This window comes from Euprymna scolopes, chromosome 46, assembly GCF_053919585.1.
Source record: "Euprymna scolopes isolate OS-2025 chromosome 46, ASM5391958v1, whole genome shotgun sequence".
Classification (NCBI taxonomy): Eukaryota; Metazoa; Mollusca; class Cephalopoda; order Sepiida; family Sepiolidae; genus Euprymna; species Euprymna scolopes.
Window position 1 is genome coordinate 148,574,945 of NC_136527.1, and position 72,089 is coordinate 148,647,033.

A 72,089-nucleotide genomic window follows, 5' to 3' on the forward strand; every position below is an offset into this window, starting at 1 on the left:
ACCTATATCTAAAATTTCAAGTGTTTAAACCCAAAATTGGCGGAGGAGTTTGGTAGAGTTCTCAAAGATAAAATCATTGAACTTGAAGTCCTTAACAGCCAAATTTCTGGGCGAAAACCGATTACAAAGATTTTCCTAAATCTCAGTACCCTGTATATCAAATTTCGAGTCTGTAATTCTGGTCGTAATTTTTTACTTTCCTTCAAACTTAACACTCACCTTTAAAATGACGACTTTTAAAGGTTTTCGGGTATGCTGAAATCGAATATCACATTTAAATTATGGGTAGGCGATTAGTTTTTTTGGACATTATAACATTTTTCCCCGCAATCTATTAGGCTGTTGCATAAGTTCCCGCCGTTTTTTTTTTTTTTTTTTTTTTCTTGTAAGAAAAATCCAAGAATTTTAACAGCAAAAGTAATTTTTTTTTTTTTTTTTTTTTGTAATTCATTTTTCACGGGAAACTTTTGGAATTAAATAAAATTGTCGCTGTAACAAAATATATGGCGCTTCTATACTAATAGGACGAAATTTTTTAGTCAATAAATGGAGTTTCCAAAAAACAAAAAAACAATGGTTTCAACTGATTTTTTTTTGTCAATTCTAGTAAGTTACAATGGTAGCTTCCAAATTATGCAGTCGAAATTACTTGAATATTACTGAATTATATATAAAAAAAAACTTTAATCGTATAGCAGGTGAAAAATTGCGACCATCTTGCTTAAATCGAAACGGAAAATTACTTCCTTTTTGAAATCTCCTGTGTCTTACAATCGTTTTCATCAAATTCTATTTATTTATTTATTTTTTAATTTTCTTTAATAAATAATGTTCTACGTTTTTTGGAATATAATCATCTTAAAAATACGAGAAATACGTAGATACAGTTGTTTTCATGTGAAATTCAGTATTACGATTTCCGAAATTTCGTCCCAAATAGTAAGCGCCGAAGAAGCGCCAAATAAAGTTTAAAAAAATTTTGTGACACTTATTGAAGGGTCAACAGTATATTATAGTTTTAATATTTACAATTAATAAACAATTTGAATGGAGAGGAGCGCCACCCAGTGACAATTTAATGAAACCCGCACACAAAAAAATGGCGCCGTCCGTGTAATGCAGAAGGAAATGGAAGAGCCGAGATATCCCAACTGTCCCTATAGTACAATTGAATCAAGATTTAATAATAAGAGTTATCTCCCCTTGTGTTTGTGTTTGACCATCACCGGCAGACATCCTTCGTTCTTCTTATAAGTTTGAAAAAAAAAAAAAAAAAACACACACACACACACACACACACGCGAAAAAAGACAACTTAATTTATGTCATACTTGTTCTAAAATTTTTTTAATGTATATATATATATACATATACATGTATGTATATATATTTATTTGTTAGCAAAAGCAATCTTTTATAAACCTAGGTAAGTAGGTATTATTTGTTGTCAAGTTGTTTGTGCGATAAGTTTAAGCACTATCTTTACGTGTTCTGTTGACTTAACCAATTATCGCGGTAATAATTGTTTGTTCTTTTTTAGAATAGTAGCGCTCTCGGGAAATTTCTGTTTTTTTTTTTGTTTTTTTTCCCTACCTCCGCTTGGTTTACGGACACAAATGAAACGACCTTAGGTTCAAACAGAAACGTTTGTGTTTCATTCCCGAAAGAAACTCATCAGGCTAGATTAATTTAACCTGATGCTTTCCTAAATTCTACCCGATTGTATTGTACCCTGTTGCAGTAAAAAAAAAAAAAAAAAAAAAAGGTAATATATTTTCCAAGTAAATTCACTGTTTACAGTCTTTTATTTATTAAATTGTTAGGTGAAAGTACAGATTAGTGATTGTGCACTTTTGCCATCGCGCTATTAAAAAAAAAAAAAAATTTCGGGTTAGATTGAAGCTTCACAATATCTTTATTATTATTAAATTCTTAGGTGGAAGCACAGAATAGTTACAAAACACTCTCCCGTCCCCATGTTAAGAATGACTTTAACGTTATTATTTCAGCACGGTGACAAAAGTGCACAAGTACCTACAAATTAGTTAAAAAAAAAAAAACGGTCAATGTGCACTGCACTGGTTATCCAACCTCCAAAGGGTGTTTGTTCCGAAAGCCGTTCTTAACATGAGGAGATTGGTGATGTTTATTCCGAAAGCCGTTCTTAACATGGGGAGGCTTAGGAATGTTTATTCCTAAAGGCATTTTCTTATTTTAAAGCTCCCCGTAATCAACTTTTTGAGGGTACTCCTCCGGTGCCGGTGCAGTGTGCACTTTCACCGAAAAGCCCCCACCTCTTCCCTTCTCTGTGTTCAGAATGGCTTTGTAAATAATAACGCTATTATTTTAACACGATTCGTAAACCGAAAAATGAACCAGAAAGATATACCTAGTAAGTAAATTATCTATATAAATAAAACAGTAGATAGTACTAGTGCACTTATTGATCCAAGCTGAAGTAATAACGTTATTATTTACAAAGCCATTCTTAACATGGATAGGGTGCTTTGTACCTATTCTATACTTTAACCTTACAATTGAATAAAAATAACATATCATAAAACTTTAATTAAACTTGGAAATACGATTTAAAAAATAACGCGGATCAGTAAGTGCACTAGCACCCAGTAGATGTATGCATGTGTATGTCTGTGTGTAAATATTTAACCGATAAACTCTTAAACCACTGGTCACATAACACTAAAATCAAGGTTTTTAGTTTTCTCACACTGCAAGAACTTTGAAATCAGCGTCGGAAAGTGGGATTATGGAGTCAATGCCCTCCCCGATGAGGGGCGCATCGACCTGCAAAAAAGTGCCTGGGCAGCCCCGTCGGTATTCCTCAGTAAGGGCGCCTCAGATGATTAGCTATAAACTAAACCCTTCTCAAAGAGAGACGGCAAGGGTGAACCTCCTAGAAATGCACAGAACTAAACTCCGACTGCAAAACCAACAGGGACCGGATCATTACAGGAATGATCTAATCTCTGTTGATTTTAAGGGCCTGAGGATAAAATTCTCGACTGAAATAACCAGGAACTAGCGATCATACACGAAAGGACGGTTTATGATGAGTAAAATCTCTGCAATTTTGAATTTTTTAGATGCTTGTGTTAATTTAATTAATTGGACTATTATTATTATTAGCACGTTTCGGTCGCTGCAACCTGTGACCTTCTTTGGGTATGGAAAACATGCTTCTTTTCCTGCTAAGAAAAAAAAAGGTCGGCTCTACATTACAAGAATTTAAACCGTTTGTTTGAGGGCGGGCCCGTAGATCATGAAGAACGTTCAATCATCAGGGATCACTAAGATATTTATTAAAAGTTTTTCTATGGCTCATTTTTTCGGGATATTTATACTAATTGTTGATATTAGTGAAAATCTTTGTTTGGTTCGATGAATAACGCGTACAGACATGTCGGCAGATTGAAAAGCGAAAGGTTTATACTTGCTGACATATTTCTATTACTTTACTGTTATTTTTAAACTTTTTTTTCGAATTCAATTTTCACCCCAAACAAGGCACATTGCCACTTTGATGTAAGGGGGCTACTATCAGGGACATAAGTTGCAGGGATACTATGTAGGGAGTTGAGCAGCAAGATATCTGTTCACATTACACTGGAACTCCTGCATGTCAGTACAGTTGGGAAACCAGAATCCTGGAAGGGAGTTCCAAAGTCTAGCAGTTCTGAGAAAGAAACTATTAGAGTAGAAGGCTTTCTTACACCTAGGGATCTCTACTGTGTAGGGGCGGGATTTAGCTGCTTGTCGGGTTTGTCAGGGGTATTTATATTGAGGGGGTGCAAGTAGGTACAGGGTGTCTTTAATTAGTTTCCAGACCTTTTGTGCAGGCATTTAAACTTATTGTAGACTCTTGACAGTTCTGTAGGTTATTGCTACACATCTAAGATAATTGACCAGTTTTTATGATTTCAGGTTCAAATGAACAGCTGCAGCAGTAATTGAAATACATCCTACTAAAGCCTGATTGTTACAGCTAGTGACATTTCAAAAATGCAATCTGGACTTTAGGACATTTTTTTGGATTTGAGGCTTATTGCTGTAATTGTGAACCACTTGAAACTTTGCAAAAGTTATGTTCATTTTCCCATACAAGTAAATATTCAAACTTGCATGGTATTCAAAGTCCAAAAAAAAAAAAAAAAATCCCATCGCCAATTTAGCTGGAAAGAACTTGAATACCTACTAGACAATCTGGCATGAAGATACTTTTACTTGATTATAGCACATCATATTACAAATATATTGTATCGTGTTCTTTTGTTTTTATTCAATTTTCACCCCAAACGAGGCACAATGCCACTTTGAAGTAGGGGGCTATTATCTGGGACATAAGTTGCAGGGGATATTATGAAGGGGCAGCAAGATGTTTATTCACATTACATTTGATCTTCTGCATGTCAGTATGGTTGGGAAAGCAGGATCCCAGAAAGGAGTTCCAAAGTCTAGCAGTTCTGGGAAAGAAATTATTGGAGTAGAAGGCTTTCTTACGTCTAGGGATCTCTACTGTGTAGGGGGGGGGGCAGAGATTTAACTGCTTATCGGGTTTGTCAGGTTACACCAAGGGAATACAAGTGCTTGTAGTTCATCAGAGCATTCGCCATTAAAATACTTGTTGTAGAAGAGGCAGAGAGATGCAACGTCTCGTCGATGGGACAGAACAGAGGCTGAAGCTTAGATGACAATTCAGGATCTATCAGTTTGGCGACTCTCTTTTGATCCCTGTCCAGGAGTGAGAGACTAGTAGCAGATGCACCAGCCCAAATATGACAACAGTACTCCATACGTGAACGAATGGTGGCCTTATAGAGGTACAGGATACTTTCAGACATAAGTAGCTTTCTAGCATGGTAGAGAGAGCCCACCTTCTTCACAGCAGACTTGGCAATGCTCTCCTGTTCTTACTTATGTTCCCTGTGAACGTTAGGCCAAGGAGTTTAAAAGAAGCACTTTCAGGTAATGTTTTTGGCCATTGCTGTTCGTGATAGAAAGGGTTTCTTGTAATTATTAAAGGAAACAAGCTTAGTCTTGGCAGCATTGAATGCGACCATCCATTTTTGTCCCCATTCCACTACAGATTGGAAGTCATCCTCTAGTGTTTCTGCAATTTCATTAGGTATGTGTTCATTTGTTTTACCTCGTGCTTGTTATAGATATCACTAATATATATTAGCTACAATATAATTTATAATAGAGAATTGCCTCTGTAATAATAGATATGACATCTGCATAAATTGGAGTATATTTTACGACCGGGCAAGACCCGGCGCCACCTGCTAGTAATATAACATACGAGAGACGTTCCAAAAGTTATGCCTCCTATTTTTTCATTCCGCCTGAATGGATCAGATTGGATTGCAAACTGCCTTGTTATGATGCATTCAGGACCTGAAAGTTTCATCTCTCTGCCTCTGTTGCAGATATTGACAGTATGAGACTCTAAAACGCGCGTCAGAATCAGAGGTGCATCACTGAATCCCTCCATGCAGAAAAAATTGAATTGGTCAACATTCACCAGCGCCTGTTGAGTGTTTATGAAGCCGATGCAGTTCATGTCAGCACAGTTAGGAGATGGGTACACCGATTTCAGAGTGACAACAGAGATGTGAGTGACAATGCACGTTCCAGACTTTTATGACCGAGGTATCAAGAGAGTTTGGCAAAAGTGCATTAAGAATGGTGGTGACGATATAGAAAAATAAATTTTGGATCACAAAAGGTTGCTCGTTATAATGGTGCCACTCCCTTATTCGTAGCTCTTCAATGTTTTAGTCTTTTGGTCCACTGACAAAGGACCTAGTAATTCACTCCTTTCTGTCTGTTTGTTTGTTCACACTTTCCTCAATAACTACTGAATGAATGTTTTTGAAATTTTAAATAAACATTAGTCATCGTGAAAGTAAATTTTTGCCAGAACGGATTTTTCAGGATAACTCTAGTTGCCTGACCTCCACCCCCACCCTCGGAGCCATTATAGAAATTATGGGGTAAAATTGTCCCCAAATCATCCGTACGTTTATTTCCACTTTTCTCAATAATCGAGCTTTAGATTTTAAAAAAATTTGCACAAACATTAGTCATGGTTCTTGAGTTGTAAGCCATGTTTGTCTATAAGGCCACCATTCGCCCATGTATGGAGTACTGCTGTCACGTTTGTGCTGGTGCATCTGCCACTAGTCTCTCAATCCTTGACAGGGTTCAAAAGAGAATCACGAACCTGATAAGTCCTGACCTGTCATCTAAGCTTCAATCTCTGTCCCATCGACGAGATGTTGTATCCTTCTGCCTGTTCTACAAGTATTTTAGTGGTGAATGTTCTGATGAACTACAAGCACTTGTACCCCCTCGATATAAATACTCCTGACAAACCCGACAAGCAGCTAAATCCCGCCCCTTCACAGTAGAGATCCCTAGGTGTAAGAAAGCCTTCTACTCTAATAGTTTTTCCCCAGAATTGCTAGATTTTGGAACTCCCTTCCAGGATTCTGGTTTCTCAACTGTACTGACATTCAGAAGTTCAAAATGTGAACAGACATCTTGCTGCTTATCTCCCTACATAACTGCAACTTATGTCCCTGATAGTAGCCCCGTACTTAAAAGTGGCACTGTGTCTTGTTTGGGGTGAAAATTGAATTTTAAAAAAATCCAAAAAACCTCATTATCAAGCATTCCACTAGTGTTTACTTTTGAGTTAGTTAAAGTTCTTTACATATTTCAAACTATGACCGTCAACTGGAATTGGTACTCTTGAGTTGGAAGCCATGTTTAGTTTCAGAAGAGTTTCCGATGTGTAGTTATTCAATGCAAGTCCTGGAGATGAAGAATTCTCAGTGGGTAGCTATTCTGTACAGGTTATGGACTTTATAATTCTGTAACCAAAGAGCAAACGATCCTTCTCATGTTGACATGATAAAAAAATTATGTGCTAGGATGCTAAAAGGTTTAATTTTTATGGAGCAATTCTGGTTTCTGATTGGTTGGTAGCAGAACGTGAATTAATTTGATTCGTCAGTTCCTAGCAGCAGCGTTTATAAATAGAATCTCCCAACTGTGAGGGAGCATACCCTCACTTCCATAGCTTAGGCGGCTTGGAGACTGGATAGAGTACAAGGATCCGTTCGTGACACTCAACCTGACAGGTGCGAGGCAGGGAACCAGCCCAGTATCTGTCGGACTGAGGTACACCGTCTATGTATCGCTCAGGAGGTCCACTCTCCTAGACCTTGCCACCGATCGAAATGCCCAGGCAATTTTTTTATAATAGCAAGAGTGCCTTTCCTTTAGGGGAGTTTGCCTCATTTCCACCAGCTGACCTTGTGTCACACTTTGTTTTGGTGGACAGCAAACAAATATCTACCTTCACTAGTTATTCACCTAACCCCCCACCCCTACCCCGTTGCATATTTTTCATATATGAGTTTTAAGTAGATTCTCATGGTATGCTGCTTTTATGGTGACTGCCGAAGGATTTATACGCTGAAGGATGTATAGCATGAATTGTGGTGAAAGCAGAGTGAAAGTAGAATCTAGTTAGATTAGTTAGTATTAGCCATGCAAAGACCGTCCCTCCCCCCCACCCCATGTTCGACCTTATGTCAGATTTTTCTTTAAATTTTACTTGCATAAGTGGAACCCTGCATGCTCAGCTTTACTTTTGGAGCGGCCCTTTTATATTGCTGCGTTTATTTTTTTATTTTTTTTTTTTTTAATTTTTGTACTTGTTTTACAGGTACTTCCACGAACTGTTCTCTGATGAACAGCCTCTACTTGTATACATTATCTAATAAACTCCATCTGTGCCGATGGGGATGGCACAGGCAATTTCTAAAAGGTAAGAATGCTCATTTAGGGGTGTTGGCTTGAACCCTCCCACCTTTGTAGTTTTCTACATTGAATTAATCAAGAGGTTGAATTCGTATATCATTTACTGCACTCCATGTTTAAAAAGGAAGTGTCCTCTATAGTATCAGATCTGACCGAATGGTTAATTGTAGGCATAGACCAATTCATACCATCAAAAAAATTCCAACAAAAACCTAACAGCCAGCCATGGTTCTCCCCAGAATGTGCTGCTGCTATCGCGCACAGAAATCACTTTTTCCATAACTACCAACGTAATAGATGCACTGAGACTAAAGCTGCTTTCAGGACTGCCAGCAATCACTGTAAAAGAGTAATAAAAAATGCAAGAGAGCTATATGCCCAGTCTGTTAAATCCAAGGTAGCTGATCAGCGGCTTGGTTCCCACCAGTTTTGGCAAATAACAAATAGGATCCTGAACAGAAGTGTGCGTTCTATCCCAACCATTATCAATGGACCAGAGGTTATCTCGTCAGCGTCAGACAAGGCCAAACTATTTGCAAAGAACTTTGCAGCTAATTCTACCCTATGCGACGAAGGCCATCAACTCCCCATATTTCCTCCTATAACACAGAACAAGCTAGGTAATATACAAATATCCGTGCATGAGGTCGCCAAGCTAATAAAAAACCTAGATTCCAGTAAAGCAACTGGCCCTGATGGCATCCCAATTATAGTGTTAAAAAAGCTTCAACCAGAACTTGCTCCCATACTTACGAAACTATTTAAGCGCTGCCTTAAGGAGAAGTGCTTTCCGACCCCCTGGAAGACCTCATCAGTTTGCCCTGTATTTAAGAATTCAGGTGATAAGTCATCTCCCTCTCAATACAGACCAATAAGCCTTCTCTGTGTTATGAGTAAGTTACTGGAATCAATATTAAATAGAGAAATAGTCAACCACCTCAGCAGAAACAACCTTCTTAGTGACACACAATATGGTTTCCGCTCTGCAAGATCTACTGCAGATGTGCTGACGGTTATATCCCACAGGATTAGTGAATCTCTTGACAAAGGCTTCCTTTCTAGGGCAATTGCTCTTGACATATCAAAGGCCTTTGACAAAGTATGGCATAAGGGTCTACTTCACAAGATTTCCAGCTACGGTATAACTGGAAATGTTTTCTCAATCATTAAATCATTTCTCTCCGATAGGCTCATAAGAGTAGTGGTAGATGGACAAAAATCGGAGGCCTGCAATATAAATGCTGGAGTCCCTCAGGGGTCAATCCTCGGCCCAACTCTCTTCCTGATCTACATCAATGACCTCCCTAAACACATACTTAAATCATTCGTTGACATCTATGCTGATGACACGACCATCTACGGCAACACATCAAAGGCTGTAAATGACGAAGTTCTCTCGGATTCTCTCTCCTCTGATCTCGAGCGCGTGGTTCAGTGGGGGAAGATGTGGCTAGTTACCTTTAATGCATCTAAAACCAAACTCCTATCCTTACATCATCAACGCTCTGATCCCCAGCTGGCATCAATTGTGATGGATGGCTCTCGTCTGGGTGAGGCCCCGTGTTTTGACAAGCTTCTGGGTTTGACCTTTACTCCTGATCTGAAATGGAACACGTACATCAAGTCTGTTGCCAAGGTCGCTGGAAAGATGGTGGGATCCTTCTACCGCTCCAGAAGATATCTCACTACTGATGCAATTCTCTATCTATATAAAAGCCAAGTACGTCCAAGGATGGAATACTGTTGCCATATCTGGGCAGGAGCTGCCAAAAACAGCCTATCATGCCTTGACAGAGTACAAAATAGACTTCGTGGTTTAGTGGGGGATGCCCTTTTCTCTACCCTGCAACCCCTCTCCCACAGAAGAGACGTTGCGAGCCTATCCTTGTTTTATCGTTATTTTCATGGCAGGTGCTCGTCTGAACTCCAATCCCTGGTCCCCCCTCGCCAAACTTTCACGAAAATCACCCGTCTAGCTGAATCCACTGTGAAAAATTTCCCCCACTCTATATCTGTGCCTAAATCAAAACGCGGATTTCATGAGCAAAGCTTCTTTCTTAGAACTGCACGCCTGTGGAACTCTGTTCCGTCTGCCTGCTTCCCTCCGGACTACAACTTGGATGTCTTCAAGTCTAATGTTAACAAATTCCTAATGAACCGCCCCCCTAATTAAACACTTCATAAAATCTCCTCACTAACGTGATGTACTTGCAATAACCCTTATCCCTGAGTGGCTTCCGGGCCTTGATAAGTGGTGATCACTGTGTAAAAAAAAAAAAAAAAAAAAAAATTTATTAGAATCCTTTGAGATTGAGAATAATTTGTATATTTATTCATTTGTTTATTTGTTTATTTGTTTCTTTATTTGTTTGTTTATTCGTTTGTTTACTTGCTTATTTATTTGTTTGTTTGTTTGTTTATTCATTTGTTTATTCGTTTGTTTGTTTGTTCATTTGTCTGTTTATTTATTTATTTGTTTATTTATTCATTTGTTTGTTTGTTTATTTGTTTATTCGTTTGTTTATTTATTTGTTTATTTGTTTATTTATTTATTTGTTTGTTTATTTGTTTATTCGTTTGTTTATTTATTTATTTGTTTGTTTGTTTATTCGTTTGTTTGTTTATTTATTTGTTTGTTTGTTTTTTTATTCATTTGTTTGTTTGTTTATTTATTTGTTTATTTGTTTGTTTATTCGTTTATTTGTTCATTTGTTTGTTTGTTTATTTGTTTATTTGTTTTTTTATTCATTTGTTTGTTTGTTTATTTATTTGTTTATTTGTTTGTTTGTTTATTCGTTTATTTGTTCATTTGTTTGTTTGTTTATTTGTTTATTCGTTTGTTTATTCGTTTGTTTGTTTATTCATTTGTTTGTTTGTTTATTTGTCTGTTTGTTTATTCGTTTGTTTGTTTATTCGTTTGTTTGTTTATTCGTTTGTTTGTTTATTCGTTTGTTTGGTTATTCATTTATTTGTTTGTTTATTTGTTTATTTGTTTGTTTATTTGTTTATTCGTTTATTTATTCGTTTGTTTGTTTATTCGTTTGTTTGTTTGTTTTTTGTTTATTTATTTGTTTATCTATTTATTTATTTGCATCTTAATAGTTGTGGTTGCTTCATTATGTTTCAGTCAATTATTGATCCATTATCTTCAGACAATGCTCACCTGGAACAGTAGTGACTAAATGCCTCTATCCACTGCACCACGAAATCCCCGAAGTTTGGATTTTTTTATCAAGTTCTCGTTCTTACCTGCTCTTCCATCATCGGGTCAGTACCAAATGGTATTTTGTATTATTTTTTTATTCGTAACTAGCATGGGTGCCTGGCATTGCCCGTGTGCTTGGAGGCGTGTGCTGAACGAAAAAAAAAAAAAGTGGTAGTAGGCAGCCAGGCTTGAACCCATACCGCGAAGATTACACGCACGGATTTGAAACAGCACTGATACAAGAGGTTTTTCTCTTCAGGAGGCCTTGACTTCTTACTAGCAACATGTTATTGGCAAAAGTTTTGATTTTAACAACAACAAAAAAAGGTAAATGAAAAAATGATTTTATCAGTTCATAACATTTTCAACTTTTCAAATGTTCTCATTTAAATTTATATAAAAAAGGTTTTCTACAAATGTGTGACTCTCCATTTAATGAATTCTTTGTCTAAAAATTCTATATTTTTACAGAATTTAACTTAAAATCCTGCAATTCTAAAATATATATATATATATATATATATATATTATTGTATTTTATCAACAATTCCTTTCTGTAGCAAGTTTAGAATATAATTGTCTATAATACCAACTCTATTATAATCTCAGCTCAATGAATTTTCAAAGGAGTTTTCAGAGCATGTATACGTAAATTGAATAAAATCACAACCTACATGAATAGAAATTCACTAATTTTGGCAGCTGTTTCGTGAAAGGATGGACAAATACCTTTCGTCCATAGAACTGTAAATCTTCCATCCAGTCACTCCTCAGAGACACTTACAACTATTCCCAACTAGTTTTTCAATCCGTTGTGAACACGTTTATTTTTTTTCAAATAAAGTTTTAGGTTAAAAAAACCGCCGAATATATGTCAACCTATGTCACAGTAACATTTATTGAGCGAGTTTTAACAGTATTTTATCCAATTTTTTATTTATAACACCTTTTCCGAAACTTACCGTGTTAAAGAGAGAGTCAGACGCCATCTTGAATTTTCCAATACATCGGTAAACACTGTATGGTTTTCGAGCTGAATAAACATGTTACATTGAATAAAAACACGAAAAATATATCCAGTTTGGTAGAAAAGTAACTTATCTTGCCTTTGATAACATTTATTTGTTATATATTTGTTTTTCGACAACTTTTTCGAATCTATGTATACAAACCCGCTTTATTTTATTTATTTATTATTTTATTAGTTATAAAGATGGGTGCAGGATGGAGTACTGTTGCCACATCTGGGCAGGAGCTGCTAGAAATACTTATCCTGCCTTGACAGAGTTCAAAATAGACTTTGTAGCCTAGTAAGGGATGCCCTTTTCTCACAGAAGAGATGTTGCGAGCTTGTCTCTGCTTTATTGTTATTTTCATGGCAAGTGCTTGTCTGAGCTCCAATCTCTGCTTTCCGCTTGCCAGACTTTCACGAGAAACACTCGTCTAGCTGAAAACACTATCAATAATTTCCCATCACTCTTTATCTGTGCCTAAACCTAAACATAGATTCCATGAAAAAAGCTTCTTTCTTAGAACTGCACGCCTGTGGAACTCTGTTCCGTTTTCCTGCTTTCCAGCTGACTACAAGATGGTTGTATTCAAGTCCAATGTAAACAAGTTCTTGATGAGCCGTTCCCTTTAAGTAATCCAATTTACCAAATTTCCACTACTAACGATTACTACGATATTGTCCCATTGACTACTGTACATTCATTAACACTTATCCTCGAATGGCCTCTGGGCCTTGATAAGTGGTGATTCCTATGTAAAAAAAAAAATTTTTCTTATTTTATATTTTACTAGCGAGGGGTACCCGGCGTTGCCCGGGTGTTTGTAGGTGTGTGTGAAAAAAAAAACAGGTGGCCGTGAAAAAAAAACAAAGCCTTGACGACGCGCAGTTGGAAAATAGTAAAGTGTGAAAAAAAAAAGCAGGTGCGCGTTTTTGATTGACGTGACGGCGATAGGTATTCAGCAGTCAGCATTTTGTGCGGGACAGTTTTTAATGAGGTGAATAAATCGGTTTGTTTGTTTTTAAAAACCCGCTCCCTCGTCTGATATGACCAAGTCGATAAATGTTCACTGGCTCTGGGCCTGTTATTAGAGTCGAGTTTCGCTTTTTGTTTATACCGAAAACCGAATGTAACACATGCCGATGCGGGAAATGTGGAATAATTAACGTTTGAAAGTCAATAAAATTGAATAGACAGGCGAGCTCCGTGGTTAACTCTGAGATATTACAATTTATAGATGATATAAAAAGTTTTAAGAAGTTGTGAAGCGAATGAGCACTTCTCTGAAAGAAGCCTTTTGTGGACATTGAGGAAAAGCGTACATACATACATACATACATTTTCGCTTTTATATATATAGATTTATTTATTGTTAGTTGTTGAATACGGTTAGTATATTTGTCCTACTATTAAACAAGATTCAATCAGACAAGATACAAGGTCCACAAAGTTTTATAATTATATATATACTAGCTATTTATTTATATATATATATATATATATTTATATATAATTATATATATACTAGCTGTATTATTTGGATTGTTATATATTCGTATCCTATGCCAGTAGATATTATGTTATATATAGTAATTTATGGTTAGTATTAGTAAAAGTTCAACACCAATACATGGTGGAGCGATAAAGTTGTTGCCCTAAAAAAAGCATTGCAGCTTTATTTAGGAGTCATCACTTATCAAGGACCGGGGGCCACTCAAGGATAAGGGTTACTGAGTGTACAGGAGTCAAAGAAAACATGTCATAGTCATCGTTGGTAGTGGAAATTTGGTAAATTGGATTACTTAAGGGGATAGCTCATCAAGAACTTGTTCGCGTTGGACTTGAAGATGGCCATATTGTAGTCATTTGGAAAGCAGGAAAATGGTACAGAGTTCCACAGGCGTGCAGTTCTAAGAAAGAAGCTTTGTTCATGAAATCTATGTTTAGGTTTAGGCACAGATAAAGAGTGGGGGAAATTATTGATAGTGGTTTCAGATAGACGAGTGTTTTTTGTGAAAGTCAGGACAGGAGAAACCCTAGATTGGAGCTCAGACGAGCACTTGCCATGAAAATATCGCTAAAGCAGAGACAGATTGCAGAAAAGGGTATCCCCTACTCGGCTACAAAGTCTATTTTGAACTCTATCAGGGTAGATGATGATGATGCTGGAAACAAAATTAACAAATTGAATAAACAAGATTTGTATTATTTGAATTGTTATATATTTGTATCCTATGCCAGTAGATAGATATTATGTTATATATAGTAATTTATGGTTAGTGTTAGTATATTTATTAATTTTATTTTATTATATATATATATATATATATATATATATATATATACACACACACACACACACAGGGTGGAATGATAATGATGGTGATGATGGTGATGATTATGTAAGCAAAGAAACACTAATATCTACTTCAATGAAAACTGCTGGTTAGTTGTCAATGCTGATGAGGTTCATGATGATGATGCTGGAAACAAAATTAACAAATTGAATAAAAAAGATTTGTATTATTTGTATTGTTATATATTTGTATCCTATGCCAGTAGATATCATGTTATATATATTAATTTATGGTTAGTATTCAACATGTTATATATATTAATTTATGGTTAGTGTTAGTATATTTATTAATTTTATTTTATTATATATTAATTTATGGTTAGTGTTAGTATATTTATTAATTTTATTTTATTATATATTAATTTATGGTTAGTGTTAGTATATTTATTAATTTTATTTATTATATATTAATTTATGGTTAGTGTTAGTATATTTATTAATTTTATTTTATTATATATTAATTTATGGTTAGTGTTAGTATATTTATTAATTTTATTTTATTATATATTAATTTATGGTTAGTGTTAGTATATTTATTAATTTTATTTTATTATATATTAATTTATGGTTAGTGTTAGTATATTTATTAATTTTATTTTATTATATATTAATTTATGGTTAGTGTTAGTATATTTATTAATTTTATTTTATTATAAATTTATGGTTAGTGTTAGTATATTTATTAATTTTATTTTATTATATATTAATTTATGGTTAGTGTTAGTATATTTATTAATTTTATTTATTATATATTAATTTATGGTTAGTGTTAGTATATTTATTAATTTTATTTTATTATATATTAATTTATGGTTAGTGTTAGTATATTTATTAATTTTATTTTATTATATATTAATTTATGGTTAGTGTTAGTATATTTATTAATTTTATTTTATTATACTAGCTGTACCCTGCCACGCGTTGCTGTGGCTCAATTTGGTGTAATGGAAAATTCTAATAAAAAGAGAAAATGCATGTTTCTTATATTCTTAGTACAGCAATCCACTCCAAAAAGCAAAAAAAAAAAAAAAGGCGAAAATGAAAAAAAATGGTACTTTTGCAGAATTGGATCCTGATCCTCGGGATTACCGTCAATCATGGCTTGGGCTCGACCAACAATCAGTGGATAAAGCTGAATGTACCTATCTACTATGCCTCCCCACAGGACAGAGTTAGACACCAGGGTCGTTTTTTAACGTGGAGAAAAGGTACAAAAATAAAAATTGTCTCAGTCGTGAAGGATTTCTCCTCCACCGAAAGAGAACAAGAAATAGAAGTGCAGCATCTGAAGAACAGATACTACACTTTGATCTTGACCAAAAGGCCTAGTAGCAAAAATGTTGAAACGCTAAATGTTTTTTTTTTTGTTTTCTGTATACAAAAATGTGAGTTAGTAATTAATATTTGAGTGATTGATGGGGAGGGGGGTTACTATACACAGATTCAAAAAAGTTGTCCAAAAACAAATAAATGAAAGCAAAGGTAAGGTAAGTTACGTTTCTACCTAACTGAATAATTGTTTAGTGTTTTTATGTAATGTAAAATGTTTAATCCGCTCGAAAAACAGAAATGGTTGCAGACTCTGTTGAATACATTAAGTTTGCGAAAGTAAGTTGAAAACTAAAAACTATACAATACAGTGTCAAAAACTCACCCAATATATGTTACCATGACATAGGCTGACATAATCGGTGGGTTTGTGACAGTATTTTGTATAGTTTTTTTAGTTTTAACTCACTTTCTCAAACTTAATGTAATCAACAGTGTCTGCCACCATTTGTATCTTTCAAATACACCGATAAACACTATTTTTCGAGCCGACTAAACGTTACATTAAATGAAAAGGGTTTGTATTACTAAACACAGATACAAAGAAGTTGTCAAAAAATAAATATATAACAAATAAATGTTATCAAAGGCAAGAAAAGTAAATGTTCTACCTTACTGGATAAGATTGTAGTGTTTTTATGTAATGTATAATGTTTAGTTGGTTCAAAAACATGCAGTGTTTATCGGTATATTTGAAAAATACAATGGTGGCAGACTGTATCGAACACGTTAAGTTTGGGGAAATTTTGGGAAAATGAGTTTAAACTAAAAAACTATACAAAATACTATTAGGAACTCACTCAATATATGTTACTGTGATGTAGGCTGACATATAATCAGTGGTTTTAAACTTTTGCTCGATACAGGTGACGACTTTTAAGAGTCCCTTTTAGTGATTTCCTGATTTGAGGATATTTGCACAACTAAACAGCAAATCTGCCCCAAAAATCCGGTATTATTTTACTTTAAGGCCCGTCTCATGTTCGTATATAACAAAATATTTTATTGTAGATTTCGGTGTACTAAAAACGAATCTGCAAACCGTTTCCGTCGCAAAAAGAAAGTTTTCATGATATGAAGAGATTACTTTTTCGAAAAGTGGGTGATCAATGTAAATTTAACTTAGAATGAGCACCCACTTTCTGGCCACCTTAGAGAGGGGTATTTTTCTGTGTGTTTCTTGGCTAAAAAGTTTTTTGTTTGATTTCTTTTGCATGGTAATAACCCCTGAACTCTGGGACTATTTCCCATTTCACAGCCGTAGCCTTCGTTTATGCTACGCGCGAGCATAAACAAAAGCTGTTTAGCCAATAAACATGGGAAAAGTCCCCCCCCCCTCTCTCAGGTGGCTAGAAAGTGGGTGCTTATTTTAAGTTAAATTTACATGGAAAAGTGTTCGCCTACTTTTCGAAAATGTAATCTCTTCGTATAAAAACTATTTTTTTGCGACGTAAACGGTTTGCAGATTCATTTTTAGCACACCGAAATCTACAAAAAAATTTTTTTGTTATATACGAACGTGAGACGCATAACCCTTTATGGAAAATTTTATCAAAAATCCAGGAGAAAATAGTTTTCAATAAAAAGAGCAAATGAATTCGATAGAAAAAAATGGATGCTATTTTAAAAAATTTTTCTGTGTGTTTCTTGGCTAAAAAGTTTTTTGTTTGATTTCTTTTGCATGGTAATAACCCCTGAACTCTGGGGACTATTTTCCATTTCACAAACGTAGCCTTTGTTTATGCTACATGCGAGCATAAACGAAGGCTGTTAAATATGCACTCGCGTACCAAACTGCCTTATCAAAAAACCTTTAAGCCAACAAACACAAAAATAAATGTCCCCCCTTCCTCAGGTGGCCAGAAGTGGGTGCCCATTTTTAGCTAAATTTACATGGAAAAGTGATCACCCACTTTTCGGAAAAGAAATTTCTTCATATCATCAAAATTATTTTTGGTACTCCTTGGGCGTTGAGTTCCATGGCTACTTATTTAATGGTCATTCCTTAGTCCGTCCCCCCTCAGTCAAGGCTAACACATGCGCACATAATATTTTTGTTATTTATTTACTTACGTTGTTTTTGGCACTTTTACAAACATTACTTACGTTGGCTTAACTATTTTCATAAATAATAAAAGAAAAGGTAACTAAACCATTTATTGATAATTTGTCGCGTGTACAAACATTTATTTATTTATTTATTTACGTTGGCTTAACTCTTTTCATGATTAAAAAAAGTTTACTCCTTAAGAATATTAAAAGGAAAAAGTTACTAAACATTTATTAATAATTTCTCACATACTTTTCATGAAGTATATATAAAAAAAAAAGTAACTAAACCGTTTATTGATAATTTCTCACTTACAAATATTTTTAATTTACATGAGCGGATAAGTCTGCTGGTCGCCATGGAACTCAATGGCCACCCAAAAAAGTATTTTGTTATATACGAACGTGAGAAAATGGAAAATTTTATCAAAATTCCGGGATGCTATTTTTTTTGTTTTTTTTTTTTGGTAAATATGAAGAATTACTCCACCCTTAAAAATTCCTTTAAAATTAAAGGTTTTCGGGGTCGCTGAAAACGAAAATAACGTTTAAAATTACGGCAAACGAGTAGTTTCCAAGGTATGAAGAAATGTGAATTCTAAAAACTGGGGGATTACTTTTCTATCATAATTTAATGTAAAATGATCACCCACTTTGTGGCCACGATTTTTTTTGGGGGGGGGAACTTTCTTTACACCTTCGGAAAATCCTCTAAAATTCCAGTAAACACGTAGTTTCCAAGATATGAAGAAATGCACTCACTGGTATTTTTTTTTTTTTAGGGGGGAATTGCCGATTTGTTTTTCGTTCTTTTTTTGGAGGGGGATATTCAATTATAGAATTTCTATAGTTTTTTAACAGGTGCTTATGCAGTTTAACTGTTTTAACATAAGTAACATGCCGACATTAACTGAACAGAAGAACTGTTTAATATTTTACAAAAATTCTGTTTACATTTGATGGGAGGCGCCCCTCCAACCAATTTAACCAGGTAATTTTAAAGGATTTTCCAAGGGTAGAAAGAAAGCCCCCCCCCCAAAAAAAAACTTTTAGGGTTATCGAAATCGGAAAAATTATAGTCTAATTTCTGATTCCAAACCGATTCTTGGAAATTTAAAAATAAAAAATGAAATCAGCACAAATTGTTTTTTTTTATTAGAAGTTTTGATTCGTTTATTCATTTAAATTTTTTTTTGGTGGGGAGGAGTTCCAGCACACGGGCTGTCAAAATATCTGATGTAGAAATTGTCACCTACTTGTTCCTTTTTTTTCTCTGGGGATTGCTCAATATCCTTAGTAGAGCAGCTGTGTCCAAACCGGACTTTATGTTGACCCGGGCAACACCAGCTATCCATGTTAATCTATTATATAAAAGCAAAAATGTGTTTGTGTGTGTGTGTGTGTTTTTGTGTGTGTATATATATTTTGTGTGTGTGTTTGTGTTTTTGTATGTGCATGTTTTTGTGTGTGTTTTTGTGTGTATGTATGCATTTATATATATATATATATATATGATGTGTGTGTGTTTTTGTATGTGTGTATGTGCATGTTTTGTGTGTGTGTGTGTTTTTCATATGTCCATCAAAGGTTTTTGGGTGGGGGGGGGGTCGCTTGGAGAGGGTCAACACCAGCTATCCATGTTAATATAAAAGCTATCCATGTTAATATAAAAGCAAAAATGTGTTTGTGTATGTGTGTGTGTGTGTATATTTTGTGTGTGTATATATATATATATATATATATATATATATATATATATGATGTGTGTGTGTTTTTGTATGTGTGTGTGTGTATGTGCATGTTTTGTGTGTGTGTGTTTTTCATATGTCCATCAAAGGTTTTTGGGTGGGGGGAGGGTCGCTCGGAGGGGGTCACTAAATCTTAGAACTTTTTATATGCTGTCTAGATTGTAATATCTCTGATTTACGAACCGATGTTGTCTCTATCTTTTATTTCAGTGGCTTTAATGTTCCAAAACTCGCACTATGATTTAATTTTCTCTGTGGCGTGATGTTTGACCTAGAATAACACACCTTCATGTTCATTTAACTGCTTTTTTAAAACGTTTATTTTCAACCGTTCTCAATTCCCTGCCCTCGTAGCGTCGTGGTCTTTTATCAGGCCATTTGCCTCAAGGCTTCAGGTTCAAGCCTACGTCCCTACCATTTTTTTTTCGTTTCTTTATTTTATTATTGTTTTGATTTACTCCTCCACATGCCTCACTACACCCGGGCAACGCCAGGTGTGGTGAGGTACCACTGCTAGTCTATTATATAAATCTCAGTGATCTGTGTGTTTGTGTGTGTGTTATTATGTTTGCTAAAATCGTTTGTCATCTGCATTGAAGCGGCATGAACATGGTAGCGTTAGAAAGAACAATCTCTTGGGCACAATATTGAAAAATTAGAAACAATCACCAATTATTTCATGTAGAAGTGTCGTTTTGTTTAAAAGGGGGGGTTAGTGTATTTCATCATTAGTTACAATTGTTTCAAGACTATTCGGACAAAGTCAAACATTATGTCATTTGAAAATTTTCACGAGAACAGCCTTTCTTTAGACTTATTGAATAAAAAACAATTTAAGAATTGTTATGGAAACATTATGGAAACCAGCGAAAATATTTTACCTATATCTCATGCTTGCAAAGTATATATATAAAAAAAAATTTCAGCCAAATTAAGTAGCGCGTGAGATTATTGACAACAGTGCTCAACCCAAAGAGGGCGGGCTTTTTAAAATATATTTGTAGTCATCGACATACAGTATCACAACTCATCAGTGCCGCTAGACTAGCACCTCTCCCAAGCCAAGGATCAAACCTAGAACCGTTGTGTTGACAGTTGACAGTTCTACTTCTCGACCACGGAAGCAATGCCCATAAATAATCTGTCCAAATGTCTATTTAAATAAACATCCATCCGCTACTTGTACAGTGCTCGAACGCTTGTTTGTAAACTAACCGCAAGCTTTGCATTTTCAGCCAAATTAAGTAGCGAGGGAGATTATTCATGACCGTGCTCGGTATCTATTTTCATTAATTTATGTCAAACACGCAAGCCTACTGCAACATATCCTCTCTCTGATATTCTGGAGTTTTAATTTTGAAGTCATAGTAAAGACAGCACAGGAAAGAGGAGTTTTGTTAAAAGATATGGTATTTCTGTATTTCACGTAGACTTTATTTAACAAGAAAGAATATTTATACATTTTTTATAAAGCATAGCTTTTGTGAAAAAATGCATAAGACATGTGTGCGTGCATACGTGCGTGTTGCTGATATTTGTTGATCAGGTGTGATCAGTGTTTAAAGTTGTTACCGAGGTGAATCATGATTGTAGGGTTTGTTCATGATTTGCAATGTTTGAACTTACCCCTATATAGTTGGATAGTACACGAAAATTCATCTCATAACAGAATCAGTTGCATGTATAAAACGCATTTGGAGCGTATGGCACACGTATCCTGGTCACATGTTACTCGAGAAAAAGAGGAAGGAAAAAGAGAGAGAGAAAATTGAAACTTGCAACAGGCGATAATCGTATGTATCCCAAAACTGAAAATGTTGTGCATTGTGTCCGTGTATTCGCTATGCACAAAACTCAGCTAATGTGTCTCCACAGATAACAGGTACTACATCTTGGTCAAGAGTGACCTAGAACTATACAAGGCACTCATCTCTTTGAGGTCTTATGCATAAGCCCTTCTCTCACTCTGCTTTTTATTTTTCAGTCATGTTGTAGTGCTACCTGGAATCAAATCTACAGAGATACTATGTAGGGAGTTGAGCAGCGAGATATTTGTTCACTTTCCCTGCAACCTCTTTCACACAGCCTGTCTCTACTCTATCATTATTTTTATGGCAAGTGCTCATCTGAGCTCCAATCTATTCCCCCCCCCTTCATCAAACTTTCACAAAAAACACTTGTCTAACTGAAACCACTCTCAATAATTTCCCCCACTCTTTATCTGTGCTAAAACCTAAACGTAGATTCTATGAACAAAGGTTTTTTCTTAGAACTGCACGCCTGTGAAACTTTGTTCCATTTTCCAGCTTTTTAGCAGACTATAATATGGTCGTCTTCAAGTCCAATGTAAACAAGTTCTTGATGAGCCGTTCATCTTAAGTAATCCAATTTACCAAATTTGCACTACTAACGATTATTATATTTTTCCATTGACTACGGTTTACTCTTTTACCTTTATCCTCGAGTGGCCTTTGGGGCTTGATGAATGATGACTCCTTTGTAATGAAAAAAAGGAAAAATGAACTTCTGCATATCAGTACAGTCAAGGAAGCAAAGTATTGGGGAAAGAATTCTAAAGTCTAGCAGTTCAAGAGAAGAAACTATTATTAGAATAAAAAGCCTTCCGACAATTTAGGGATCTCTACGATGTAGGCGTGGAATTTTGCTGCTTGTCAAGTTTGTTGTGGATATTTACATCAATGAGGTCTAAGGGCTTGGAGTTGATCGGGGCACCTTCCCTTAAAATACTTGTAGAATAGGCATAGGGATGCAACATTTCGTAAATGGACAGAGCTGGACCGTTGGCAATTCTTTTTTTGAAACATGTGTAGGAGTGAGGGATGAGTAGCAGAAGCACCAAATGTATTGTTTCAGAAAGTGGGGGATCACTTTTCTATATTGATTTAACATAAAATAAGCACCCACTTTATGACCACCTTTTTTGGAGGGAGGTCTGCTATTTCTTTTTTGGGATGGTGTTTATTGTTTTGTTTTTATAGGTTTTCAGGTGTGATGAATTTTGGATGAATAAGAGTTTTAAAAAAAAGTAAAGCTAAAAATCATTATTTGGATTAAAAGAAGTCACGTTTTATTTAGATTATCTTGACAAAAATTCAAAATACAAATTGTATTTCTAAGAATACTCCTTTCTGCCACTTTCAGATATTATTTCCGGTACTTGTACAGTTTAATCAAGACAAAGAAAAATATTGAAAAAAAGTTATATTGCACATATCCGTTATGGAACGAAGTTCTCCAGAAAAAAATTTCACTTAATTTCATCAAGTAGTTTTTTTTTTTTTTTTTTTTTTTTTTTTCGCTGTAAAAAAAAAAAAAAAAAAAATTTGTTATGATACCAAGCAAAAGGTTCGATTTTTAGGAAGAAAAGCTAGTAATAAAGATGGGGAAGGAGTGTCGGCGCTTTAACTGGAGTTATCTCCCCGTGGCGGGTTTTTAACAAATTCCATAATGGCTGACTTCAACGTGCTCTCATAAGAACGTGTTTTTCTGCTGTAAAAAAAAACAAAACTACTCGATCAAATCAAATGAAATTTTTGGGGGGAGATCTTCAGTCCAAAATGGATACGTACAGTATAACCTTTTTTTTTTTTTTTTTTTTTTCAATATTTTCATTTTTGAATGTCTTCATTAAACTGTACAAGTACCTTATTTCCTGACACTGGAATGACTCAGTAATTCAATGTTAATCTTTTAAAGTCTAATTTCCTCTGGATGGAGTAATTTTCAATCAAGATAAGCATCAGATCAGTGGATTTATACAAAATACAGTGATTATTTTTATGTCAATATCGAATCTTCTCATACATATACTCATCAGAAAAACAAAAAAAATTTTACTTAAAAGCATTATTTTTTAGGCTTCATTGGTATTTTGGCTAAGATCAAAGTGTAGTATCTTTTCTCCACAACATCAATGCCATTTGACACCAAAAGTTTTTGTTTAATTATTTTGAAAAAAATTAAAAATACTCATTTCTAAGAATACTCTTTTGTGCCTCTTTCAGATATCGTTCCTGACACTGGAACAACTCAAGAATTCAATGGTGATCTTTTAAAATTTAATTTCCTCGGCATGGAGCACCAGATATATGTATGCAGTTCAGCGAAGACAGATACAAGAATTTTCATTGATTAAATATTTTTTTTTATTTATTTCTATCAGATCAATGGATTTATACAAAAACAATTGATTATTTTTATGTCAATATCGAATTTTTCCCTGACACTGAAACAACTCGAGAATTCAATGTTGATCTTTTGAAGTTTAATTCCCTCGCGATGGAGCTCCAGATATATGCAGTTCGACGAAGACAGGCACAAGAATTTTCATTGATTAAATATTTTTAAAAATTTTTATCGGATCAATGGATTTATACAAAAACAATTGATTATTTTTATGTCAATATCGAATTTTTCGTTGCTTATTTAATATTTTATGGCCCATCATCCATGTATGTTTTGGAAAAAGTCCACAATGAAATCCACATTACGGATCTTCAAAAAAATACATTCACATAAACAAACTGTATTAAAAAAATCTTTTATCAGCAAGAAAGCACAACTCGTAAACTTGTTTGTATAAAAATATCAAACTTTTATTTTTCGGTCGTCGTTACTGTATATAAATTCCACTCGCAGTACTAACCTTCAAAAAAATATACAAATTCACATAAAACTGCATTATTAAAGCATATTACATGGTTGATCTTTCATCAGCAAGGAAGCGAAACTCGTTTGTATAAAAATACAAAACTTAGTTTTTGGTCGTCATTGGCCGACATATATATATATATATATATATATATATATATATATATATATATATACACATTCACATAACCAAACTGTATTATGTCAAATTGAATTCAAGGTTCGCTGACAATACATGTATGCAGTTTTCTATTATGGCCTATCATCTGTGTATGCCACCCACATTATTGACTTAAAAAAAACAAACTCTAATAGTTGAAAGGTTGAATTCAATTGTGTAACCAATTGTGTTTTCTGTGCTTTTTTTCCCCCCTAATTGATTTTGCCTGCCATTTCATAATAACATCTCAAAGTTTATCTATAGCGGAAATTTTTATCAAAATATTTACTAATTTATTTTCAATTTTTTTGTACAAAACTTTTTGTATCATTTCATCTTGTTCATTGTTCGTTTTGTAGAAATCGACCAAAATTTTTTTCTGTAATTTTAAGTGATTTATACAAAAACAAAACATTCCACTGTGTGCTAGCTACAAAGACGTTCATCTAGCATGGACTGTTGCGTCTCGGAAACATACAAAAAGAAAAAAAAATGAAACATATCAACAACAGAACTGCACGCCTGTGAAATTGTCTTCCGTTTTCCTGCTTTCCGGCTGACTACAATATGGTTGTCTTCAAGTCTAACGTAAATAAGTTTTTGATGAGCCGTTCCATATAAGTTATCAAATTTACCAAATTTTCATTATTAATGATTACTATATTGTCCAATTTCTACTGTACACTCTTTAACCCTTATCCTTGAGTGACCTCTTGGCCTTGATAATGTGGTGATTCCTATGTAAAAAAAAAAAAGCAACATACTGAAAAACTTGTATTATAACAGGATTTAATGGATTTATATATTTCCTTGTAAATATATACATATATATATATATATATATATATATATAAATATATAAATATATATAATAAAAAAACTCTTGTTTTTGAAAATGTAATCAAATTTTTAAAAGCAAACATTATAAACCTGTAAGGAAACTATACAAAATTTCAACAAGGAGTGTAAATAAACAAGAAAGACCTTATTCCGCAGAGTTTCGAAAAATGCAATTCTTCTCATCAGAGGAAAGAGGTTTCCAAAATATACAATAAATTTTGCAGATTAATGCATTTAAGAAAACTACAAATATGAAATTAATCATACTTGCATCAAAAAAGTTATCAAACAGTTTATGACAGTTTATAGGGATATATATATATATATATATATATATATATGTAAGGATGACAATATAGCTACATTGCAACATCCATATATTTTTGTTATCAAACAGCTCTTTCAGCATATTAAATTTTTCTACACGTCTGTTTCATTATGCAGAAACAATCGATTATTTTTATGTCAATATTGTATCTTGTGCATATAATATAAGCACTCCATTCTGTGCTTGCTACAAAGACGTTCATCTAAAATGGATTTTTTCTACACTGAAACCTGCAGAAATAAATTAGAACTGGAAAAATGTCAACTTCTAAGTGGATTTAATTCCGTTAAGTTTATTTCTAAGAATACTTCATTTCTGCACCTTTCAGACATTCAATTAAACAAACTGTATTAGTTGACACGTTGAATTCAAGGGCATAGCCAAATGTGCTTTCCGTGCTTTTTTTCCCTAATTTAAAACAATTTATACAAAAAAAAAACGTTTCACTGTGTACTAGCTACAAATACATTCGCTTAAAATGGATTGCTTGGTCTCAGAAACGTGCGAACAGAACTTGAAGATTGAAAAATGTCAGCAACATGTCGGAAAGAAGTTGTTCTGCTGTGAGGGATGCAATAAGGAAATTGTCAGCAATTTGAAGATGCAAAAGCACATCTTCACGAACTCTGTCGGAAAACCGTTCATATGTGATGTGTGTGCCGAGGCGTTCAGTCAAAAAATCGAGCTCGTGATGCACATGGTCAAACACAATGGCCAAAAGCTGTTTCAGGATGAGAAGATAATTGCCGACGAAGAGGCAAGGGGAGATAATCTTGTTGAAAGTAGGTTGATATCCGTAAAAAATGAATTGCACGAATCATTTCCCTGCGATGTTTGTCATCAAGAGATTACGCAAAAAGATGGTTCGGTGACGCATATCTGTGCACCCGTGCTTAATAAAACATTGCTGTCGAAGAACACAAATGCGAAAATGATTGAACATGATCTTCACCAAAATCAGTCGGCGCCTATAAAAACGGAGATACACAAGTGTGATTTATGCGAATATTTCTCTGTCAATGAAACAAAGTTTAATGAACACATGTGCAAGCATGCCATGGAGACGGTCGGATTTCAAAAGCGGGACTTGTCGTCAGATAACATTACTGAAAGCTGCGACATCTGTGGACGGGAGTTCACGTCGAAAAGCAGTCTATTTCGGCATATCAGAACACACACCGGAGAAAAGCCCTTTACGTGTGGCGTTTGCCAGAAGGAATTTGCCCAACGTGGCACTCTCCGCCGGCACCTGCAGATCCACACGGGTCACAAGCCGTTCCGATGCAAAATCTGCACACGCGAGTTCACACAGAGCTGCACACTCGTCCGTCATATGAGAACGCACACAGGAGAAAAGCCGTACAAGTGCAATGTCTGCGATAAACGGTTCAGCCAGAACGGCGCCCTCTTGCAACACATCCGATTGCACACGGGTGAAAGGCCTTATAAGTGCAGCATCTGTCGTAGAAGTTTCAGTACGAATAAGCATCTACTTAGTCATGTCGGCACTCATACAAAAGAGGAAGTTTGTTGCCGAGATGGCATGAACTGACCCGTTCTTTAATCTGGACGTAATTTCAGATAACGCCATAGCTCCTCCCACTTTTATCATTTTAAAGACGACTGCTCTATTCAGCCTTACATGCAGTATTTGACGGCAAAAATCAACCCATTCTTTCATTTGGACTCAGCATGTATCGAGTGCAAAATTTGATTATCTCCCTTTCAAAATAAAGTCAAAACTTCTCCTGGCAATAATTAAGTTTTGAACAAACAATGCAAAATTTGATTATCTCCCTTTCAAATAAAGTCAAAACTTCTCCTGGCAATAACTAAGTTTTGGACAAACAATGCAAAATTTGATTATCTCCCTTTCAAATAAAGTCAAAACTTCTCCTGGCAATAATTAAGTTTTTGACAAACAATGCAAAATTTGATTATCTCCCTTTTTAAATAACGTCAAAACTCTTCCCACTTTGCTCTACTTTGCCATATAAACGCTACATCTGTCGTAGGGATTTCAAGTACAATAAGCATCTACTTAGTCATGTCAGCAGTCATATGGAAGAGGAGGCACATGGCCGAGATGGTAAGAACTCTTTAATATGGACGCAATCTTTCTTTCAAATAACGTCATAGCTTCGGCCACTTTCTCCATTTAAATACAACTGCTCTATTCGGCCTTAGAGGCGCAACATCCATAAGAAATAAGCCCGTCTTTAATCTGGACAGAACCTGCATATGTTAGACATCTGGTTGGAAGAAAAGGATGAAGAAAAAATAATAAAAAATTAAACATCCAAGTCCTGGGAATATCAACCTGAAAGAACAGTTGGAAATGACTTATATACCATACATTACGACCATGTAATTCCTACAGCCACCTACCTTGAAAATGCTGCACATAGTTATATGAAGTAAGTCAGAGAGAGTTGCAACCGTTGTTGAAATGAGTGTTCTCTATGGTAGATGTCTGAACAGAGCTGAAAGTGAGAAACAGGCCAAATATCAAGGTCTCATGTATGATATTAAAAGAAACTGGAATCTTAGGGAGATATCAATCATACCAGTCATTATAGGTGCCACAGGGCTTATGAAGAACCTGAAGTCCTACCTAACTAATATTCCTGGTGAACCAAGTGCAAAAGAAATCCAGACAATTGCACTTAAGAGAACAATAAGGATACTAAAAAGAACTCTCGGTTGGTTTCAATAAAAAAAGTGGGTGAATGTTAGCAGGTGGTTTGGCTTAATCAAGCAGTTTACTAAGATAGGGATAAGTGCTGTTTCATTTATTTGTGCAGGAAACTATACAAAATTTCAATTGTCCGACAAGGAGTATACATAAACAAGAAAGACCTTATTCCGCAGAGTTTCGAAAAATGCAAAAAAGCTGGTTCAGTAACGCATATCTGTGCACCCGTGCTTAATAAAACGTTGCTGTCAAAGAACACAAATGCGAAAATGATTGAACGTGATCTGCACCAAAATCAGTCGGCGCCTATAAAAACGGAAATACACAAGTGTGATTTATGCGAATCTGACAAACCAAGGAAAATATTCTAATAGGGCTCGATGGATGGCAACAATTGATAGTTTTGGACACATAGTGCAACATTGGAATATTCATGGCTACTGTGGTGTTTATTAACTATACACAAAAATTAAAAATTATCTCCCTTTCAAATAACGTCAAAGCTCCTCCAACTTTGATGTATTCAGCCTTATAAAAGCGGCATCTGTCATAGAAATTTCAGCACGAATAAACATCAGCATCAGTCATGTCAGCGGTCACACGGAAGAGGAAGCACTCAGCCAAGATAGCAAGTACTGACCTGTTCTTTAATCTGGATGCAATCTCCCTCTCAAATGATGTCAAAACTCCTCTTGGGTATAGGATGATATGTGCTAAGAAAAATCAGCTGATAATACCACAAACAATGTCATCGATATTGTCACAGAATCCGATGTTTTATATTTCCGAATCAACTTGGCGCAAAAGCCTGATCTGACGGAGAGAAACAGATGTCATTTCTAGACAACATTCAAAAAGTAAACAAGTTGTTGTGCAATGTAAAGAAACAGATAATCGAACAGAGTTGTCTGCCCTTGTGTGTTCCCATTTACAATGCCTCCCCCACGAGGGCAGAGTTAGACACCAGAGTCGTTTTTTAATGCGGAGAAAAAGGAACAAAAAATCAAAATTGTCTCAGTCGTGAAGGATTTCTCCTCCATTAACCGAGAACAAAGTCAAAAGTAGTATCAGAACAGATACTACATTTTAATCTTGGCCCGGAGGTCGAGAAATAAGTTTTCTGCTCTTGTGAGTTGTCTGCCCCTGAATTTAAATGCAGCCTACTTGTTTAGTTTAATCAAGACATTAAAAAATGAAAATATTGAAAAAAAAAAAATTATATTTTATATTATATTGTTATGGAATGAAGTTCTTATTAAAAAAAATTTCACATAATTTTATCAAGTAATTTTTTTTTTTTTTTTTACAGAAGAAAATCAAATTTTAATGAGATTGATCATATCGGCGCCATCTTGTTTATTTCGTGGAGCAGGAGGAGAGGCGCCAAGAAAGATAACTCGATCACTGATTAAAGTTTGTCAAAAATTAAACAAGATTATTTTGAAACATGAGCAGAAAAAATACCTAGATGAATATTTTTTTTTTTCACTTATTTTAAAGAGTTTATCTGTCCTTTTTTAATCCTTTTTTATTTTGTCTTTTTTTAATCACTTTTGTTTAAAGGCACCCCCTCCTTGTTCGCAAAATAAGCAAGTTGATTGCAACCCGATCGATCTCGTTAAAAACAATTACTTTATCAAATTAAGTTATTTTTTTAATGAAAAATTCATTCCATAACGGGTACGTAATATATTTTTTTTTCAATATTCTCATTTTTTGAATTTCTTCATTAAACTGTACAAGTACTGCCTAAATAAATAGGGCAACTGGCTGCTCTCCCATCTGGCATGTCATAAAATTTGATTTCCATAAATAAAAAAAAACTACTTGATCAATTTACGTAATTTTTGGAACATGACATCTATGTTCAGTCACAAGTATGTACATCATAAAGTTTTTTTCTGCATTTTCTGTATAATGTGAATGAATACAAAATATGAAACCAAATTTTTTTAATTTTTGTTTTTTAATATGGGGGGAATTCTGGACAAGCACAGATTATCTCCCTCTCAGATAACGGCGAAGCTCTTCCCACTTTCCCCGTGTTAAGAATGGCTTTTCTTGTCTGCTTGACAGGGTAGAACGATAAAATTGTCACCCTAAAAATAAAACAACACTACAGCTTTATTTTAAAACTTTTATTGAAAAAAAAAATCGATTCAGGTAGCTTGATTATGTAGTAGAGCTGACATCTATTCAATGTAGCCACCTTCAGCCTCAATCACCGCCTCAATACGGGTCCGGAACTGGGAGCATGTCTTTTCCACAAGCACTGGCAGGAGATCGGCGAATACTCAGCAGAGAGCAGCGATCAGGCTGGCTTTGGTGTTGTGAGAGTTCATGTTGGTGATATTCTCGATATATGACCAAATGAAGTAGTCCAACGGGTTCAGTTCGGAAGGAAGAGGGGGGGCCAGTAAGAGACGGGTATAAAGTGATAGCACTTCTTCTGAAGTCAAGCGTGGGTCCCTCTGAGCATGTGGGCCAGCGCTAAGTCCTGATGCCACATCCAGGGTTTGCCAGCAGCCACCTGATTGCACCAAAGGCTCACCACACTCTGCAGCACATCCAGGTAAACTTTGGTGCTGATTTTCAAGCCGACTTTGAAGATGTAAAGTGGCAGTACTTAAACTCACACTGATGACCATAACCGTGATCGGAAACTTTGTTTTCATCACCCTGGGCACGTCCCTATAATCTAGATTTGCATTTTGAGGGTGCTGGCAATGGTCCTGTTGTCATAACTTGGATCGGTAGAGAGCATGAGTTGTACAGCGTCGCATCTCTGATCTCGTTTGTTGAACCTTGTGTCAGACATGATAGAAGGCTTTTATCGCTTTTGGGATTTGTACACAACTGGCCAACTAGTAAATGATCTGTAACGAAAGAAGATAAAAGGAAACCGATTTTCATCAAACGGAAATGGAATCAGGTTGTCTTTTCTATGGCAACAATTTTATCATTCCACAAAATAAACAGCAGAAAGAGCAGGCGATAAATAAATTCAGTTGCAATATATTTAGTTGCAATAAATTTAGTTGCAATAAATTTAGTTGCAATAAATTCAGTTGTAATAAATTTAATTGCAATAAATTTAGTCGAAATAAATTCAGTTGCAATAAATTCAGTTGCAATATATTTAATTGCAATAAATTTAGTTGCAATAAATTTAGTTGCAATAAATACAATTTCAATATATTTAGTTGCAATAAATTCAGTTGCAATAAATTTAGTTGCAATAAATTTAGTTGCAATAAATTCAGTTGCAATATATTTAATTGCAATAAATTTAGTTGCAATAAACTTAGTTGCAATAAATTCAGTTGCAATAAATTTAGTTGCAATAAATTTAGTTGCAATAAATTTAGTTGCAATAAATACAGTTTCAATATATTTAGTTGCAATAAATTTAGTTGCAATAAATTTAGTTGCAATAAATTCAGTTGCAATATATTTAGTTGCAATAAATTCAGTTGCAATAAATTCAGTTGCAATAAATTTAGTTGCAATAAATTCAGTTGCAATAAATTCAGTTGCAATAAATTTAGGCACAGCAATTTATACACAACAAATTAAAACACAACAATTTAGACAACAAAATAAGGCACAATATAGTTGCAACAAATTTAGGTATGACAAATTAAGGTACAGCAAATTTAGGCACAACAATTTTAGACAATGAATTAAGGAACAAAAAATTTATTTGCAACAAATTTAATCACAATGAATAAAGGCACAACAAATTTACAATCTTTTATTTCAAAATTGGAGGAATATATAAAAAAGATAAGTGAAACACAAAAAATGTTAAAAGAAAATAAAAGATTTATTGTTTTAAAACTGCATTTTTTGCATAGTTTTTATTATTTTTTAATTTTTTTTTTATTTAAATGCTTTCATAAAAAAAACATGACAATGAAAAATAGATTTATCAACAAATTATTTAATTCCCCGAAATCTCGTCCCATCCGTCTGAAAAAAAAGTTTATTTTTGATAAAGATTGGTACTCTTGACCCGCATCCTCTGGATTTACTTTCGATTATGGCTTGAGCTCGACCGACAATCACCAGATTAAGCTGAGCTTTGTTCAAATTTTGAAACACTAAATCGACATTTTTTGGGTTTTTTTTATAAAAAATGTAATAAAATGTAAAAATTATATTTTTTATACAAAAAATATAATTTATTTAATTATTATTATTTTATACAACAAATATAATTTATTTAATTATTATTATTTTATACAAAAAATATAATTTATTTAATTATTATTATTTTATACAAAAAATATAATTTATTTAATTATTATTATTTTATACAAAAATATAATTTATTTAATTATTATTATTTTATACAAAAATATAATTTATTTAATTATTATTATTTTATACAAAAAATATAATTTATTTAATTATTATTATTTTATACAAAAAATATAATTTATTTAATTATTATTATTTTATATAAAAAATACAATTTATTTAATTATTATTATTTTATACAAAAAATATAATTTATTTAATTATTATTATTTTATACAAAAAATATAATTTATTTAATTATTATTATTTTATATAAAAAATATAATTTATTTAATTATTATTATTTTATACAAAAAATATAATTTATTTAATTATTATTATTTTATATAAAAAATATAATTTATTTAATTATTATTATTTTATACAAAAAATATAATTTATTTAATTATTATTATTTTATACAAAAAATATAATTTATTTAATTATTATTATGATGAGGGAGGAAGGTATTTTTTTCTGTTTAGATTTTTAATATTTGTTGACAAAAACTAATTTGTAAATTTTCTTGAAAAAAAAACTTTTCTGTACTTTCACCTAACGTTTTTCAACGTGTTTCCATAAAAACATTCATCTTTTCTTATAAAAATTTTTGGTTTACAAAAAAAACATTTATTGCCAATACATGTTTTTCTTTTCAAGAAAAACAAAAACTGTACTTTCACCTAACAACTTATGGGTAAAAAAAAACATTCATCTTCTCTTGAAAAAAAAAATTTTGTTGATAAAAAAATTGCAAAAAAAATAATAAAAGTAAATAAAGAATACAAAATGCTTTTCTTGAAAAAAAAAAATATATATTCAGTAAATTTACATTGGTTTTTGTTATTTTTTTATTTATTGTATTTCTATTTCATTTTTTTTTTTTCTGGTTTGTTTGTTTTCAAATTCGTCTGCATCTGTTGCTTTGCTCAGATTAATCCGGTGATTTCTGGTCAAGTCTGAACCATAATTGATGTAAAATCTCAAAGATCTAGGTCAAATTCTGCAAGAGTACTCAAAGATTTATTAAAAAAACAACAAAAAAAAAAGCAAGTGTAGTATTCCAGTCACGTAAGACATTTTATCAAATCTTCAACAATAACGATTACTACGATACTATCCCATTGATTACTGTACACGCAATAACCCTTATCCCCGAGTGGCCTCTGGACCTTGATAAGTGGTGACCACCATGTAAAAATTAAAAAAAAAAAAAAAAATTTAATTTTTACAAAAAACGGTGTAAGCATTTCAGTAAGTCTTAATTAATATACAGCATAATCACGTTGACACACCGGTTCCCCTCAGATCATGACAGTTAAGCAACGTTGAGCCTGGTCGTTACTAAAATGGGTGACTAATTTGGGAATTCCAGGCGCTGTATGTAGGAGGACATTGACACCTCCCTGCAATCCCCTGACGGGGACATACATGCGACTGGGGACTGCTTGTGAATTTCATACTCCCATGAAACTTCCTCCTCCCAAATAGGGTTAGTGCCATTTCACACACACACACACACACACACGCTCATACATCTTAATTAAAGTCACTTGCTTCTTATTGCTCAAATTATGTCCCTAAGAAGAAAGAATTACCAGGTACCATATCTCGTGATTTGTCATACATTTGTCTTGCCTTAATTTGTCATGCATGTCTTGCATCAATATGTCATACATTTGTCTTGCATCAATATTTCATGAATTTGTCTTGCCTTAATTTGTCATGCATTTATCTTGCCTTAATTTGTCATGCATTTGTCTTGCCTTAATTTGTTATGCATGTCTTGCATCAATATGTCATGCATTTGTCTTGCCTTAATTTTTTATGCATTTGTCTTGCCTTAATTTGTCATACATTTGTCTTGCCTTAATTTCTCATGCATGTCTTGCATCAATATGTCATACATTTGTCTTGCATCAATATTTCATGAATTTGTCTTGCCTTAATTTGTCATGCATTTGTCTTGCCTTAATTTGTCATGCATGTCTTGCATCAATATGTCAGGCATTTGTCTTCCCTTAATTTGTTATGCATTTGTCTTGCCTTAATTTGTCATACATTTGTCTTGCCTTAATTTGTCATGCATTTGTCTTGCATCAATATGTCATGCATTTGTCTTGCCTTAATTTGTCATACATTTCTCTTGCCTTAATTTGTCATACATTTGTCTTGCCTTAATTTGTCATGCATTTCTCTTGCCTTAATTTGTCATGCATTTCTCTTGCCTTAATTTGTCATACATTTGTCTTGCCTTAATTTGTCATGCATTTGCCTTGCCTTAATTTGTCATGCATTTGTCTTGCATCAATATGTCATGCATTTGTCTTGCCTTAATTTGTCATGCATTTGCCTTGCCTTAATTTGTCATGCATTTGTCTTGCATCAATATGTCATGCATTTGTCTTGCCTTAATTTTTCATGCATTTGTCTTGCCTTAATTTGTCATGCATTTGTCTTGCCTTAATTTGTCATGCATTTGCCTTAATTTGTCATGCATTTGTCTTGCATCAATATGTCATGCATTTGTCTTGCCTTTATTTGTCATGCATTTGTCTTGCCTTAATTTGTCATGCATTTGTCTTGCCTTAATTTGTCATGCATTTGTCTTGCATCAATATGTCATGCATTTTTCTTGCCTTAATTTGTCATGCATTTGTCTTGCCTTAATTTGTCATGCATTTGCCTTGCCTTAATTTGTCATGCATTTGTCTTGCATCAATATGTCATGCATTTGTTTTGCCTTAATTTGTCATACATTTGTCTTGCCTTAATTTGTCATACATTTGCCTTGCCTTAATTTGTTATACATTTGTCTAGCATCAATATGTCATACATTTGTCTTGCATCAATATGTCATGCATTTGTCTTGCCTTAATTGTCATACATTTGTCTTGCATCAATGTCATACATTTGTCTTGCATCAATATGTCATACATTTGTCTTGCCTTAATTTGTCATGCATTTATCTTGCCTTAATTTGTCATACATTTGTCTTGCATCAATATGTCATACATTTGTCTTGCATCAATATGTCATGTTTAGTAAAAGCTTGTCTAGATTTGGTCTTATAAAAAAAAATTTTTCAAGAAAAACCTTTAAAAATCTTTTTTTGATGTACATATCTTTCACCACACAAAAACGTCATATTCCAAAGATCAGGTAAATCGATCAAGTAGTTGTTTTTTTTTATTTAAGAAAATCAAAATTTATGACACATTTATTTTATCAGAAAATCGACTTTGACAAAAAAAAAAAAAAATCTTTCCACCCTCGAAAAATCCTTTGAAATTACCACTTTTAAAGGTTTTCTGGGGCGTCGGAAATGAAAAAGCAACGTTTATGAACACAAATTAACATAAAATGTCTGCCCTTGTTTGGCTTACATTCCCAAAATGTGTCGGCAGCAGCAGCAGCAGCAGCCTATCATTTGAAATTAAAATGAAACACAAATCCTTTGATAAAATGTATCATAAAATTTGATTTTCTTAAATAAAAACAAAACTACTTGATCGATTTACATGATTTTTGGAATATAACATCTTCGTATGGTGACAGGTACATATAGCATAAAGATTTTTCTTAAAAAAAAACGTTTTTTTATAGGCCCAAATGTAGACAAGCACCCAAGCCATAGTAGAGTGCATTTACAGGTTGGTTAGTACTATACAATTACCGATTCTGTATTTAATTCCCGATTCCGACACCTTTTCCCCCTTTTCCTTCTTCCCATTTTCCCATGATAAAATGTCATAAAATTTGATTTTCTTAAATAAAAACAAAACTAGTTGATCGATTTACATGATTTTTGGAATATGACATCTTCATGTGGTGACAGGTACATATATCAAAGATTTTTAAAATTTTTCTTAAAAAAGATTTTTTTTTTATAGGCCCAAATGTAGACACGCACGAAAGCCATAGTAGAGTGCATTTACGGATTGGTTAGTACTATACAATTACCGATTCTGTATTAAATTCCTGATTCCGACACCTTTTCCTTCTTCCCTTTTTTCTTTCTATCTCCCCCATTTCCTGACTGGTTTCCTAACTTAAAATGTACCAAACATTAATACTGTAACCCTTTTCCCTCTCCCATTGCAAAACTCATTCATGTTCTGCAGGCAGGGAACAAAGATGATAAAGTCCACTGTAAAACAACCAAACCAAACCAAACACTACAAACTTGCGATTGAAGATAAAAAAGCTTGAAGAATAATAAAAATCTTCTAGAAAATAAATGGATCCAACATAAATACTATTTCCAAAATAACTGTATTCGGCAGTAAATAACCCGAAAAGGGTTGATATGCCGTAAAACAAAACAACCAAACCAAACTCTACAAATAAATATTTGAAGATAAAACATAAAACTGCATGCAGCATTAAATAAACTTCAATAATTACAAGAAACTTTCTCGACCAGGAATAGCTATGGTTAAAGATAACGTTACCTGAAAGTATTTTGACTACTCAGCTTAACGTTCACAGGGAACATGAGATATGTCGAGAGCATTGCCAAGGCTGCTGCAAAGAAGTGCTGGAAAGTTACTTACGCCTGAAAGTATCCTGTACCGCTACAAGGCCACCATTCACCTAGGTATGGAGTATTGTTGTCACATTTGGGCTGGTGCATCTGCTAATGGTCTCTCACTCCTGGATAGAGTTCCAAAGAGAGTCACCAACCTGATAGGTCTTAAACTGTCATCTAAGCTTCAACCCCTGTCTCATTGATGAAATGTTGTATCCCTCTGCCTATTTTACAAGTATTTTAATGGTGGATGTTCTGATGAACTACACGCACTTGTACCCCCTCGCCATAAATACCCCCATCAAACTGGACAAACAGTAAAATTCCACGCATACACATTAGAGATCCCTAGATGGACGAAAGCCTTCTACTCTAATAGTTTCTTCCCCAGAACTGCTAGACTCTGGAATTCTCGTCTGGATTCCTGCTTCCCTAACTGTACTGACATGCAGAAGTTCCAGTGTAATGTGAACAGATATCTTGCTGCTCAACTCCCTACATAGTATCCCTGCAACTTATGTCCCTGATAGTAGCCCCTTACATCAAAGTGGCACTTTGCCTTGTTTGGAATGAAAATGTAAAAAAAAAAAAAGAATAAAAAAATCGCTTCAGTGCCATCAGCTGGAATCGAAACCAAGACATTCAGCGCTTCAGCCTTAGTCATTACTATCCGAGCTGTCGCTAGATGGATAAAAAAAGTTAAAAATGAAGGAAGTTAAAAATGTATATGTACGCATGCTTTGAAGTTAGCCGATTTATTGCTGCCAATTTCAACTGTAGAACAAATATTCAGAGAGGAGTTTGGCAGAGACTTTTAAAACACACACTGACAAGGTCATTTTTATGTATATACTAACAGCCTGCCCTTAATTGCCCGGTTATGAAATACACATAAATATTATGTTTTGGTTCATGAAGATTTCTTAGGATTTATTGCTTATTAATTTCTTAGGATTTATTGCTTATTAATTTCTTAGGATTTATTGCTTATTAACTTCTTAGGATTTATTGCTTATTAATTTCTTAGGATTTATTGCTTATTAATTTCTTAGGATTTATTGCTTATTAATTTCTTAGGATTTATTGCTTATAAATTTCTTAGGATTTATTGCTTATTAATTTCTTAGGATTTATTGCTTATTAATTTCTTAGGATTTATTGCTTATTAATTTCTTAGGATTTATTGGTTATTAATTTCTTAGGATTTATTGCTTATTAACTTCTTAGGATTTATTGGTTATTAATTTCTTAGGATTTATTGCTTATTAATTTCTTAGGATTTATTGCTTATTAATTTCTTAGGATTTATTGCTTATTAATTTCTTAGGATTTATTGGTTATTAATTTCTTAGGATTTATTGCTTATTAATTTCTTAGGATTTATTGGTTATTAATTTCTTAGGATTTATTGCTTATTAATTTCTTAGGATTTATTGCTTATTAATTTCTTAGGATTTATTGCTTATTAATTTCTTAGGATTTATTGGTTATTAATTTCTTAGGATTTATTGCTTATTAATTTCTTAGGATTTATTGGTTATTAATTTCTTAGGATTTATTGCTTATTAATTTCTTAGGATTTATTGGTTATTAATTTCTTAGGATTTATTGCTTATTAATTTCTTAGGATTTATTGCTTATTAATTTCTTAGGATTTATTGGTTATTAATTTCTTAGGATTTATTGCTTATTAATTTCTTAGGATTTATTGCTTATTAATTTCTTAGGATTTATTGCTTATTATTTTCTTAGGATTTATTGCTTATTAATTTCTTAGGATTTATTGCTTATTAATTTCTTAGGATTTATTGCTTATTAATTTCTTAGGATTTATTGCTTATTAATTTCTTAGGATTTATTGCTTATTAATTTCTTAGGATTTATTGCTTATAAATTTCTTAGGATTTATTGCTAATTAATTTCTTAGGATTTATTGCTTATTAATTTCTTAGGATTTATTGGTTATTAATTTCTTAGGATTTATTGCTTATTAATTTCTTAGGATTTATTGCTTATTAATTTCTTAGGATTTATTGCTTATTAATTTCTTAGGATTTATTGCTTATTAATTTCTTAGGATTTATTGGTTATTAATTTCTTAGGATTTATTGCTTATTAATTTCTTAGGATTTATTGCTTATTAATTTCTTAGGATTTATTGCTTATTATTTTCTTAGGATTTATTGCTTATTAATTTCTTAGGATTTATTGCTTATTAATTTCTTAGGATTTATTGCTTATTAATTTCTTAGGATTTATTGCTTATTAATTTCTTAGGATTTATTGCTTATTAATTTCTTAGGATTTATTGCTTATAAATTTCTTAGGATTTATTGCTAATTAATTTCTTAGGATTTATTGCTTATTAATTTCTTAGGATTTATTGGTTATTAATTTCTTAGGATTTATTGCTTATTAATTTCTTAGGATTTATTGCTTATTAATTTCTTAGGATTTATTGCTTATTAATTTCTTAGGATTTATTGCTTATTAATTTCTTAGGATTTATTGCTTATAAATTTCTTAGGATTTATTGCTTATTAATTTCTTAGGATTTATTGCTTATAAATTTCTTAGGATTTATTGCTTATTAATTTCTTAGGATTTATTGGTTATAAATTTCTTAGGATTTATTGCTTATTAATTTCTTAGGATTTATTGCTTATTAATTTCTTAGGATTTATTGCTTATTAATTTCTTAGGATTTATTGCTTATTAATTTCTTAGGATTTATTGCTTATAAATTTCTTAGGATTTATTGCTTATTAATTTCTTAGGATTTATTGCTTATTAATTTCTTAGGATTTATTGCTTATAAATTTCTTAGGATTTATTGCTTATAAATTTCTTAGGATTTATTGCTTATTAATTTCTTAGGATTTATTGCTTATTAATTTCTTAGGATTTATTGCTTATAAATTTCTTAGGATTTATTGCTTATTAATTTCTTAGGATTTATTGCTTATTAATTTCTTAGGATTTATTGCTTATTAATTTCTTAGGATTTATTGCTTATTAATTTCTTAGGATTTATTGCTTATTAATTTCTTAGGATTTATTGCTTATTAATTTCTTAGGATTTATTGCTTATTAATTTCTTAGGATTTATTGCTTATTAATTTCTTAGGATTTATTGCTTATTAATTTCTTAGGATTTATTGCTTATTAATTTCTTAGGATTTATTGCTTATTAATTTCTTAGGATTTATTGCTTATTAATTTCTTAGGATTTATTGCTTATTAATTTCTTAGGATTTATTGCTTATTAATTTCTTAGGATTTATTGCTTATTAATTTCTTAGGATTTATTGCTTATTAATTTCTTAGGATTTATTGCTAATTAATTTCTTAGGATTTATTGCTTATTAATTTCTTAGGATTTATTGCTTATTAATTTCTTAGGATTTATTGCTTATTAATTTCTTAGGATTTATTGCTTATTAATTTCTTAGGATTTATTGCTTATTAATTTCTTAGGATTTATTGCTTATTAATTTCTTAGGATTTATTGCTTATTAATTTCTTAGGATTTATTGCTTATTAATTTCTTAGGATTTATTGCTTATTAATTTCTTAGGATTTATTGCTTATTAATTTCTTAGGATTTATTGCTTATTAATTTCTTAGGATTTATTGCTTATTAATTTCTTAGGATTTATTACTTATTAATTTCTTAGGATTTATTGCTAATTAATTTCTTAGGATTTATTGCTTATTAATTTCTTAGGATTTATTGCTTATTAATTTCTTAGGATTTATTGCTTATTAATTTCTTAGGATTTATTGCTTATTAATTTCTTAGGATTTATTGCTTATTAATTTCTTAGGATTTATTGCTTATTAATTTCTTAGGATTTATTGCTTATTAATTTCTTAGGATTTATTGCTAATTAATTTCTTAGGATTTATTGCTTATTAATTTCTTAGGATTTATTGCTTATTAATTTCTTAGGATTTATTGCTTATTAATTTCTTAGGATTTATTGCTTATTAATTTCTTAGGATTTATTGCTTATTAATTTCTTAGGATTTATTGCTTATTAATTTCTTAGGATTTATTACTTATTAATTTCTTAGGATTTATTGCTAATTAATTTCTTAGGATTTATTGCTTATTAATTTCTTAGGATTTATTGCTTATTAATTTCTTAGGATTTATTGCTTATTAATTTCTTAGGATTTATTGCTTATTAATTTCTTAGGATTTATTGCTAATTAATTTCTTAGGATTTATTGCTTATTAATTTCTTAGGATTTATTACTTATTAATTTCTTAGGATTTATTGCTAATTAATTTCTTAGGATTTATTGCTTATTAATTTCTTAGGATTTATTGCTTATTAATTTCTTAGGATTTATTGCTTATTAATTTCTTAGGATTTATTGCTTATTAATTTCTTAGGATTTATTGCTAATTAATTTCTTAGGATTTATTGCTTATTAATTTCTTAGGATTTATTACTTATTAATTTCTTAGGATTTATTGCTAATTAATTTCTTAGGATTTATTGCTTATTAATTTCTTAGGATTTATTGCTTATTAATTTCTTAGGATTTATTGCTAATTAATTTCTTAGGATTTATTGCTTATTAATTTCTTAGGATTTATTGCTTATTAATTTCTTAGGATTTATTGCTTATTAATTTCTTAGGATTTATTGCTTATTAATTTCTTAGGATTTATTACTTATTAATTTCTTAGGATTTATTGCTTATTAATTTCTTAGGATTTATTGCTTATTAATTTCTTAGGATTTATTGCTTATTAATTTCTTAGGATTTATTGCTTATTAATTTCTTAGGATTTATTGCTTATTAATTTCTTAGGATTTATTGGTTATTAATTTCTTAGGATTTATTGCTTATTAATTTCTTAGGATTTATTGCTTATTAATTTCTTAGGATTTATTGCTTATTAATTTCTTAGGATTTATTGGTTATTAATTTCTTAGGATTTATTGCTTATTAATTTCTTAGGATTTATTGCTTATTAATTTCTTAGGATTTATTGCTAATTAATTTCTTAGGATTTATTGCTTTTTAATTTCTTAGGATTTATTGCTTATTAATTTCTTAGGATTTATTGCTTATTAATTTCTTAGGATTTATTGCTTATTAATTTCTTAGGATTTATTGCTTATTAATTTCTTAGGATTTATTGCTTATTAATTTCTTAGGATTTATTGCTTATTAATTTCTTAGGATTTATTGCTTATTAATTTCTTAGGATTTACTGCTTATTAATCAATATATATTTGTAATGATTTCAAAAGTTTTTTTAAAAAGATGACTTGGGTACCATCCACTAGACTGGAAACCAGAACATTTTACCCTCCAACCTTAGTTGTTATTTATTGCCAAAGTCAAGTATTCCAAATACTCTATATATCAAATTTCAACTCTGTAGACCAAATACTCAGAGAGGAGTTTGGTAGAGACTATTCACGCACACTGATTAGGTTACTTGTATGTATATATATATATATATATATATATATATATATATATATATATATATGTATGCATGTATATATATATATATATATATATGTATGCATGTATATATATATATATATATGTATGCATGTATATATATATATATATATATATATATGTATGCATGTATATACATATATATATGTGTATGCATGTATATATATATATATATATATGTATGCATGTATATATATATATATATATATGTATGCATGTATATATATATATATATATATGTTTGCATGTATATATATATATATATATATATATGTATGCATGTATATATATACATATATATATATATGTATGCATGTATATATATACATATATATATATATGTATGCATGTATATATATACATATATATATATATGTATGCATGTATATATATACATATATATATATATATATGTATGCATGTATATATATACATATATATATATATGTATGCATGTATATATATACATATATATATATATGTATGCATGTATATATATACATATATATATATATGTATGCATGTATATATATACATATATATATATATGTATGCATGTATATATATACATATATATATATATGTATGCATGTATATATATACATATATATATATATGTATGCATGTATATATATACATATATATATATATGTATGCATGTATATATATACATATATATATATATGTATGCATGTATATATATACATATATATATATATGTATGCATGTATATATATATACATATATATATGTATGTATGCATGTATATATATATACATATATATATGTATGCATGTATATATACATATATATATATGTATGTATGCATGTATATATATATATATATATATATATATATATGTATGTATGCATGTATATATACACTTGTGCCCGATATTATTCATACCCCTCGGATCTTTGAGATTTCTATAAGAATATTGCTCAAACCAGAAGGTAGACAATATTAAAGGGATTTCAAACAATAAATCAAGCATAAGCATTTAATTTAAACTCAACAAATAAATAAATTATGCAAGTTTGAAACATTATACAAAGAAAAACAATAATGGCACTAGTTCAAAATTATTCATACCTCTCTTACTAATAGTCAATAGCATGCCCTTTATTCTTAATAACTGCCTGTAACCGTTTTGGATATTCATCAACAAGGTTTTTAAAAGCATCAACACTGATTTTTGACCATTCTTCAATGCAGTAGTTCTCCAAATCCCTCAAATTTCTAGGTTTCCGCTTTTTAACCTCAGTTTTCAATATGTGCCAAGGGTTTTCGATAGGGTTCAAGTCGGGACTCTGGCTAGGCCATTTCAAAACATTAATTTGATTATCCTAAACCATTTCTTGACTATTTTGGCAGTATGTTTTGGATCATTATCCTGTTGAAGAACCCAGTTTGGTCCTAAATGGAGCTTCTCCGCATCCTGTCTAATGTTTTTTCTGGAGTATCTCCAAATATTGCTCCTTCTTCATGGTTCCATCTATCTTGACCAAACTACCTGGACCACTAGCCGAAAATGAGCCCCAAAACATTAGGCTACCACCACCATGTTTCACCGTGGGTACGGTGTTCTTTGGGTTGTAAGCTTTTCCTTTCTTCCTCCAAACGTAAGAAGCATCCATATGGCGAAACAATTCAATTTTTGTTTCGTCAGTCCACAAAATAATTGAGAAAACGGACTCTGGAGAATTCACATGGGTCCTAGCAAACTTTAGACGTGCTGCAAGGTGTTTTCCGGTGTGCAATGGAGTCCTTCTTGGTCTTCTTCCTTTCAGACCATTTTCATGCAGAGTCCTTTGCAATGTTTGCCTTGATATTTTTATGCCAGAAGACTCCAGATTTTCTAAAATGTCCTTAGTAGTGGTGGTTGGATTTGCATTAACACTTCTTACAATATTCCTGGTGGCTCTAGCAGACAGTTTTCTTTTCTTTCTTCTACCAATCAAGTTGTTTGTTGTGTGGTGGCTCTGGAATTTTTTGATGATGCTCTGTACTGTTGCTGTAGGGACCTCAAATTTCTTGGAAATTGACTTGTAACCTAAACCATCCTTATGTGAATTCACAATTTTAGTCCTAAGATCATTACTAAGCTCTTTTTTCTTCCTCATTCTAATAATTTTTATTCTTTTATTGGTTTTCAGTTGATATCATTTTAATTTCTGAAAAATGCAAAAAACGAAATAAAATTAATCAAAGGTTGTATAAAAGCATTCAAAATAAGAATCAAACAGGAAACAAACAGTCAGAAACTCGATTAATACTGAAAAAATAAGGGGGTATGATTATTTTTGAACATTGCAGATTTTATAAATAGCTGTATATTTCTTTTATTACAAGTATCCCGAGATTTTAAAATGACGAAAATGATCAGAAGAGGTTAATTAAGAATATGTATCAATATGGACGTAAACAATAAATTCTTACAAAGTTACACCTAATAAACTCAATTTTCAAGGGGGGGGGTATGAATAATATCGGGCACAAGTGTATACATATATATATATATATATATATATGTATGTATGCATGTATATATATATATATACATATATATATATATACATCTACATGTAAGCGTCTTTAATATATGTCGGTTGGACTGTGTTTACATTTTGACTATCCGTCACTGATTTTATTTGTGAAAAAATGTGTGAATTTGTTTATATCATCGTCAGTTACTATTCCAAAAGTGTCTGTCTCAACCAAACTTATTATTTAAAAAAAAAACAAAGCGGGAGACCAGTACCCGTATTAAGCTGGTCTGCAGTTGGACTTGTTGCTGGCTATCTTGCTCTTGCTTGTTGCTGGATGTCAACATTTTGAACCAAGAGAGAGATTTAGCTGTCGTACAAAGCTAAAACTCTGTAACATCATCTTTGTATAGATACTCCCTCAGGCATTTGTCTATTATAAAAAAAAAAATAGAAAAAAAAGCGATAAAAAAGCTGTGACGTGTGTACGCTTGTAATGCTGGATGCATGTAACAATTAATCTGCCATCATTATATGTATTTATGTATGTATATGTGTATGTATATTTATATATGTATGTGTGTGTATATTTATATATGTACATGTGAGTTTATTTATTTTATTTTTTTTTTGACACAGTGATCACCACTTATCAAGGCCCGGAAGCCACTCAGGAATAAGGTTTATTGCAAGTACATTACGTTAGTGTGGAGATTTGATGAAGTGTTTACTTAGGGGGGCAGTTCATTAGGAATTTGTTAACGTTGGACTTGAAGACATCCAAGTTGTAGTCCGGTGGGAAGCAGGCAGACGGAACAGAGTTCCACAGGCGTGCAGTTCTAGGAAAGAAGCTTTGTTCATGGAATCCACGTTTTGATTTAGGCACAGATAAAGAGTGGGGGAAATTTTTCACAGTGGGTTCAGCTAGACGGGTGTTTTTCATGAAAGATTGGCGAGGGGCGACCAGAGATTGGAGTTCAATATGTATTTATATCTATGTGTATATGTATGTATATGTGTCTATGTGTATATATGTTTGTGTGTGTACATATATACATTTATATATGTTTGTATACATGTATGTGTGTATATGCATGTATGTATGCAGGTGTGTATGTATGTGTATGTGTGTATGTGTATGAATGCATATATATGGATGTGTATGTATATGTAGGTAAGTGTATGTATATATATATGTGCATATGTGTAAGTATATGTGTGTATGTATTTGTATATGTGTATGTATATGTATGAATGTGGGTATGTATATGTATGTTTGTGTATTATGCATTGTGTATGTATATGGGTATATATAAGCGTATGCTTATAGACATGTATGTATGTATGTATGCATGTATATATTTATATGTATGTATACCAATGACGGTCTTGTTTATGTTTTCATGTGTGTGTGTATGTATATGTATGTGTGCGTATTGTGTATGTACGCATGTATATATGTGTGTGATATGTGTACATATGTATGTGTGCGTGCGTGTATATATATATATATATATATATATATGTATAACAATGACCGTCTTTAGTGTCATGTCTGCTTGAACATGTGAATTCGCCGGCAGGACTATATGTCTTTTTCGGGCTCATGAACTTTCAGTGTCTGAGGGAGTGGCACTCGTCTGACAAGACGTTGCAATCATCATATATATAGATATATATATAATCTTGGAAGTTTTAACCCTTAAATCTATATAAAAACAAATGTTATTTAATTTTTATATTTTTTATCTCATTCATTGGAAAATTATTTAGCCTGTAAGTCATTTAATCACCTGCAATCGCTGCATGAATTTGCTTTCTTGAATTCACAATAGTCCTAATGTTTTTTCAAAGATCATCAGTTGTTTACCATGAAATATTATTTTGGGATTTAAAAACAACAGTATATTAAATAATGGCTCCCCAGCAATGTTGATCAAATAGCACCTCCCTTAATCACAAGAACAAAAACAATGTTCTGAATATTTGATCCAATTTCCTGCTCTAGACTAATTTGGCTAACCTATTCATGCTATCAAATAAATATACATATATATATATATATATATATATATATATATATATATATATATATATATATTTCGGAATAGTTTTTATTTAACAATCAGTGGTTATGTAAACGTGAGATTGTAGGTTTACAAAATATTACTGGCAGTAATATTCTATAAGTTATCCCATCTAAACAAGAATTGCTCGATATGCAAGATAGAGCAAATAAATTAAATTGTAATTCAATGAATTTCAAAAAAACTCTCATTGAAATGAAATGAAGTGGTTGAGTTTCATATCAAAGAATTTTTATTATTCTAAGCATGACAAAGAATGTTTTAGAAAATTTATCTCCTTAACCTATAGGGTTTCGATATCTACCATCTCATCAGAGGAGAGAAAATATTAGCAAATAGTTATAAAGGTATGCACCCTATTTGCTAAAGTCAGTGAGACATGGAAAGTCAAAGTGAAAATAATACATTTCTCAGAAGTCCCGTAGCAGGAGGATTTGTAGAAAAAGGATATGAATGTTTTTGTTGATCCAACTTGCTTGGTAAAATCCATATTATACGTTCTTTACATCCGTTTGGTAATAATTTCCAAGCTATATACTGGGTAATCTGCATAGCTGTGTATATATCCGAATCGGGCAAGTGCTTGTTTAAATTTGTTTTGGATCCAGCGATAATAAATTCAAAGTCTGGTGGAAACCTTTTCATTAGAGGTTTATATTATTTTTAGTGGGGCAAGTGTTAGGGAGAGCAGGTAGTGGTAAGTGGTAGGAGGTGGGGTGAGACATGTGCATATTCATCCTAATATACACATGAACACATATATAAAAACACACACATACACACAATATACGTATATACATATACATACAAATACACATACACACACACATATATATACATATACAGACACATATATATATAAACATATATATACACATATACATACATATACACACATAAACATACATACATCTATATAAATAGATATCTCTTCAAGTAGAATCCAAGAATCATAAAGTTTGACCGGTCGCTTAATTGAGGTCAGTTCGTGTACAAGATATAGGGGCTTGGTTCGGGGGGGGGGGGAGATAGGAGGAGGAACAAGAAGAATATAGAGATAAGAACAAAAACCAAAATTAACTAAAAATAAAAAGGATGGGCCAAATAGTAAAAGGAATAATTCTTTTTTTCCGGATTTTTCCTAGTTTCATCTCAAAACTCATTGTCAATTTAAATCGTATTTGTTCTGTCAACTCAAGTTATATATTCTGCCCATGAGGTGCTAATTATTATTAATTTTATATGTATCTATATTTCCCTTGAAAAGAGGATTGACATAAAGTTTAGAATATACTAATGTTTATGAGCTAATTGTGAAATTAATTCTCATATTATTGATGGAACGTTTTATATTTATTTTATGGTCCTTACGGTAATAGTTCAATGCTAAATACGTTAAAACAATGGTAATAAAGTAATGATAATACCTTACTGAAAAACGTTTAAAATCAGTAATATCCATAACATTATGCTATTTAATAATATTTAACTGGGGAAATTTTCTACAACTGCATTCAAATATACACAAAGTTACCTATAAATACATGAATAATATACATACACAAATACATATACACACACACACACACACGCATATATATATATATACCTACACATAATATATACATACACACCCACGTACACATGCATGAACGCTTACAATATATATTTTTACATACTCGCAACCATACAGTTAATAGACACATACGCTCACTTATTCTATATATACTTACATCTAAGCCCATATATACCCACATATGACACGTGTTCCATATATACCCAGATATACCCTTATATATACAAAAAAATATATTTAAACATAAAAAATGTATACCATTATTTAACACCATTAATTATAGCAATAATTAGTGTAAGCAACTTACCTAAGTTTATCATAGGTATTTTTTATTCTTTAACCGCCACTCTGCTAATTTAACATTAATAAGATGAAAAAAGTGGGGTTGTGTAACTATGGCTATAGAATTTAATTAAACTAGTACCGACAGGGATGACGCATCAATGAGTATAGTTCTTTCTTGTTTATACGTACGGATCAGGAGATTACCTTGCAATGGGGAATTTTTACTCCTTTTCTGGTTAGTAGATGGGGGCGGAGTTTTAAATTCTTTAATTTGGAAGCTAGATGTTTTTGGAAATACTATTATCATTAGATCTTAGAGTGCAAATTACGTGTAGGAGATTTAAAGTATGTTAATGTGCTTATAGTAAGGCTCTACTTAACATGCGCATATATACAAAAAGAGAAAGTTATTTTATGTGTTAAAAGAGGTGATTAAGAACCTATCTTTAGAAAATGAACATTATTATATTAGCAAAGTAATTGTTTAGATTTTAGTCAAGACTGACGTGTATTTAGTACTTTGTCGTTACCTATTTCTCATTTATACCGAGAGTGTATGTTATTTTATTTTAAGATTGCTGTATTTAAATTTTTTCTTGTGTTTACATCTGGACACTAGCTCGTTCTTGGTATTTATTATGGGTTTATTGAAGGTTATGATGTTAACTGCCTCGGATATACAAAGATTGCAAAACTTATCCCCTGGGGCATATGATCTAGATTAATTCAGTATTCTCCATTTAATTGAATATGGAATTTTCTTGTCCTCTAGGCTGTTGATTAATTTGGTTAAAGATGTACTATTATTATCATTGTTTTGAGATCTTTCATTTCTGAAGGAATGTAGGTGGCTTGAGATTCTTATTTTTATTAAGCTTGAAGATGCACCTATATACGTGAATGTTATCTTTGTTTTATTACTGTTTATTTGTTCATTGGTCCCATTTCTATTGAGTCCTATATTGGGGGGCTGGGCAAAGATGGGGCATGGGGATTCATAGCCTTGGTTCTGGTTAGTCCTAAACCGGTCTTCACTGGGAATTATATCATTGGTTACGTTAGCCTGGCTGTTGTTTTTCTGTTGTTATTATTATTCAAGCCCTCACCATATGTTTCCCTATATATGTTTGCGTTCTGAACGCTTCGACTATATTCATTGTTTTCCTCGTTTGATTGGTTGTTATTATGTTTTGGTAATTGCGTGACTGTGCAAGCGTATACCACGTCTTTGTGTATGCAATCGTTATTAAGGGGGCATTCATTTTTATTTAGGCAGTTACATTTGTTACTAGGTATTTGGTCAATTGGTATATCCAGCGCTTTTTTAATTTTCCTGTTATTTGTTGAAATTATTGTCTGTGCTAGATTAGGCATTGTGGAGTATGAGATTTTTATGGAGTTTTTGTTTAATATGGTACTATACTTATGAGGGTATTTAAAGGATTTTTCCACTATTCTGAAAATTCTTTTATATATATATATATATATATATATATATATATATATATATATATATATATATATAAATATATATTTTTTCTCTCTCTCTCCTTTTTCTTCCGAGATCTTTTTTATTTATAGTTATGTCTCGGAAGTAGAGTGAATAGCACATCTTATTTTTCTTTTATTAATATTATTTTTTTTCCTTCTACACATGTTTGTGAATTATTCCATGGATTTCTGCCTTTGGATTATTATGGACCCATCTTCTTCTAATTACGGGATTTCCTTGGATTTTACTTGTACAAATGGAAATTCTTTTAACTTTCTTGAAGTTTTACATTTGGATTTTACCGTCACTGGATTTTTTATCTTCCACCAGGCTATCCATTCATGTGTAATCACCTTTTTCTTTACCATATTCCCTCTGCTTCACTTTTTTTGTTTTCAAGTAAGATCTTTGACTTACTTGTTGTTTCATCAAATACTTCTGCATGCAAAATCCGATCCCGCATTTTGCTAATTCCTACCCTCTGATGAGAAGGAAAGTATTTCTTCGAAACTCTGCGGATTAAGGACTATCCATTTATCTAGTGTTTCCTTTTCAGATTAAATATGTTTTTAACTCATTTCAAAGTGTTTTTTAACATATTTTATTAACTGTTTGCTCATATATATAAATATATATATATATATATATATATATATAGGCAGATATATATGAAAATATTTCTGCTTGCTAAAATGTTTTCATCTTAAATTCTACGCAATTATACAGAATATATAAACTATGCATAAATAAAAACCATAAAATATTTATAGTAATTAATTAACACTCGTTTTTCAAAGGAATATGCTAATTAGTTAACCTTCATGTAGTCGCTTGCATATCCATGCTTAAGTATATAAAAAAAAAAGTTTGTTCTAATAATTTTTAAATAGAAAAAGTAGGCTTTTAATATCAATGTCAGAGCGAGAAAAACACAACTTTATATATATATATATATATATATATATATATATATATATATATATATATATATATATATATATATATATATATATATATATACAGTATCGGCCATAATATAAGGAACGGAAAAAAAAAAATTACAATTATTCATGTATATTTAAAAAATTAGTGCATGGATTTTTCTGAAATACTCAGAATAAACAAATAGAACCAATGTGTATAAACTGGTACCAAAAAAATAAAAATAAAAATAAAATTAGGATTCAATATTGAGAAATATTTTAGTTTTAAATTATATCTGTGGATTTATCCTGGCCAAAAGTTAAGGAACGAAATAGAAACTTTGTTTTTTTTTAATGCAAATGTTTTAAAAAATAAATTCATTCAATATTTAGTGAACATCCCATTATTCTTTATGACCTCACTGCATCTTCGTCCACAAGACTGGATTAGTTTCTTGCAAAATTCAGGATTTATCTTTTCCCACTCTTCCTTCAATAAATCCCACAAATGATTTTGATTTTGGGGATTCCTTGTCTGTGCTCTTTCTCCAATCATTTTCCAAACATTTTCTATCGGATTCAGATCCGGACTCTGCGCTGGCCAGTCCATTACTCTTATTTCTTCTTCCTCGAGGTAACTTATCACTTTTTTAGCTTTATCGTAAGCTCTCAATGACATGTTGTTGAAGGAGCTGTTTATAAGTCTCCGCATTAACCCTACCATAGATTCGAACTAGAGGGCCAACTCCTTTCGAGGATATCATACCCCACACCATTACACTTACCCCTCTGAGTTTAAGTGTCTTTTTAACACATTTGGATGATAATCGTTCACCTGCTTTACGCCGTACATGCTTCTTTCCATCAGATCCAAACAAATTGAACTTGGATTCATCGCTGAAGTGAACCTTAGTCCATTGTTCATCAGTCCAGACGACATGCTCATGGGCAAACTTCAAACGGCTATTTTTGTTCTTCTTGGAGATCAAGGGTTTAGATACTGGCACCCTGGCATGCAATCCGGCAGCTGCTAACCGTCGAGAAACAGTTTTTCTAGATATATTTTTCCCAGTCTGTTCATTAAAATCACGAGAAATTGATGTTGCAGATTTGAATCAGTCACTAAGAGTCTGCCTTACCATAATCCTATCTTCTCTTTGAGACGTTTTAGGGAGTCTGCCGGTTTTAGGGGATGCTTCTAATGTATTTTTATTCTTATATCGAGCTATCACACGATGAACAACACTTTTTGATCTTCGAACGATATTAGAAATTGTTGAAATTGATTTCTTTTCTTTGTAATTGTCTAAAATTAATTTTTTTTCTTGGAGAGACAGAGTTTTGCGAGTCGGTGACGCCATTTTTCTTTGTTGTGCTTATCAGCAGTTCCAATATTAAAAACTAGCTATTTTTATGTAAAGTTTAGTCTCTTAAAAATAAATTTTCTATTTCGTTCCTTAACTTTTGGCCAGGATAAATCCGCAGATATGATTTAAAACTAAAATATTTCTCAATATTGAATCGTAATTTTTTTTTTTTGGTACTAGTTTATACACATTGGTTCTATTTGCTTATTCTGAGTATTTCAGAAAAATCCATGCACTAATTTTTTAAATATACATGAATAATTGTAAATTTTTTTCCGTTCCTTATATTATGGCCGATACTGTATATGTATTATTATAAATGACTAGACTACCCAAGATCCGTTGGGTCAGTGCATGCTTGCACGTACAATAATGGTCACCACTTTTAACATAAGGAATTACATTGCTTAATATCTAAAAAACTACTTATTTACTGAAAATCTAAGCGTGATATTCGTTTTCAGCATATCCGCTACCCTTTATAAGTTGTCATTTTAAAGAAAAATGTTAAGGTGGAAACCAAGTTTAAAAATTTACCAAAACTTCTATTTTTATATATTCTTTTTAAAAAAAAAAAAAGACTGGATTATATACAATAAAAAAATTTGTCAGACGTCATAACTTTATAGGTATATAAAGATATATATATATACATATAGAACTTTGCAGCTAATTCTACCCTATGCGACAAAGGCCATCAACTCCCCATATTTCCTCCTATAACACAGAACACACTAGGTAACATACAAATATCCGTGCATGAGGTTGCCAAGCTAATCAAGAACCTTGATTCCAGTAAAGCAACTGGCCCTGACGGCATCCCAATTATAGTGTTAAAAAAGCTTCAACCAGAACTTGCTCCTATACTTATGAAACTGTTTAAGCGCTGCCTTAAGGAGAAGTGCTTTCCGACTCCCTGGAAGACCTCATCAGTTTGCCCTGTATTTAAGAATTCAGGTGATAAGTCATCTCCCTCTCAGTACAGACCAATACATCTCCTGTGTGTTATGAGTAAGTTGCTGGAATCCATATTAAATAGAGAAATAGTCAACCACCTCAACAGAAACAACCTTCTTAGTGACACACAATATGGTTTCCGCTCTGCAAGATCTACCGCAGATGTGCTGACGGTTATATCTCACAGGATTAGTGAATCTCTTGACAAAGGCTTCCTTTCTAGGGCAATTGCTCTTGACATATCAAAAGCCTTCGACAAGGTATGGCATAAGGGTCTACTTCACAAGATTTCCAGCTACGGTATAACTGGAAATGTTTTCTCAATCATTAAATAATTTCTCTCCGATAGGCTCATAAGAGTAGTGGTCGATAGACAAAAATCGGAGGCCTGCAGTATTAATGCTGGAGTCCCTCAGGGGTCAATCCTGGGCTCAACCCTCTTCCTGATCAACATCAATGACCTCCCTAAACACATACTTAAATCATTCGTTGACATCTATGCTGTTGACACGACCATCTACAGCAACACATCAAAGGCTGTAAATGACAAAGTTCTCTCTGATTCTCTCTCCTCTGATCTCGAGTGCGTGGTTCAGTGGGGGAAGACGTGGCTGGTTACCTTTAATGCATCTAAAACCAAACTCCTATCCTTACATCATCAACGCTCTGATCCCCATCTGTCATCAATTGGGATGGATGGCTCTCGTCTGAGAGAGGGCCCCGTGTTTTGACAAGCTTCTGGGTTTGACCTTTACTCCTGATCTGAAATGGAACACGTACATCAAGTCTGTTGCCAAGGTTGCTAGAAAGATGGTGGGATCCTTCTACCGCTCCAGAAGATATCTCACTACTGATGCAATTCTCTATCTATATAAAAGCCAAGTACGTTCAAGGATGGAATACTGCTGCCATATCTGGGCAGGAGCTGCTAAAAACAGCCTGTCCTGCCTTGACAGAGTACAAAATAAACTTTGTGGCTTAGTGGAGGATGCCCTTTTCTCTACCCTGCAACCTCTCTCCCACAGAAGAGACATTGCGAGCCTATCCTTGTTTTATCGTTATTTCCATGGCAGGTGCTCGTCTGAACTCCAATCTCTGGTCCCCTCTCGCCAATCTTTCATGAAAAACACCTGTCTAGCCGAATCCACTGTGAAAAATTTTCCCCACTCTTTATCTGTGCCTAAATCAAAACGTGGATTCCATGAACAAAGCTTCTTTCTTAGAACTGCACGCCTGTGGAACTCTGTTCCGTCTGCCTGCTTCCCACCTGACTACAACTTTGATGTGTTCAAGTCCAACGTTAACAAATTCCTAATGAACCGCCCCCTTAAGACAACACCTCATCAAATCTCCACACTAACGTAATGTACTTGCAATAACCCTTATCCCTGATTGGCTTCCGGGCCTTGATAAGTGGTGACCACTGTGTAAAAAAAAACAAAAAAAAAACATATTATTATAAATTGAATCATAAAAACTTTTTTCCAAAATTACTGGATTCTGCATTAAATAGTTCATAAAGGGTTGATATGCCGTAAAACAAACAAATCAAATTCCATGAATAAATATTTGAACATATAAAGAACTTCAAACATAAAAAACTTAAAAAAAAAAAATAAATATTGGATTTGGCATTAAATGACCTGAAAAAGGTTTTTAGGCCATAAAACAAAACGCCATGAATCAATACAATTAAGCGGATCTTATGACCAGGCAACGCCGGGCAGCCTGCTATTAAATATTTGAAACTATAAACAATTTGGATCATAAAATCTTTTAAAAAAATTACTGGACTCTGCATTAAATCACCCAAAAAAGGTTGATATGCCATTAAACAAAACCAATAAACAACCATATGTGCTTTTTCGGCTGCTGCTGCTGCTGCTGCTTATCACTTCGTAAGCTAGCCATCCTTTGCTGCTGCTGATATTTCCCTCCGTGCTCATATGCACTATGGTAAAATTATAGGCAAGGTTATTCAAGTTGCGTTAAAATTAGTAGGACTTTCAGTTACAGCTGTAACGTTAAATAGATAATATGCTTGTTTTTTTTTTTCATTTTATATCTATGAAAAACAAACTAATTTCAATAATTTCTTATTAACATTTTTAAACGTGTTTTCAATACATAAAACTAATTTCAATAATTCTTAAAATTTTTAAACGTATTTTTAATAATTCTTTAAAAAAAAACTAATTTCAATAATTCTTAAAATTTTTAAGCGTATTTTCAATAATTCTTTAAAAAACATAAAACTAATTTCAATAATTCTTAAAATTTTTAAACGTGTTTTCAATAATTCTTTAAAAAAAATAATTTCAATAATTTTTAATTAAAATTTTTAAACGTGTTTTCAGTAATTAAAAAAACATAAAACTAATTTCAATAATTCTTAAAATTTTTAAACGTATTTTTATAATTCTTTAAAAAAAAACTAATTTCAATAATTCTTAAAATTTTTAAACGTATTTTCAATAATTCTTTAAAAAACATAAAACTAATTTCAATAATTCTTAAAATTTTTAAACGTGTTTTCAATAATTCTTTAAAAAAATAATTTCAATAATTTTTAATTAAAATTTTTAAACGTGTTTTCAGTAATTAAAAAAACATAAAACTAATTTCAATAATTCTAAAAAATTTTAAACGTGTTTTCAATAATTCTTTAAAAAAATAAAACTAATTTCAATAATTCTTGATTAAAATTTTTAAACGTGTTTTCAATAATTAAAAAAAAATAACACTAATTTCAATAATTCTAAAAATTTTTAAACGTATTTTCAATAAGTCGTTGAAAAATAAAACTAATTTAAATAACATAAAATACATAAAACTAATCTCAATAATAAAAAATACATAAAACTAATTTCAATAATTAAAAAAAATAAAACTAATTTCAATAATTAAAAAAAACAGAAAACTAATTTCAATAATTAAAAACACAAAACTAATTTCAATAATCAAAAAAAACATAAACTAATTTTTATAATTAAAAAATACATAAAAGGAATTTCAATAATTAAAAACAATACAACTAATTTAAATAATGAATAAAAAATAAAACTAATTTCAATAATTAAAAAAAACATAAAACTAATTTCAATAATTAAAAAAAACATAAAACTAATTTCAATAATTAAAAAAATTAAACTAATTTCAATAATTAAAAAAACTAATTTAAATAATTAAAAAAAACTAATTTCAATAATTAAAAAAACAGGAAACTAATTTCAATAATTAAAAAAAAAACAGGAAACTAATTTCAATAATTAAAAAAAAACATAAAATTAATTTAAATAATTAAAAAAAATAAAACTAATTTCAATCATTAAAAAATATAAAACTAATTTCAATCATTAAAAAAACTAATTTCAGTAATAAAAAAAATAATTTCAACAATTAAAAAAACAACCAAATTTCAATAATAAAAAAAATTAAACTGATTTAAATAATTAAAAAAAACATAAAACTAATTTCAATAATAAAACACAAAAAACTAATTTCAAGAATTAAAAAAAACAAACTAATTTCAATAATTAAAAAAAACATAAAACTAATTTCAATTATTACAAAAAAACAACTACTTTCAATAATTAAAAAAAAAAAAACTCATTTCAATAATCTAAAAAACATAAAACTAATTTCAATGATTAAAAACATAATACTAATTTCAATAATTAAAAAACACATAAACTAATTTTAATAATAAAAAATACATAAAACTAATTTCAATATTAAAAAAAAACATGAAAATAATGTAAAAAATAAAAAATAAAACTAATTTCAATAATTAATAAAAAAAAATAACACTTATTTAATTAAAAAAATAATACTTATTCCAATAATTAAAAAAAAACATAAAACTAATTTCAATAATTAATAAAAAAAAAAATAATTTCAATAATAAAAAAAAATAATTTCAATAATAAAAAAAATATAACTAATTTAAATAATTAAAAAAAATAAAACTAATTTCAATAATTAAAAAAATATATAACTAATTTCAATAATTAAAAAAAAGATAAAACTAATTTCAATAATTAAAAAAACATTAAACTAATTTCAATAAAAAAAATAACTAATTTCAATCATAAAAAAACATAAAACTAATTTCAATAATAAAAATTACTAATTTCAATAATTAAAAAAAAATTAAACTAATTTCAATAATTAAAAAAAAGTAATTTCAGTAATTAAAAAAAACTAATTCAAATAATTAAAATAAAACAACTAATTTCAATAATTAAAGAAATACATAAAACTAATTTCAATAATAAATTAAAAATAAAACTAATTTCAATAATTAAAAAAATACATAAAACTAATTTCAATATTTAAAATAAACATAAAACTAATTTCAATAATTGAAAAAAATAAAACTAATTTCAATAATTGAAAAAAATAAAACTAATTGAATATAAAAAATAAAACTAATTTCAATATTTAAAAAATACATAAAACTAATTTCAATAATAAAAATTACTAATTTCAATAATTAAAAAAAACATAAAACTAATTTCAATAATAAAAATAACTAATTTCAATAATTAAAAAAAAATAAACTAATTTCAATAATTAAAAAAAAATAAAACTTATTTCAATAATTAAAAAAAATAAAACTTATTTCAATAATTAAAAAGAAAATAAAACTAATTTCAATAGTTAAAAAAAATAAAACTAAATTCAATAATTAATAAAAAAAACCAACTAATTTTATTAAAAAAAGTAAACCTAATTTCATAATTAAAAATAAAATAAAAATAATTTCAATAATTAAAAAATACATAAAACTAATTTCAATAATTAAAAAAACATAAAACTAATTTCAATAATTAAAAAAAATAAAACTAATTTCAATAATTAAAAAAAAATAAAACTAATTTCAATAAAAAAAGTAAAACTAATTTCAATAATAAAAAATACATAAAACTAATTTAAAGAATTAAAAATAACTAATTTCAATAATTAAAAAAAATAAAACTAATTTCAATAATAAAAAATAATTAAACTAATTTCAATAATTAAAAACATACATAAAACTAATTTCAATAATTAAAAAAACATAAAACTAATTTCAATAATTAATGAAAAATAAAACTAATTTCAATAATTAAAAAAACATAAAACTAATTTCAATATTTAAAAAAATACATGAAACTAGTTTCAATAATTAAAAAAAACTAATTTCAATAATTAAAAAAACATAAAACTAATTCCAATAATAAAAATAACTAATTTCAATAATTAAAAAAATATAAAACTAATTTAAATAATAAAAAAAAAATAAAACGAATTTCAATAATTAAAAATAAAATAAAACTAATTTCAATAGTTAAAAAAAACATAAAACTAATTTCAATAATTAATAAAAAAATAACACTAATTTAATTAAAAAAGTAAAACTAATTTCATAATTAAAAATAAAATAAAAATAATTTAAATAATTAAAAAAAAATAAAACTAATTTCAATAATTAAAAAAACATAAAACTAATTTCAATAAAAAAATAAAACTAATTTCATTAATACAAAAATACATAAAACTAATTTCAAGAATTAAAAATAACTAATTTCAATAATTAAAAAAACTAATTTCCGTTATTAAAAAAAAACTAATTTCCATAATTAAAAAAAACAACAAATTTGAATAATTAAAAAAATACATAAAACTAATTTCAATAATTAAAAAAAACATAAAACTAATTTCAATAATTAATAAAAAATAAAACTAATTTTAATAATTAATAAAAAAATAAAACTAATTTAAATAATAAAAAAACATAAAACTTATTTCTATAATTAAAAAAATAAAACTAATTTCAATAATTAAAAAAATACATAAAACTAATTTCAATATTTAAAATAAACATAAAACTATTGAAAAAAATAAAACTAACTTCAATTATTAAAAAAAAAACTAATTTTAATAATTAAAAAATTAAACTAATTTCAATGATTAAAAAAAAGAAAACAAATTCAATATAAGAAAATAAAACTAATTTCAATATTTAAAAAAATACATAAAACTAATTTCAATAATTAAAAAAAACTAATTTCAATAATTAAAAAAACATAAAACTAACTTCAATAATAAAAATAACTAATTTCAATAATTAAAATAACATAAAACTAATTTCAATAATTAAAGAAAAATAAAACTAATTTAAATAATTAAAAAAAAATAAAAATAATTTCAATAATTAAAAAAAATAAAACTAATTTCAATAATAAAAAAACATAAAACTAATTTCAATAATAAAAAAACATAGAACAAATTTCAATAATTAAAAAAAATGAAAATAATTTCAATAATTAAAAAAAACAAATTTAAATAATTAAAAACTAATTCAATTAAAAAATAATAAAACTAATTTCAATAATTTAAAAAAAAAACTAATTTCAATATTTAAACAAAAACATAAAACTTATTTCAATAATAAAAAAAATAAAACTAATTTCATAATTAAAAAAACAAATTTCAATAATTAAAAAAAAATAAAGCTAATTTAAATAATTAAAAAAAAAACTTATTTCAATATTTAAAAAAAAATCTAATTTCAATAATTAAAAAAAACATAAAACTAATTTCAATAATTAAAAAAAAATAAAACTAATTTCAATAATAAAAAAAAACTCAAAACTAATTTCAATAATTAAAAAACACATAAAACTAATTTCAATAATTAAAAAAAATAAAACTAATTTCAATAATTAAAAAAAACATAAAACTAATTTCAATAATAAAAAAAAAAAATTAATTTCAATAATTAAACAAAACATAAAACTTATTTCAATAATTAAAAAAAAATAAAACTAATTTCAATAATTAAAAAAAACATAAAACTTATTTCAATAATTAAAAAAAAAGAAAACTAATTTCAATAATTAAAAAAAACATAAAACTAATTTCAATAATTAATAAAAAATAAAACTAATTTTAATAATTAATAAAAAATAAAACTAATTTCAATAATTAAAAAAACATAAAACTAATTTCCATAATTAAAAAAATAAAACTAATTTAATTAAAAAAAATAAAACTAATTTCAATAATTAAAAAAAAAAAAACTAACTTCAATTATTAAAAAAAAAACTAATTTTTATAATTAAAAAAATAAAACTAATTTCAATGATTAAAAAAAGAAAACTAATTTAATATAAGAAAATAAAACTAATTTCAATATTTAAAAAAATACATAAAACTAATTTCAATAATTAAAAAAAACTAATTTCAATAATTAAAAAAACATAAAACTAATTTCAATAATAAAAATAACTAATTTCAATAATTAAAAAAAATTAAACTAATTTCAATAATTAAAGAAAAATAAAACTAATTTAAATAATTAAAAAAAATAAAACTAATTTCAATAATTAAAAAAGACATAAAACTAATTTCAATAGTTAAAAAGAATAAAACTAATTTCAATAATTAATAAAACATAACACTTATGTAATTTAAAAAAATAAAACTAATTTCATAATTAAAAATAACATAAAAATAATTTCAATAATTAAAAAAAATAAAACTAATTTTAATAATTAAAAAAAAAACTAATTTCAATAATTAAAAAAACATAAAACTAATTTCAATAATTAAAAAACATAAAACTTATTTCAATAATTAAAAAAAATTAAACTAATTTCAATAATTAAAAAAAACATAAAACTAATTTCAATAATTAAAAAAAACATAAAACTAATTTCAATAATTAAAAAAAAACATAAAACTAATGTCAATAATTAAAAAAAATAAAATTAAGTTAAATAATTAAAAAAAATAAAACTAATTTCAATAATTAAAAAACACATAAAACTTATTTCAATAATTAAAAAAAAATAAAACTAATTTCAATAATTAAAAAAAGACATAAAACTTATTTCAATAATTAAAAAAATAAAACTAATTTCAATAATTAAAAAAAACATAAAACTAATTTCAATAATTAAAAAAAATAAAACTAATTTCAATAATTAAAAAAAATAAAACTAATTTCAATAATTAAAAAAAATAAAACTAATTTCAATAATTAAAAAAAACATAAAACTAATTTCAATAATTAAAAAAACATAAAACTTATTTCAATAATTCTTGATTAAAATTTTTAAACGTGTTTTCAATAATTTAAAAAAAAAATCAAAACAAATTTCAATAATTAAAAAAAACATAAAACTAATTTCAATAATTAAAAATAACAGAAAACTAATTTCAATAATTCTTAACATTTTTAAACGTGTTTTCAATAATTCTAAAAAAGAATAAAACTAATTTAAATAATTCTTAATTAAAATTTTTAAACGTGTTTTCAATAATAATAAAAATATAAAACTAATTTCAATAATTAAAAATACATAAAACGTATTTCAATAAATAAAAAAACATAAAACTAATTTCAATAATTAAAAAAAAATAAAACTAATTTCAATAATTAAAAAAAACATAAAACTAATTTAAAAAATTCTTTAGTAAAAAATAAGACCCTAAAATCTATTCAATGATTATTAAATAAAAAAAAATGATCGAAAAAACACAAAAAAAAAACAAGTTTTTATTGAAAAATATTGAAAATGAACCAAAAAAAGGGGGGTGTTTTTAGCACTGAAAGTACCCGGAGATGCGAACCAGAATTTTTCCAAGGTCACCCATACTGGATTTATATTAAAAACAATGGCTCCACATTTTGGCCAAGTTTAATAAAAATCTAATGGATGGATCAAAAGTTATGGGGTAAAATGTGTAATTTTTTACCATTTTGGGATATTTTTGACACCTTTTGTGCCCTTGGAGTCACTGTGCATATCTATTTAATGAAATACAATTTGTGGCAAAATTTCAGGAAAAACTAAGGGATGGTTATCTGGCAATCATCCGAAATAATGGACGGATGCACAGACGCCAATGAAAACATAGGTTCCTCTCCGATAAATCGGGGGACCCAGAAAAGAACATGCACAGATATAGGCGTTAAAGGAAAAAAATGAAGGAACTGATTTGCTTTGTCGCCGCTTCCGGTAGTGCTACACCGGTAGTTAGGAGGTACATTAGCTGACTATAACCCAACTTTTAATGATTGGTTGTGGTGGAGTTTGTTTGTGTAAAGATTAAAAAATAAGAGAACTTGTTTTATTAAATAATTGATCTGTTATTCTTTAATTAATATTGTATATTAATTTAATATTGTTATTAATTTAATATTGTATATTAATTTAATATTATATATTAATTAATATTGTATATGGATTTAATATTGTATATTGATTTAATATTATATATTAATTAATATTGTATATTAATTTAATATTGTATATTAATTTAATATTGTATATGGATTTAATATTGTATATTAATTTAATATTGTATATTAATTTAAAATTGTATATTAATTTAATATTGTATATTAATTAATATTGTATATTAATTTAATATTTTATATGAATTAATATTGTATATTAATTAATATTGTATATTAATTTAATATTGTATATTAATTTAATATTGTATATTAATTAATATTGTATATTAATTTAAAATTGTATATTAATTTAATATTGTATATTAATTAATATTGTAGATTAATTTAATATTTTATATTAATTTAATATTGTATATTAATTTAATATTGTATATTAATTTAATATTGTATATTATTTAATATTGTATATTAATTAATATTGTATATTAATTTAATATTGTATATTAATTTAATATTTTATATTAATTTAATATTGCATATTAATTAATATTGTATATTAATTTAATATTTTATATCAATTTAATATTGTATATTAATTTAATATTGTATATTAATTAATATTGTATATTAATTTAATATTGTATATTAATTTAATATTATATATTAATTAATATTGTATATTAATTTAATATTTTATATTAATTTAATATTGTATATGGATTTAATATTGTATATTAATTTAATATTGTATATTAATTAATATTGTATATTAATTTAATATTGTATATTAATTAATATTGTATATTAATTTAATGTTTTATATTAATTTAATATTGTATATTAATTAATGTTGTATATTAATTTAATATTGTATATTAATTTAATATTGTATATATTGTGTTCCTCACGGTTTGGTAAAGTTTGACATTTTTATTCTATGTTTTCTCAGATATATTTTTTACATTTTCGCAAACGAAAACCGGACAATCTTCATATTCCAAACAAATGCCAACAAATTTTCTTGTTTGTCTGAAATAAATTTTTCACATTTTTTTTCATTGTTTTCACATTCTTTCCACATTTTTTTAAGGACAGAGTTAGACACCAGGGTCGTTTTTTAATGTGGAGAAAAGGAACAAAAATAATAATTGTCTCAGTCGTGAAGGATTTCTCCTCCGCTGAGAACAAGAAATTGAAGTGCAGCAGCTGAAGAACAGATACTACACTTTGATCCCGGCCCGAAAACCAAGAACAACAGGGTATTTATTTGCTCCCCCACCGAGCAAATTAGGCACAAGGCCGATTTTTAATGTGAGGAGTGAAGGGGAAATGGGGACCAGCTCCCAGGGGAGTAGGGGAGCTGGATAGTGACAATTGGTATGAAGGGTTGCCCCTACATTGACCAAGGTCTTATATGTGGGGTCTCCCCCACATATGGTCTTTGTTTGCAGTATCTGCCGGAATAGATACTACACTTTGATCCCAGCCCGAAGGCCATGTATGAAATATGCAGTTTTGTGTAAAAGCAGCAGGCCGCCCGGCATTACCCTGTCGTAAAATACGCTTAAATATGATATTTTAATTAATGCAAATTTTGCATATTATATTGGACCCAATAGAAATAGTAATGATTTAAAAAGTTTAAAAAAAAAAAATGACTTGTGCGCCACTACTGAGAATCGAAACCAAAATGTTTAGCTTACAATTTATTTTTTCCTTTGACATTAATACCTGACCTATGAAGAAATGTTTGTTGCAAGGCTAAAAATTAAAACATAAACTAATAGCTATTGCGTTACGCATGCATATTCCTAATGTTGAATGGAGGTCATTCGACCTTCACCTGGCAAATTGTATTTTTTTTTTTTCACTTAATAGCACTGATTTTCGCTGGCTAAAACCCAAATATAAAGTTTTGCATGGGTTCAGATACCCTATATATTAAGTTTCATATATGTAGACTAAAAACTGACAGAGGAGTTTGGTAGGCAAGAGGTTCGTGTTTACTGTAACCTTTTTGCACAAATATTACGCAAGTATATATCATATCTTCATGCATATAATTACACGTAATAGTAAACTAAAGATGATCATCCCATAAGAAAACTGAAAAAACTAATAGGGAATTAATTCAACTAGTGGGACCTTTGGAAATTCAACAGGGGATTCATTCACATGTAATATATTGATGTTGGCATTCTGTAGATGTTCAGTGTAAATGGAGACGCTCTGATATTATTGTAGCTTTTTTGTTAAAACTGAAAAAGTATTTATTTAAGTTAGCACGAACGCCCGGCAAAGCTGGATGATAAAGTACGCTTAAATATGATATTTTAATTCTTGCAGATTTTGTATATATTATTATGGAGTTGATGTTCTATCGATTTTTATATGTTATAAAGTTGTGATTTTTAAAATAAAAAAAATATATCCATATGACTTGGGTGTATTAGCTTGAATTGAAACTGAAACCAAAACTTTGGAAAAAAAATATATTTGTATATATATAAGTTTAGTGGCTAAATTCAAATTCTGAAAAAACAACATATAGACAAATATATCCGAATTAAGAATTTATTGTTTGACAAAAGAATATATACAGGGTGGCCGAAAAGTCCCAGGACACTCTATTTTTAATATTTTAATGCTGTTTAATATGATGGAATTGTGCAAGAACAACGAGGGTCAACATACTGATCCCCTAGACCACTAAATTACTCTAGTTGTTTTCTGCTTTGTTTCTAATAAAGTTCTCTTTTTTTGTTGAATATATATGTTTTCTGTGTGTTTCATTAAAAAATACTGTGTTTTATTAAAAATACATGTATAGTGTCCTGGGACTTTTCGGCCACCCTGTAGAAGGGTTAATATTTACTTGTTTGATATTAATATTAAACTATTTTCAGAATTTTATGCCTATTTTTCTGGTTTTTCTTCGCCATTGTAGTAAATAGAAGAAAACATTAGCCCAGAGTCCGTGTGTGTGTGTGTGTATATATATATATATATATATATATATATATATATATATATATATATTATCTAACAATCAACTGGTATGGAAAGCTCTCTCTCTATATATATATATCTATCTATCTATATATATATATATATATATAGCTCTCTCTCTCTCTCTCTCTATATATATATATATATATATATATATATATATATATAGATAGATAAATTATAAAGGAACAAACCGAGTTATGTGTTCATCAATGTTTCGTCTTTATTAAGACGAAACATTGATGAAAATATTACTCGGTTTGTTCCTTTTTATTTCTTTATTTTGTTGGAATAATATTTCCAATATTTTCATCATTATATATATATATATATATATATATATATATATATATATATATATAATTATAAAACTCAAATGACCTTGTCACAATGTATGTAACCCACTTTTCAGTTTATGACATCCGCGCATAACCTTCGCACTGAAATATTAATGTCATTATTTCGAAATTATTATTTTTATATGGGAAGTGTGGGGGTTAAAATAACTTAATCGTAATACAGAAATGAACGATGTAAAACAAAAAAAAAGCAGATATATCAAAATTTGAATTTAACTTCCAAATCTGACCCCCAAGATCGCCATAAGCATGGAATATGTGCCTATATTAAAGATGGCTTCCCATGTGAAGATCCTAACTTACCCTATATGTGCTTCCAGGTTGCTTTAGCTCACACTACTGCATTTATATTTACTCTCTATCGCCCCCACAACAGCAGAGTTACTATCTTTAAAAGCATAGCTGAGAAAATTGACCACATCCTATCTGCTTATCCTTAAGCTAACATTCACGTATGTGGAGACTTCAATGTTCACAACGTCGAATGGTTGACCACCTCAAACAAGACAGATGATGAGGGGAGGTTCTGTTATGATTTTTCTATTGCTTATGACCTCACTCAGATTGTTCACAAACCCACCTGTGTGCCCGATACTGACGGCTAGTATGCAAGTCTCCTAAGCCTTTTTCTCACAACTTGCCTTAAACTGTGTTCTGCTTCCATTCTGTCTCCACTTGGATCTTCCGACAACTAAGATAAAAATGAAATGTAATAAGTCCCCAGACGTACCACTTCATCGTACAGTATATCGATACACTAAGGCTGACTGGGATAGCTTCCGTACATTTATATCTGATCTACCTCTGCATTCCAGGTTTAAAAAGGATGTGTCCTCTATAGTAGCAGACCTGACAGAATGGTTAATTATAAGTATAGACCGTTTCATACCCTCAAAAAAATTCCAGCAAAAACATAACAGCCAGTCGTGGTTCTCTGCAGAATGTGCTGCTGCCATTGCGCACAGAAATCACTTTTTCCATTGCTTCCAATGTAATAGATGTACTGAGACTAAAGCCGTTTTCAGGACTGCCAGCAACCATTGTAAGAAAGTAATAAAGAACGCAAGAGAGTTGTATGCTCAGTCCGTCAAGTCCAAAGAAGTTGAGCAGCAGCTTAGTTCCCACCAGTTTTGGCAAATAGCAAACAGAATCCTGAACAGAAGCGTATGTCCTATCCCAACTCTCATAAATCGACCTGGGGTAATCTCGTTAGCATCAGACAAAGCCAAACTCTTTGCCAAGAACTTTGCGGCTAATTCTACCCTTTGCGACCAAGGCCGCCAACCTCCAATATTTCCTCCTGTATCAGAAAACATGCTATGTGATATACAAATATCTGTATGTGATGTTGCCAAGCTAATCAAAAACCTTGATTCCAGTAAAGCAACCGGCCCTGACGGTATTCCAATTATAGTACTCAAAAGACTTCAACCAGAACTTGCGCCCATCCTTACAAAACTGTTTAAACATTGTCTTAAGGAGAATTACGCCCCGTCAAACTGGAAAATCTCATCAGTATGCCCCGTATTCAAGAATTCAGGTGATCGCTCATCTCCCTCTTAGTACAGGCCAATAAGTCTCCTGTGCGTCATGAGTAAGTTGCTGGAATCTGTGTTAAATACAGAAGTAATCAACCATCTCAGCAAAAATAACCTTCTTAGTGACACGCAATATGGTTTCCGTTCTGCTAGATCTACAGCAGGTGTGCTTACAGTTATATCTCATAGGATTAGCGAATCTCTCGATGGAGGCAACCTTTCTAGGACAATTGCTCTTGACATATCAAAGGCTTTTGGTAGAGTATGGCATAAAGGTTTACTTCACAAGATCTCCAGCTATGGTATAGCTGGAAATGTCTTTTCAATTATTAAATCATTTCTCTCTGATAGGTTCATAAGAGTAGTGGTTGATGGGGAGAAATCAGAAGCTCTCAGTATTAATGCTAGACATTTATGCTGATGACACTACTATCTATGGTAGCACATCTAAGGCTGTAAACGGCCAAGTTCTCTCTCCTCTGATCTTGAGCAAGTGGTACAATGGGGAAAGAGGTGGCTTGTTACTTTTAATGCATCTAAAACCAAGCTTTTATCTTTACATCATCAATGCTCCAATCCCCATCTGGCATCAATTGAAATGAATGGCTTTCGTCTTGGGAAGGCCTCATGTTTTGACAAGCTTCTGGGCTTGGTCTTTACTCCTGATCTGAAATGGAACACATACATTAAATCCGTTGCCAAGGCCACCAGAAAAATTGTGGGATCCTTCTATCGATCCAGTAGATATCTCACTGCTGATGCAATTCTCTATCTATATGAGTCAGGTACGTCCAAGGATTGAGTACTGTTGCCACATTTGGACAGGAGCTGCTAGAAAGGACTTATCCTGCCTTGATAGAGTTCAAAATAGACGTTGGCGATGTCTTTTTCTCTTCTCCGCAACCTCTTTCTCACAGAAGAGATGTTGCGAGTTTGTCTCTGATTTATCGTTATTTTCATGGCAAGTGCTCGGCTAAGCTCCACTCTATGGCCCCCACATCGCCAGACTTCCACAAGGAACACCCGTCTAGCAGAAAACACTATCACTAATTTCCTCCACTCTTTATCTGTGCCAAAACCTAAACATAGATTCCATGAACAAAGCTTCTTTCTTAGAACTGCACGCCTGTGGAATTATCTTCTGTTTTCCTGTTTTCCAGCTGACTACAATATGGTTGTCTTCAAGTCTAATGTAAACAAGTTTTTAGTGAACCATTCCATATAAGTTAACAAATTTACTGAATTTCCATTATTTATGATTACTATATTGTCCAATTTCTACTGTACACCCTTGAACCCTTATCCTCGAGTGGCCTCTCTGCCTTGATAAGTGGTGATGCCTATGTAAAAAAAAAAATGTCCAAGTAACCTACATCTAAAATTTCAAGTGTTTAGACCAAAAATTAGCGGAGGTGTTTGGAAGAGTTTTCAAAGTTCAAATCGCTGAACTTTGACCCTTTGACAAGATTTTCCCCAATCTCAATACCCCTTATGGGAAATCTTTTTAATCGGTTTTTGGCCAGAGATTTGGCTGTCAAAGGGTCAATATCTAAAATTTCAAGTATTTAGACCCAAAATTGTCAGAGGAGTTTGGCAGAGTTCTCAAAGGTCAATTCGTTGAACTTTGACCCCTTAACAGCCAAATTTCTGGCCGAAAACCGATCACATAGATTTTCCCAAATCTCAGTACCCTGTATATCAAATTTCGAGTCTGTAGACTAAAAACTGACAGAGTTATTGCATAGGGAAATGTACACAGACACATTCACTTTTATAGATACACTAGCATGGGCGCCCGGTGTTGCCCGGGTGTTTGGATGTGTATGTATGTTGAGCAAAAAAAAAGTGGTAGTAGGAAGGCAGGCTCAAACCCGTACCGTAAAGGAGGAAAAGAACGGGATAAAACCTAGCGTTTATGCTGTTACGACCACCACCAAACCGGAAGCGACATTTTTTAAAATTAAGGCTAGACAATCTAAAAGAGAGGATGACTTTCAAAAATATCGGCGAAAAAAGTGACCCCCCCCCCGTAGAAAAGTGCCTAGTTGAAGGGGAAGATATTAATGTTTTTAGCCAATTTTTCGATATTTGACGTATGAAAGGCCGAACTTTAAAACGATACTGATCTTGTTAAAATCCGTCGCCTCTATTAAAAGTTTAAGGCAGACATGCAAACAGACATACATACATACATTTATATATTCTTAACTAAAAATTTTCGACCCAAACTGATGAAAAAGCTTGCCCTATCTTTGACTACCCTTTATGTAAAATTTCAAATATTTAGACCAGAAATTGTCTGAGTAATTTGGAAGAGACCGCAGAGGTCAGTTTTTTTTAAAACTGTGACCCCTAAAAATTTATTGTTTTGGGCTCAAATCAAGTTATTAAGTTAGATCCATGTCCAAGGACCTATATCTAAAATTTCAAGTGTTTAAACACAAAATTGTCGGAGGAGTTTGGTAGAGTTCTCAAAAGTCAAATCGTTGAACTTTGACCCTTTAATCGCCAAATTTCTGGCCAAAAACCGATCAGATCGATTTTCCCAAATCTCAGTACCCTGTATATCAAATTTCGAGTCTGTAGACTAAAAATTGACAGAGTTATTGCATAGAGAAATGTACACAGACACACACACACAGACACTTTCACTTTTATATATATATATAGATAGATTTTATTACGCCATTTTGAATTTTCAAATAAAGTTACTAAAATTTAAATATTTGTATTGTATTAATTTTAATAAATTTAATAAATTGTATTTTATTAATTTAAATCATATATTTACTTATATATATTACAATTATTAATATTATCTAACATATGTCTATAGATTTAATTAATTTTATACAAAACTAATTAAAAAAAGAATTGTGAATGTCATCGTTATTAAAGGAATAAATTGTTAAACCATGAACGTCATGAAATTTGGTATATAGACTTTTGTCATTTGTTCATATATATATATACTGTGTGTGCAAAAGCAAGACTTCAAGACAAGGTGTTGATGGCAACAAAAAGTGTATTTCATTTTACGTTACAATTGTTTCAATGTCTAGTTCGACAATTTCAAGCATTATATCATTTGAAAATTTTCCAAAAACCAGCATTTCTTCAGACTTTATGAATAAACACACTTTTGGCAATGTAGCATTTTTTGAATAGAAAGAAAGAAAGGCGGGGGGGGGGGGAAATCCCTAACAGGAAAAGCATGCGAGAAACATTTACCTTGGTATATATATATATATATATATATATATATATATATACATATATATATGAGAGAGAGAGAGAGAGAGAGAGAGAGAGAGAGAGAGAGAGAGAGAGAGAGAGAGAGAAATAAAAATAACAAGGAACAAACCGAGTTATGTATTCATTTATTTTGAGACTTCCTCTGAATGAATGAATTGAAATAAACACGAAACATTGATAAACACATAACTCGGTTTGTTCCTTTTTTATTTCTCTATTTTGTCGCATCCCTGTGTCTGTTTTACAAGTATTTTAATGGTTGGTTGGTTGTTTTTGTTTTACGGCATATCAACCCTTTTTGGGTTATTTAATGCCGAATCCAAAGATTTAAGAAAAATTTTTTTAATAGAGTATATTTGTTGTTTTCACGTCGGTTTCTATTTAACCCATCGTTGGGACCCTAACAGGTACTACCACTTCGGGTCAGAGTGGACCTGGGAGCAATGGTAATTAAAGGGTGGCTCCACACTCCCCAAAGCCCACAAGGGGGGGGGGCGTGGTGGCGGCATTTTGAGATGGTAAAAGGGGAAAATCGAAAAAAATGCTAACAAAAAATCTGAAATTTTATATCGAAAAGGTTGTAAAAAATGGGAACTTTTGTAGTTATTGGAATCGCAAAAAGGTGTCCCTATTTTGCGAACGGCATATGTCAGGGGGCGGCATTTTGAGAGAGTAAAAATAGAAAGTAGAATAAATAAATAAAAATAAACAAAAGCTAACAAAAAATATGAAATTTTATACCAAAAAGGTTGTAAAAAATCGGAATTTTGGGGGGTATCGGAATCAGAAAAAATGTGTCCCTATTTTCTGAGCGTCGGGGGGGGCATGGGGGCGGCATGGGGGCGGCATGGCGGCGGCATTTTGAGATGGTAAAAGGGGAAAATCGAAAAAAATGCTAACAAATTCATACTTAAAGGGGAACTTTCATATAAATTTTTTATCGAATAAGTGCGAAAAGAAAGTTGGATATTTGGGTGTATATACACTGACATC

At 30.4% G+C, this 72,089-nt stretch overlaps 1 protein-coding gene across 2 annotated transcripts; it reads left to right on the forward strand.

Moving 5' to 3' along the window:
* The first annotated feature begins 1,273 nt into the window (after positions 1-1,273).
* LOC145270291 (zinc finger and BTB domain-containing protein 41-like) lies at positions 1,274-30,189 on the forward strand. 2 transcript variants are annotated; one of them, XM_080125935.1, is made up of 4 exons: positions 1,274-1,426; positions 7,757-7,858; positions 10,979-11,118; positions 23,574-30,189. In XM_080125935.1, the coding sequence occupies exon 4, from the start codon at positions 26,026-26,028 to the stop codon at positions 27,097-27,099; it is 1,074 nt and encodes a 357-aa protein (XP_079982061.1). In that variant the 5' UTR covers positions 1,274-1,426; positions 7,757-7,858; positions 10,979-11,118; positions 23,574-26,025; the 3' UTR covers positions 27,100-30,189. The 2 variants fall into 2 exon arrangements, with proteins under 2 accessions (XP_079982061.1, XP_079982062.1); XM_080125936.1 differs by lacking the exons at positions 1,274-1,426; positions 7,757-7,858; positions 10,979-11,118 and adding an exon at positions 11,125-11,383.
* Positions 30,190-72,089: the final 41,900 nt, after the last annotated feature.

Excerpts from the sequence above, each read along its gene's own strand:
- LOC145270291 (XM_080125935.1), top strand. The coding sequence starts at position 26,026 with ATGGATTGCTTGGTCTCAGAAACGTGCGAACAGAACTTGAAGATTGAA.